Raw genomic sequence first — 72,089 nt, forward strand, 5'->3', positions numbered from 1 at the left:
AAAAAAAATAATCATGCTTAACTGCTTAGTGGGCCTTAGCTATCTACCAGAAACAAGAATTAACTCATGCAGCCCTCAAGATAATGCTTGGATGTAGGACAGATCATGTCCACTACCCAAATTTTATATATATATATATGTATATATATATATATATAGCCAGAGAGGCACACTGCTTGGCAAGTTCCCTCACCAACAGGTAGGGCGCTAGGAGGAGCTGAATGCAAGAATTCAAAGGTGGCCACATGCTGCCGCTTGCCACCCCAGCGGAGGAGGCGCCCGCTCGGCTCCAAGGAGGTCTGGCTTGTACCCATGGTTGTCCACATATTGTGCCTTCCTGGCACCTCCTGCTTCTTCAGATAAGAGAACAGGCACACTGGTTTCAAAATAGTATCCAGAGCCTGACCTAGAAACAGCAGCTGTGTCGCAGCCAAAATCTCTGATAATCTCATTCCATCTCGCACACTTCCGTGAAATTGTTTAGTATCTTTCGGCAGGCTCTTTCTTTCACATCTCTCAGCTCCGACAGCTGCTCCTTTGGCCTCCAACTGCTACACCTTCATTTACGTTCGTTCACCCAGGCAGGGACTATTCCACAGTGGGTGCTGCTCCCAGTCTGGGAGGAAAGACGATCAGGCAGACAACTTCAGCACAGTTGTTGTTGTTTTAAAGATCTATTTTATTTACTTGAAAAGCAGAATTGCAAAGAGAGAAAGAGACAGAAATCATCCATGTGCTACTTCACTCCCCAAAGGGCTACAATGACCAGGTCTCGCCAGACCAAAGCCAGGAGCCAGGAGCTTCATCCAAGTCTCCCATGTGAACGCAGGGGCCCAAGCACTGTTTTTGTTTTGTTGTTCGTTTTTTCACATGTATTAGCATGGCGCTTGACTGGAAGTGAAGCAGCCCGTAGGGAATGCTGGCATCAGTGCCAGTGGCTTTACCCACTGCGCCACACTGCTGACGCCTTCCGTGGAGTTTTGTGATCACAGCAATAAAAACAGTCATGCTCAAAGCCAGAGAAACACAGAGGACCCCGTAATGCCACCAGCTTTAGTGAGTGGTTAACAGTAGGTTGCTTCTTTGTATTGTTTCTTCATTTATTTATTTGAGAGGCAGAGATCAAGATCTCTCATCTAGTGTTTCATTCCCCAAATGACAGCAACAGCTGAGGCTGGGCTGTGCTCAACCCAGGAGCTGGGTGCTCAATCCAGGTCTGCCCTGTAGGAGGTAAGAAGCAGAAACATCACCTTCTGGCTCTCGGGGATGCATTAGCAGAGAGCTGGAACTGAAAACAGAGCTGCAACCCAAACCCCATGGGATGTAGATATCCCCAGAACGGCTCTTAGCCATGACAGCGATTGTTAGGGAAAGGCTACGGGAGAAGGCCTGGTGGGCTATCTCAGGAATGTGTGTGTGTCATTGGGATGCAGGGAGCAGGAAGTCTGGCCAGGGACGTCAGGACTGGGTGTCCCTGCTAAGGAGCTCAGACTCTACGCTGGGGTCTGGAGAGGGAGCCGAGGAGGCGTTACCTTGGGGAGCGGCCGCTGAGACACTTTTGGGAGGAGCCCCCCAGTCCTACTCCAGGCAAACACAAATGCTTTTGGCAGGAAACAACTCTTGCTGAAGGTCTGCTGGATGATGACAAGATTAAATGAAAGAGGGTGCCTGTGTGTAGCTGCCATTTGAGGAATGCTGCTGTACAGCTGCAGTCAGATCTGGAAGGAAAACCAGCGACCAGACCCCGGGATGGTGGTTTGCCAAAGGGTTAGCTTTGGTTGCGTAGTTTAAGTAGAAGATCACACACAAACCGGGAGTGAACATTTGCATGAACAGAAAAAAAAATCATCTGAGTCTGGTTTAAGGGGCATGAAGGATCTCCTGATGCTCCCCCAGAAGACCGGGAAAATGCCCTGGTGGTTTTGCTGTTGTGTTGTTATTTTTTCCTTCTGGTCAGAGGGACCTAAAAGGGCAGCCCAGCAACTAGGAAACACCAGGAACACAACAAGAAGGAAGGAATTCAGGCACAGTGGCCTAGCAGCTAAAAGTCCTTGCCTTTAAAGCCCCGGGATCCCATATGGGCACCGGTTCTAATCCCGGCAGCTCCACTTCCCATCCAGCTCCCTGCTTGTGGCCTGGGAAAGCAGTTGAGGACGGCCCAATGCATTGGGACACTGCACCCGCGTGGGAGACCTGGAAGAGGTTCCAGCTTCCCGGCTTCGGATTCGCACGCATCGGCCCGTTGCAGCTCACTTGGGGAGTGAATCATCGGATGGAAGATCTTCCTCTCTGTCTCTCCTCCTCTCCTCCTCTGTGTATATCTGGCTGTAGTAAAATGAATAAATCTTTTAAAAAAAAAAAAAGAGTAACCCAATAAAGTTGTTTATCAGTCCCTGGGCTCACCCATAAGTGGCAGATCCACGCAACTGATAGATAGGTCGGAAACTTGAAATAAAACGAAACGGATGGATCATCACCCGCTTCCAGGACCGGCCACCAGGTGGCGCACATGCAGGACACATCAGTACAGCATTGAAAACCCCAGTGTGGAACTGGGATCACAACCCCCGGAAGCCTACACGCAGCCGTTAGAGTGAAAAATAAGCATTATCCGTAGGACCTTACAGAGACCCATGACATTCAAAAATGTCCAAAACACAATACAAAATTACTCTCCGTGTGTGGAGTTAGGAAAATCTCAGGTGAAGACACGAATGTTATAAATTACCTGACAAAGACTCCAAAGCAGCTGTTAGGAAAATGCTCCAACAACCAACGGCCAACTCAAGTGAGTAGAATGAAGAAGTAGAAAACTCTGAGAAATGAAAGTGCTCGGAACTGAAAACCACAATAAAAGCAATTTTAACCCCACCCCATGGGCTCGGTGGCAGAGCAGATGACGGGGTTAGCAGGCCTGAAGATGGAGTGACCAAACTCCAACCCGAACAACAGAGGAATGAAGAGGGGTGCGGGGCTGAGCTGGAAAGTCCTGAGGAGCTATGAGACTCCAGAACAGCCTAGCACTGTGTCATCAGAATCCTGGAAGCAAAAACGAAAGAGCGTGGGACCGAAAGAAAATGGAGACGGTGGCTGCAAGCTTCCCAGTTTGGGTGAAACACCTGAGCCCTACAGACTTGAGAAGCTCAACATCCCTCAAACAGAACATCCCCCAAAACCATACGCCTCCAGATTATATCCCAGCTACTTCAAACCAAAGACAAAACCAAAATGTTCCTTGAAGGGCTCTCGGAGCCTGGATAACTTGCGTTTCTCCTCAGGCATGCACAAACACTTCAGCCGTTTTACACTGCTTTTCCCAGGCAGTTAGCAGGGAGCTGGATTTGAAGTGGAACAGCTGGGACTCAGACCAGCTCCTCTATGGGCTGCCAGTGTTGCAAACAGCAGTTTTATCTGCTATGCCACAAGGCTGGCTCCCAGGATATTGATATTTTTTAACTCATAATGGACAAAATGGATTGCTAAACAACATTTAAATAACCCAAAAGAAGGCAAGAGATGTGCTTTTCCAATAAAAAAAATTAAATAAATCTTAAAAAAAAAAAAAAAAGACATGAGGGCCCAGCGCAGTAGCCTAGTGGCTGAAGTCTTCACCCTGAATGCTCTGGGATCCTGTATGGGCGGCAATTGTAATCCTGGCAGCCCTGCTTTCCATCTTGTGGGGATCCCTCCCAGACCCACTTTCCCTGCTTGTGGCCTGGGAAAGCAGCAGAGGACGGCCCAAAGCCTCGGGACCCTGCACTGTGTGGGAGACCCACAAGAGGCTCCTGGCTCCTGGCTTCAGATTGGCTCAGCTCCAGCCATTGCAGCCGCTTGGGGAGTGAACCATCAGATGGAAGATCTTCCTCTCTGTCTCTCCTCCTCTCTGTATATCTGCCTTTGCAATAAAAATAAACAAATCTTTAAAAAAATAAGGCATGAACGAAAACCTGAAGAAAAAACAGAGGGAAGAAATGGAAATAAATAATAAAATGATAGTCTTAAAGCTTAACACATGAATGGATGATTACATCAAGCCTAAAAACAAGGGCATTTCAAAGATCTCTTGTGAAAAATTATGCACCTCCCTGCTTGTGGCCTGGGAAAGCAGTCGAGGACGGCCCAAAGCCTTGGGACCCTATGCTCGCATGGGAGACTTAGAAGAAGCTCCTGGCTCCTGGCTTCAGCTTGGCTCAGCTCTAGCAATTGAAGCCGCTTGTTGAGTGAACCATTGGATGGAAGATCTTCCTCTCTGCCTCTCCTCCTCTCTGTGTATCTGACTTTCCAATATATATATATATCGCTTGTGAGGATTAGAGTATGCATTCACTTAATACACTTTTTAAACAATAAATAATCTTTTTAAAAAATTTCTGCTCAAATTTCTAAAGTTTTTACACCAAAATAAACATCTTTTAATTCCATGTTCCACAAAGGCCATGAAATTTCTTCATTTTCCAAACTAACAGAAAGAGATTGGCAGAATCAATCTTCATCTTATTTATTAATTTATTTATTTATAGAGCAAATTTTTTTTTTAAAGATTTATTTTTTTTATTTTTATTACAAAGTCAGATGTACTGAGAGGAGGAGAGATAGAGAGGAAGTGGAGCTGCCGGGATTAGAACCAGCGGCCATATGGGATCATGGCTAGGACCTTAGCCACTAGGCCACGCTGCCGAGCCCATAGAGCAAATTTTTTAAATGACCAAACCACCTGCTATTTTATAAGCAACTAACTTAAAACAAGAGGGAACTTGTAAGTAAAAGGGTAACACACCTACACCAAGCAACGGCATCGAACATCTACACAAAGCACATGAGTGTAGAACAGGATTATTCACGGTCTCTCCAACCTGGAAATGAGCCTAATGTCTTTCAGGTAATGACCGGCTCTGCACTTATAACATTGCTTGGCAAAAAAAAAAAAGCCATGAGCTGTTGATGGCCCGAGCCTCTTGGGTGGAACTCCAGGGGAGGGTGCTCAGTGAACAGCCCCAAGGGGCAGCTCTCGGCAGGACTCCATGTAGCTGACACTCCTGGTGGGACAAGCCTGCAGAGCAGAGGAGTGCCAGCCAAGGACCAAGGAGCAGCAGCCCAAGGGACCTTGGCGAGGGAGCAGTTTTGCTTCTTGACTCTGGTGGTGGCCACATGGATCCACAGGTATTCCTAGAGCTAAGCACACACATACTTGTCAAGCTGGTAAAATCAGAAAAAAAAAAAAAAAAAAGCATCATTAGATTGTCTCAGTATCAATTTCCTGTTTGTAATTGCGATTAATCACACAAGATGATCCTACAGGGGTGGGACTGGATTAGGGTTATAGTGTCAATGTATTGGGCTGCTTCCACAGAGAATCACAAACTGTCCAGCTTCAATAACAAAATGGATGGTCTCCCAGCTCTGAAGGCTGGAGTCCCAACTCTCAAAATCAAGGTGTTGGTAGAGTCAGTTCCTCCTCCGGCTCCCTTCCTCTCCGGTAAGCTCGCAGGTGTCTTCTCCCTGTGTCTCTTCAGGTCACCACCCTCTGTGTGTGTCTCTGCACTTCACTGCACATAGGAAGAGCCCGCCTCCAGATCTTACACCCTTAGGTCCCGGGAGTCAGGAGCTCACCATGCAGAGTGGAGGGGACACAGCTGAAACCATACACATGTGCAGGATCTTACAGCACCAATTCCCAGAAGAAAATGAAAATAGTTCACATTTGCCTTTTTCTATATAAACAGATGCTGAAAAACATATGCAATGAACTTGTAAGAGTAGCTATCTATATGGGTGGAGGAAAATAAGGCATATGTAGAAACACGAGGATATAATTTTTCATTACGTATTTCATTGTCTCCCTTTTTTTGAAAAAAAAAATGGGGGTGGAATTCACACAACATAAAATGAACCATTTTAAAGTACATGACCCAATGCCATTTGGTACCACAATGTGGTTAAACCTCCACCTCCACCCAGTTCTAAAACATGCATCAGCAGGGGAGGGAACCCTGGGTCCCTAAGCAGTCATTTATCGTTGTTACCCTGCCTCGGCCCCTCACAATCCCGCCTACTTCCAATCTGTGTGAATTCGCTTTTCCGAATACTTCGCAAAAATGGAGTCACACATTATTCACGCCTCTCTTTTTAAGATGCATTTATTCATTTGCAATGCGGGGTTTTATGAAGGGCGGTGGTGGGCAGAGAGAGAGAGAGCGAGGGAGATTTTCTATCTGCTGTTTTACTCCCCAAATGGCCAAAACAGACAAAACAAGGTCAGTCCAAAGCCTGGAGCCAGGAGCTTCTTCCAACTCTGCCATGTGGGTGACAGGGCCCCACGTGCTGTCCCAGGCACAAAAACAAGCAAGGGGAGGAATGAAGTGGAGCAGCCAGGACTCGCCCAGCACCCTGCAGGATTACGGCCCCACAGGCAGCGACGTTACCTGGACGCCCTAGCACTGGCCCCACAATATTCCTTTCTGTATGTTTGGCTTCGTTCACTTAATGTGCTGTTCTCAAGATCCACCGTATTTTGGCACGTGTCGTTAATGCATTGCCTTGTCTGAATGAGCAACATTCCACTCCGGGAACACACCTTGTTCTGTATAATCTGTTTGTTGATGGACATTTGGGTTGTTTCCAGCTTTTGGTCAACGGGAATGATGCTTCTATTAAGTTTCAGTCCTTCCTGCTACTTCTTTCTTCTATCTAAGAGCAGAATTTCTAGGTCATAGTAATTCTCTGTTTAAACTTTCACAAAACGACCAATCTGTTTTCCAGATAAAATGGCTGCACCATTTACCCGCATTGTACCAGGGTTCCAGCTTCTCACCCTAATCAATACTTGCCATTGTCTGTATTTCATTACAGGAAGAACGAAGTGACAGCTCCCTGTGGTTTTGATATACATTTGCACAACGACTAATAATGTTAGGCACCTTTTCACAGGCTTGCTGGCCTTTTGTATATTTTCTTTGGGATTATTTTCCTTTGTGAGCCCTATGAATGTAGCATGTATTTGAAATGTTTAAAAATCAATTAGTTTTTAAAAGAACAAAAAAACAATGTTTATCTATTAAAGAGACAGTAGACTACCATATCAGACAGAATTAAAGTCCCCAACAGTGATGGCTAATTTCCAGAAACCTGGGAGGACATTACCCAGCTTGCCATAGGGACTCTGTAAATGTGACGCAGAATCCTAATACAGCCAGACTGTCCTGTATAGTATGGAGTGGCCTGATATTATCCCAGAGACCCCCTATAAGAGGCAGGCAGGAAGTCAGAGTCAGAAAAGAAGGTGTGATGATGGGCAGCAGAAATCAGACCAGCAGGGGGTGGTGTGTGCAGGTGTGGAGAAGACTTAAATATGTGGCATTTTCAAAGCGCTGCAGGCCATGGAAGGCAGGTGGCCTCTGGAAATGGAAAAGGCAGGGAAACCAGATCCTCCCTTTGAGCTCCCATAAGGACTGCAGCCCCGCTCACACCTCACTCTCAGGACTGCTCACTTCCAGATTGGTAAGAGAATACATTTATGTTGCTTTCACCACAGAGTTGATGGCTCCAAAGTCATTATATCAACTCCAGGAAATGAGCACAACCACAACGCACCCTTGCTTTATCCCCTGCCCCCTTCAAAGGTCTACTCTCAGAGCAAACACAGCTGAGTCCCAGAGGGAGAAAATGAACCAGAGGACTGAGCTACATGGGAAGACGACAATGTCAAAGCAACCCTGACGGTCGGCCTCGTACACAGCCCCAGAGGCAGTCCTGGGCCAACACCTGCCCAGGTACATGAACGTGGCTGGCGGAGCTCAAAAGTTGCCTACAAGTGTCAAGAGGCCACTGACCATCACAGACCATGAGCAAGAGTTGTGGGGTCCAAAGCCGGTGCCGGCCACCTTGGAGCCTGGGGGAAGCCTCCCGGGAACGGGACGGCTGCTACTGCTAAGTCTGGAAGACTGGGTGCAAGCGAGGACTGCAGAATCAAAGCGAGCACAGAGCGCCTTCCAAAATTCAAAGTGTTTCTGCTCCAGATGACACTGAATCCTGCATGGGGAAGAGACGTTCCCCTGTACGCCAAGCAAAGGACAGGACGGTAACTCCTGGCAACAAACCTAACCAGACCAGAGTCATCAGGGGAAAGGTGACTTGTGCTCACGCAAATAGTGACGGGGCCCATGCCAAATGCCATAGCCACCTTCCCACGAAGGCCACGGGGCACAGAACCAGTGGGATGCTGTGCCCCGGGAGCATTTAAATCATTAAAAAGTGAAGAAACAAAAATGAATCTGTTCTCTCATTTTAAAAATAAAAGCATCCAAAGTCAGTGGACTTGCTTTTTCTCCTCACTGGCAGTGTTATCAACTTCAGGCGGGAGAAGTTTAGAAGTTAACTCCAGTTCAGTTCCGCTCCCTTCCCAGAGCTCAGCTGTGCCTGGGAGCAGCTGTCTGCATGCAGGGTATCCATCAGCTGAAATGACTGCGTGTGGTTTTGCTCTGTGTTCACCTCTCTCCAAAGCCCCAAAAAGGCTTCTCTTCCAATGCGCAAAGCGTGCAGTTGATCCACAGCAGTACCAGAGCCAATCACAGGCTAGCGGGCCAACCTGATCAGCTATTGACTTGTAAAGGTTTTGCAGCTCTTTCTAAGTTCAGATGCATGAGGTTACTATTATCACTGTCACCTCTTCATCGAAAGCAAACCTTTAGATTTGGACCAGCTAGGACCTAAAAGTTCACTTACAACTCATTGAAGCTGTACTTTTAAAATGTGGATCAAGCGGGGAGGCTTGAAAAAAACAACGTCGCACTTCCCAGACCCCAGAAGATTGTAGTTACTATTGAAGGGGGAGACTAAGTCCCTTTGAGTTGCTAGGATGTGTTGCTCACGATGCTTGAGGCTGGCAATTCCAAGGTCATGACACCAGTGGACTCGATGTTTGATGAAGGCTGCTCTATGCTGCTGAGAGGGCACCTTCTACAAGTCCTTAGGTGAAGGAAAAGACCAGTGTCAACTCCTTTTAGGAGCCCTCATCCCATCCCCAAGGCCAACACCCTTCATCTCATCGCTGTAGATATTAGGATCCAGCATGTGATCTTACCAATAGTAAGAGGGAAATACTCAGAACGTGTCCAAAGGAAATTTATTCTGCAAGATGTGAACTTTTAAAATTGCAAAGAACAGTACCCACAAGGTTCATTGGTTGATTGATTGAATCCTTTTTATTTGAGAGACAAAGAGCTCCAGGCTCATAGTTTCTGCCTGGCTCGCAGACCATTGCAGCCATTTTCAGAGTGATCCAGTAGGGTTCGCTCTCCTCTTCTCTGTAGTTTTGCCTTTTAAATAAACATATGTTTAAGAAAAAAAAATAGCAAAATAAATCTTGCTGTAAAAGGCATAACAATAAGATCTTATGAACTCTTGTCAACATTTTAGGCAGTAGAATTAAACTCCAACGTCCTGGTGCAATAACTTAGTAGCTAAATCTTCACTTGGCATGCACCAGGATCCTTTATGTGTGCTGGTTTGTGCCCTGGGTGCCCCAATTCCCATCCAGCTCCCTGCTTGTGACCTGGGAAAGCAGTCAAGGACAGCCCAAAGCCTTGGGACCCTGCACCAGTGTGGGAGACCCAGAAGAGAGTTCTGCCCCCAGCTTCAAATTGGCTCAGCTCCAGCTGTTTTAGTCATTTAGGGAGTGAATCATCGGATGGAAGATTTCTCTCTCCGTCTCTCCTTCTGTTTGTAAATCTGACTTTAAACAAAAATAAATAAATTTTTTTCTTTAAAAAAAGAATTTAACTTAAAGCTCTCAAAAATAGCCCTCTATTTTTTTCTTTTCTTTTAATTTTTAGCTTTTAGCAGATTCAATGTGATGTGCAGATATGCTTCTAAGAAAAAGTAACCATCTTTTATACCAGTACGGAATCTTGAACATGTATCTTCAAACTTGTTCTCCCCTCTGAAAATCTGGAGGTAATGAAATGAACCAACTTCATATTCAGGAGAGTTTCTGAGTAGGATCAGACATTCACAATATAAGTTAAATAGAAACTAATGACTTAGTTCTTTGTAGTCTGAGACTAGGAAATAATAGCACCCTACTGAGGGGACCTCCATTTCCAGTGGGACCAATCCTGTCCCTAGATTGTTTAGCCAGAGTTCAAACGAGAAAACCAATAAAACTCTTCAGTTGCAAAATGCATACAGGCATGCATAATTCCTTAAACAACATTCAAGGAATTTACCCACTTAAATATAGAGGAAAAACTTCAGCAGACATTCATGCAAACCTTATGGTCAGTACTGAATATCCCATCCTGTTTTGGCTGGGTCACCACCTGTGATGGGAGACCCACCTGGTTCTGTGCTGTCGAACCCCATGTCAGGTATGTTTATCTGGCCTGATGCACCCTGTACTTGGAAGACTTCGGCTTTGGAGTTAAACAGACCTAAGTTCAAATGATTGTTTCACCAGTTCCTGCCAGGGGATGGTGTGCTGTTATAATACGCAGGGCTGGATCTGGCCAAAGCCAGGTGCAAGGCATTCAGTGTGGGCCTCTCAGGTGGCTGGTAGGGGCCCAAATGTTGGGCTGTAACCCACTGCCTCCGAGTATTTGCATAGATACTTTTAAGTATTTGCATGTGTACTCAGATTGCTGGGTCATATAATTCCTTGTTTAACTTTTGAGGAGCCATCACTCTGTTTCCTGCCAGCAATGCTTCCATCCTCACCACTGCTTGCTGCTCCCTGTTGTTGGATTTCTGCTCATGGATCTGAAGTGGTGTTTATTTTGGTTTCATTGTGCATTTCTCCAGTGATCCTACATCAATTCTTCTTTTTTTATTATTAATTATTTTGCATTATGTGACAGTTTCATAGGCTCTGGGAATCCCCCCACCCCTCCCCACACCTTTCCCCCCTGGTGGATTCCTCCACCTTGCTGCAGTATTACAGCTTAAATTCAATCAAGATTCTTTCTTTGCAAACATAGGTCTACATCAATTCTTAACTCTCATTACACAATGCAAGAGTAAGATCAGCCTTGGGAACAAAGAGTTAGGAGATGGGGATGGATTAAGCAATAGCATTATCTAAGGGGCCTTTCACTCCATTTGCATGACATTCTTAAGGAAGTTACATTTTTTTGCATCAAATTACTAAATCAGGTGACAGTTTTCCAGAGCCTCTCAAGTTCAGATAAAGACAAAAGAGGGAAGATCACAGGCAGGTTCAAGACAGAATTCAAATCCAGACTGAATGATCTGGAACCTGTGTACCTGGCTGTCTAAGCAAACGTGAAGAAAATAGAAACTCAGGATAGCAAACTGTTCTAAATGTGCTTATCTGAGGCTCCAATTCTATGCTAAAGAGTGATAAGACAAGTCAGTGTCTAGCCTTGAAGGTCAGGTAAAGCCTAGAGACACAATGGGGAATAGGGAATCAAGTTCTTGAGTAAGGAACTGATAGCAGCATCACAACAATGTGGCTGGAATGCAACCCCACCTATGGGAGATGAGGGTTCAGGGCTTGGGGCCAGACATAGATGATCTCTGATCTCAGGGTGACCTTAAACAAGTCACTTCACTTCTCCAAGCCTCACTTTCCTCATCTATCTTTCTTCCCAAGATCAAAATAAGGACTGGATAAGGTACCATTTAGAACTGCTTGCCATTATACCTAGTGTTTGTAACTGCACATCCATCCTTCCATTTACTCATCTAAGAAATGCTCACAAAGTACCCGCAATTTTCAAGGGACCAGTGTGGTGGCATAGTGTGTAAGGTCATACCAGTAATGCCAGCAACCTATAAGGGTATCAGTTTGTGTCCTGGCTGCACAATTTCCAATCCAACTCCCTGCTGGTGGCCTGGAAAAAATATCAGAGGATGCCCCAAGTGCTCAGGCCCCTGAACACATGTGAGAGGCCTGGAAGAAGCTCTTGGTTCAGCCTGGCCCAGCCCCAGCCATTGCAGCTATCTGGTGGGGTGAACCAGCAGATGGAAGATTGCCGTCTCTCTCTGTGACTCTCAAATAAATAAATTTTACAGAAAGAAAGAGAATGGGGGCCCGGCGGCATGGCCTAGCGGCTTAAGTCCTCTCCTTGAAAGCCCCGGGATCCCATATGGGCGCCGGTTCTAATCCCGGCAGCTCCACTTCCCATCCAGCTCCCTGCTTGTGGCCTGGGAAAGCAGTTGAGGACGGCCCAATGCATTGGGACACTGCACCCGTGTGGGAGACCCGGAAGATGTTCCAGGTTTCTGGCTTCGGATTGGCTCGCACCGGCCCGTTGCGGCTCACTTGGGGAGTGAATCATCGGACGGAAGATCTTCCTCTCTCTCTCCTCCTCTGTGTATATCTGGCTGTAATAAAAATGAATAAATCTTAAAAAAAAAAAAAAAAAAAAAAAAAAAAGAAAGAGAATGGACCTTTGGGGCCAGGGGCAGGATGCAGGGGCTTTAGGTGATTCATGAGTCTTCCCTTTGGACCCTGAAGGCGGAATAGGAGCCAGCTGAGTGAGGACTTTCCAAGCAGGACCAGGAGAAGGCATAGGGGACAAGGGAGAAGAGAAGCACAGCAGAGTGAGGGATCCAGGCAAGAGGTCAGCCTGCCCACACTGCCACTATGGTAGACCCTGACAAGTGCGTCTGGCTACACAAATACCAGGGGAGACCTGGACAAGAGCAGTGCAGGACAGTCCCCACATTGCGATGGTTTGACAATTGTCCAGCTTCACCCACTCAATTAGGGTGCTTTTCTCTTTTCTTAAAGATAGAGGGAGGGTGCTTTTCTTTTCTCTTCAAGATAGAGGGAGAAACAAACAGAGAAAGAGAGAGAGAGATCTTCCATCTGTTGATTAACTCCCCAAATGGCCACAAAGGCCTGGGATGGACCAAGCTGAAGCCAAGAGCCAGGAACCAGGAATTTCATCTCTGTCTTCAAACATGGGTGGCAGGGACCCAAGTACTTAGGCTGTAGCCCATTACTTTCCCAGGCGTGTTAGCAGGGAGCCAGATCAGAAGTGGAACAACCAGGACTTAAACCGGCTCTCCAATATGGGCCTCTGCCTTTGCAAGTGGAAACTGAACCTGCCGCTGGCTCCAACCAGCAGGTTTTTTCCCTTTCAGTCTCCACATTCAGAAAAATCACTTGAGGTGAGCAACATTTCATTGCAAAATAGGATCTGTGTTCAGTGATTTTCACTGTAAGTGTTCTCAGCATGTTTCCAGAAGGCTGAGCTGAGCTGGAGCGCTTGGCGAGGTGGGTATGCAGTGTTAACACATTTTTGATTGCAGACTCAGCCAGGGTTTCTTAAGATGGGAATTCAAAGAGCACCGACATGACAGTCACCATCCCAGCAAAAAGGAAATGAGGCGAAGGCATTTGGCCCGGCAGTCAGGGTGCCTGAATCTCGTATCTGTGTAGTTCTGTTGGAGACCTGGCTCTGCTTCTGACTCAACCTCCTCACCAGTGCACACCGCGGGAGGCAGCAATGAAGACTCAAGTAATTAGGTCAAGTTCTTGGGTCCCTGACACCCATGTGGGTGACATGGTTGGGTTTGGGGGCTATTGGCTGCAGCCTAGCCCAACCCCAGCTGTTGTGGGCATCTGGGGAGTCAAACAGTGGGTGACAAGTCTTCTCTTTCTTCCTCTCTGTCTTCAAATAAATAAAATGAGTAAAACTAATTTTTAAAACAGAGGTGCAGGTACGACCAAGAAGCTGGATAGGAGCAAGGAAAGGGGCAGAGGTTTCTGCAAGTTAAGCATCAAATCCTACCAAAAGATGTGTGTCATTTCAACCTCTCTTCTCAACAACTCTCACCTCCCACTCCGCTCCTTCCAAGCCCGGCCTCTTCTCACAGGCGCCATCAGGGCTAAGGCCCACTCACTTTCTGTCCCTTCTGAGTCTCTGTTGACACCACCCCCTTTGTGTTTGTGGCTTCTGGCTTCAGTGGCAATCTCTGATCATGATTTCAACATCTCTCCCTGGCCCTCAATCCTAGGACTGCAAGAACATTTTGGAATGTTCTAGTACCTTCAAGACACTGGGCCTATGCACCCCCAAGGGATCCCTCTGCGTGACACCAAAAGCAGGGGATGTTTTGGGAGTCAGTTAGCCAAGAAAAAAAAAAAATGGCCCTCTCTTCCCTTAAGGGGCCAGAGGCTACCTGCTAGGGACTGGGCCTTCTCTGCCACTGCCCCGGGTCATCAGCCATGGTTGGGCTCTGCTCTGTTCCGCCCTAGCCAGTCACTTGCAAAATCTGACTCCTTGGGCAGGGGTGACAGCCCTTGAGGAGGACGTCCAGAGTCAGGAGTCCCAGTGGACAGACACCTTGTCAGAGAACCCTAGCATCAAGCAGAGCTCCTTACCTGGAGAGGGAGGCCAGACAGAGGCAGGGCGAGCCAAGGCTTGCAACCCTCGCCCCTCCCCTCCACACACTGGGCCTATTGTTGGTGAGCAGCTTGGCCAGCCCTCTGAAGTGGCTCAAATTTGGCACCTCCAGAGGTCTTTCCTGGTCAGATCAGGTGACCACTTCCCTGAGACGTTTGGAGAAAAGAAAGGATTACCTGCACCCCTCCCATGACCCCTCCCCGCAAAGGCAGGTGAGAGTAAATCCATTGAACTGACCAGTGCTGCCAGCTTACAAATAAAACACAGGCTATAAAGGCCGCCTTTGTTCCCCCAGAGGCAGCCCTTTCTGGCGGTGAGCTTAGATTAGCAATTTGTCCTTTGTCAGAGGATTAGCGGAGCCTCATTGTTTTAGTGTTTATTTATCAATTTGCATCTTCCAGCAGTTTCGACCCAACTCTGGCCCCAATTCCCCCACATCCCAATTTTATCCCCAGGCTGCTCATTTTACCGTCCTCTGCCAGAACTTCAGGAAGCTGGATGAGGCACCCATGTCTTAACCAAAGCATGGAAATCCTTCCGCGCCTTTGCCTCTGCTCCAAGGCCAAGCTCTCCAGCCCTCCCTGGGCTGCGGAGTGGACAGGACAGCCCTGGCTAGAACGGAGAAGGGAAAGGTGATTCACCCAGACAAAAGGCCCCTTTCTCACCTGTCATCCTGCCATTTTGAATGCAAGCCTCTGCACTCACTTGTGGAATAAAGAGTCCCAGTTTCAATGCCAATCCGCCCTGAGCATTTGGGCAGATGTCGCCATGCCTGGGGGTTTCCTTGAGATACTGGCATGGCTGTGGTGGCCCCGGGAGGGGTGAGGAGGACCTTATAAAGCTGATCCAGGGCTGTACAGAGTCTCCTGCTAGGGGGACCAAAGGGGACCCCTCTCCTCCCCAAGGAAGGCTGTGAGTTGAGCATGCCTCCTCCCACACTGCCGTCCTGGCCACAGTGTCATCCTTCCTGCCTTGGGGGTTTGGGTCTAAGGCATTAGCTCACTCCTTTGTTTTAAAATAAAATAACTTTTATTTTCAAAGTCCTGCTATTCTAGAAGTGCCACCAGTTGTAAGGAAAGTGTCTTCATGTCGGGCGCTGGGCCTGGGGAGGTAGAAGCTCCAGGGAAAGCTCCATGCCTTCAATGTTGCTGTAAGCCCACCATTGCTCTGAAAACCAACCGTGGGACTGCTGCTTGCCACGCTGGCATCCCATGTGGGTGCAGGTTCATGTCCAGGCTGCTCTGCTTCCCATCCAGGTCCCTGCTATGACCTGGGAAATGCAGCAGAAGATGGCCCAACTGTTTGGGACCCTGACACCCACTTGAAAGACCCAAATGAAGCTCTTAGTGCTTCACGTTAGCCTGGCACAGTGCTGACTCTTGTGGCCACCTGGAGCGTTAACAAGCAGACAGAAGATTCTTTCTCTCTTTTGTCCCCCAAAATAGTCCAGCATCAGTCCAAATGTGTATCACTATGTTTTCCTTTTTATTATTATAATTTTTTAAAGATGTATTTATTTATTTTTATCATAAAGAGAAAGAAAGAGAAAGAGAGAGAAGGATCTTCCACTTCCTGTTTTATTCCACAATGAAATGACCTCAATGGCCAGAGCTGGGCCCAGCTGAAGCCAGGAGCCTGGAGCTTCCCCTGGGTCTCCCACATGGATGCAGAGATCCATGGCCTTGGGCATTTTTCACTGTCTTCCCAGACATATCATCAGGGAGCTGGATTGGAAGTGGAGCAGCTGGGGCTCGAACCAGAGCCCACATGGATTACTAGTGGTGCCATAGACAAGTTTCACGTGCTTGGCTATAGCCCTGGCCCCTACCCTTGCTTTTCAGTGTTCATCTTCCTTTGGAACTTGGGAAATTTTTTTTTTTTTTACATTTTTATGGGCTCACTTTATACTATTTAAAATCTTCCTGTTATATTTTAAGTGGAATTTTCAAATGTTTTGTGGTGAGAGGGAGGCAGAGTTTAGGCTATTAACTCTGTGATGTGCATGTAATGGTTCCTTCCACATGTGGTTTTTTGTTTTATGTTAAGCACACGACACTACTTGCTACAAGGAGTAGTGGACCGTGTTTATGGTTGCTCACATTGATCTAACAAGCAGAACAACCCAATGAAGAGCAAGGCTTCAGGTGCAGGTGGCCCAGGGCTTGAACCTTGGCTCAACCATGTGTTGGTGGGAATGATCACAGTGAGTCACTGAGCCTCTAACATGGGTATAAGGAGATTCCTCCTACAAGACTGGAGGAGAAGCAGACGTTTGGCACAGTGGTGGAGATGTTGCTTGGGACACCTGCAGTCAGTATCAGAGTGCCTGGCTTCAAGTCCCACTTCGGTTTCTGGCTCTAGCTTCCCACTAATGGGCACCCGAAGGGGAAGCAGGTGGAGAAGAGCCAAATCCCTGGGTCTCCGTCACCCACGTGAAGACTTGGCTTGAACTGCTGCCTCCTGCTTCCAGGCTGGCCCAGCCTCAGCTGTCGCCACCTATTGGGAAACAAACCATTAGATAGAAAATTCTTGTCTCTGCCTTCCAAATAAATAAATGAATGAATGAATACAATTTTGTAAAGATTGTGGCTAAAAGTCCTCGTCTTGAATACACCAGGATCCCATATGGTCACCGGTTCCAATCCCGGCAGCCCAGCTTCCCATCAGCTCCCTGCTTGTGGCCTGGGAAAGCAGTCGAGGATGGCCCAAAGGCTTGGGACCCTGCACCTGTGTGGGAGACTCACAGAGGCTCCTGGCTCCTGGTTTCGGATTGACTCAGCTCCAGCCATTGCGGTCACTTGGGGAGTGAACCAACAGACTGAAGATCTTCCTCTCTGTCTCTCCTCCTCTCTGTATATCTGCCTTTCCAATAAAAATAAATAAATCTTTTTTTAAAAATTGTAAAGGTTGCACAAAGATTTAAATCAAACTATTTAAGCTGTCATTAGTAGTGCCTGGCATTTAGTAAGTATTCAATGAATGGTGTCTATACCACCCATTACAATGACAGATGACATATGAAGTTTTAAGAACCTTACATGCATTAGCTCATCCTTAATTTACAACAACCCTACAGACAGACCATTATTCCTGCTTACAGATGAGAAACTGAAGCGCACAGAGGTTAAGTCCCTTGCCCAAGGTCACACAAGCTAACCCATCAGAGAGACAGATGGCAAGCCCAGGTAGACCCCCTGAAGAAGGCACATTCTGCTCATTTCTCTTCTGGCCCTCAATGCTACCACCGTCAGTATGACTAAGCAGTGAGAATACTGCGGGAGGCAGGGGCAGATACAGGTGAGCAAAGAACACAGAGTTCCAAGTTCATCCTCTGGGAGGGGTCTGCAGACTGCGCAGAAGAACACGAGGTGGGAGTGTCTGGGTCTGTTTGCTGCTGCAGTCGAGCACCTGACCTGAAGTCACCCACAGTGAGCAGTGATGGGTCTGGCTCATTCTAATTCTTCAGGGTGGGAAATCCGGGAGCCAGGCCCTTGGGGCTCGGTCATCCCCTGGTGGGAGGGGAAGGACCAGAGCAGGTGAGAGCGAGAGAGGAAAACAGTCTAACTCGCTTTTTAAATAACCTGTCCCCACAATAATGCAATTAAAGTTTGTGCTTTTTGAAAGATTTTATTTCCTTATTTGAAAGTCCAAGTTACACAGAGAGGGAGAGAAAGAAAGGGAGAGAGATATTCTATCCACTGGTCCACCGCTAAAACGGGTGTAACAGCTATGGCTGGGTCAGGTCAAAGTCGGGAGTCTGGAGTTTCTCCTAGGTCCTCCACGTGGGTGAGGGGCCCACGGATTTGGACCCTCTTTTGCTGCATTTTCAAGCCATTACAGAGAGCTAGATCAGAAATGGAGCAGCCAGTTCCTAAACCAGTGTCTGTATGGGATGTGGGCATCGCAGGTGGCCACTGTACCTGTTACACCACAGGGCTGGCTCCAGTGCCTTTAATCTTTATCCAGAAACACCCAGCAACACCTCACAGAGACTTTAGAGTCCCTGCTTCTGGAAGGCCACAACCTGCTCCCAAATTAGATACCTACACTAGGAAAGAGGAAATAGGCACCAAGCCCCAGGCAGGCTGCAGTGCAGTAAAAATACTCACGCTACTCCTAACAGCAAGCACCATATGGAATTCCCAAAGAAACACACGTGAGAGGTGCTGTGGTAAAAGGAATCCAGCTGCCTCCTGCAGTGCCAATATCCCATACGGACGCTGGTTCTAGTCCTGGCTGTTTCACTTCCTATCCAGCACCCTGCTAATGCACTCAGGAAGGCAGTAAAAGACGGTCCACGTGCATGGGTCCCTGCAGACGAAGCTGGCTCCTGGCTACTGCCTGACCCAACCCTGGCTACTGTAGTCATACAGGGACTGAACCAGTGGATGGAAGATTGCGCTCTTTATTCTCTCTCTCCTTCTCTGTAATTCTGCCCTCCAAATAAATAACATTGATCAGATAAATAACATCGGGCCTGGTGCAGTAGCCTACTGGCTAGAGTCCTTGCTTTGCAAGCGCCGGGATCCCATATGGTCACCAGTTCTAATCCTCGAGGCTCCACTTCCCATCCAGCTCCCTGCTTGTGGCCTGGGAAAGCAGCTGAGGACAGCCCAAAGCCTTGGGACCCTGCACCCACATGGGAGACCTGAAGGAAGCTCCTGGCTCCTGGCGTTGGATCAGCTCCGGCCATTGTGAATCAACAGATGAGGAGTGAATCAACGGATGGAAGATCTTTCTCTCTGTCTCTCCTCCTCTCTGTATATCTGACTTTCCAATAAAAATAATAAAATAAATAAAATCGTTAAAAATAAATAAATAAATAAATGATAACCTCTATCTTTTAAAAAGAAAGACATACAGGAAGGTGCCTAAATCCCCTGGTGGAAACTTGCAGTGCGGGAACTTACAGGCCCCTTGGGTGAGCCAGCGCAGACAAGTGGAAGATGACGCCAGTGCGAGCACTCAGGGAGCCATTCGGGCTGTCCTTTGGAGCTGCCATCTCACACTTACTCCAAGAAGTGCAGAGGGCAGGGGGGCCGCAGGCAGCGCTCCAAGGGAAAATAGGCCCAATCCTCCATCAGTTGAGTCAGACGGTATGAAGCAAACCAAAGACCTCCCTTCCTTAAGAACGTCGCTTGGAAATGCTAGGGTGAAAGGTTGTGTTGGAAATACTGAGGGGCCTGGCCCTGGAATTTTTTGGACAAGACACATTCAGGAAAAATAATGTGCGCGGCAGGGTCAGCTGTGGAATTGCGCAAGCACGCTGGCCTTGGCTGCAGGAAGGGAGCGTGCTCACGGGACGCTTGGGGGAGAGGGGAGGCTGGGGCTCCAGGAAGTGCTGTGTCTTGGCCTCTGCCCTCCTGCCCCACCAAGCCATGAACCCGAGAGTGGAAAGGGCGCCCTCTCTACTTTCTCTTCTGGGGCTAGCACTCTTGTTTACTCCCACACACATAGCATGGTCCCCTCTCCATGTAGGAAGCAAAATCTATTGGAAAGAGTGTGTTTCCATACAACTGAATCCAGGCACTTCTGGGAAATTCTAAGATTCAGCTCGAGGAACAGAGATGAACATTGTACGTGATTAAAGCAAGAAAACTTAAAGCCACAGTAATAAGGAATTCAGTCCATGAACTATCCCTCTTCTCTTTTCATCCTAAGGAACAGAGGTGGGTTTTGGCCTCAAGGCTGAGTTACCTTCATCTTGTCTCAGAGTGCCTGGGTTCAAGTCCCAGCTGCAGCTCCTGAATCCAGCCGAAGAACTGCTCCTCTCTGTGCTGCCTTTCCCCTGGAATTTTCAGGCGAAATCAGAAGAGAAAGACAACACAGCAAAGGCCTTAACAGGTCCCCCAAGCTATGGGCTGGTGGAGGCTAATCGATTTTTCCTGGAGGATCCATTAATGAGTACATCAAAGGTAAAAAGTGTAATCCCAGGGCCCGGGGCAATAGCCTAGCAGCGAAAGCCCTCCCTTTGAATGCATCAGGATCCCATATGGGCGCCGGTTTTAATCCCGGCAGCTCCACTTCCCATCCAGCTCCCTGCTTGTGGCCTGGGAAAGCAGTCAAGTTCAGCCCAAAGCCTTGGGACCCTGCACCCACTTGGGAGACCCGGAACAGGCTCCTGGCTTTGAATTGGCTCAACTCCAGCCGTTGCGGCTCACTTGGGGAGTAAATCATCGGATGGAAGATCTTCCTCTCTGTCTCTCCTCCTCTATATATATCCGCCTTTCCAATAAAAATAATAAATCTCTCAAAAAAAAAAAAAGAAAAAGATAAAGAGGTGCCGATATGGGATGTGGCTGTCCAGAGTGGCAACTTAACACTCAGTGCCATCACTTCTGACCTGGGATTACTTTAAAAAAAAAAAAAAGATTTATTTATTTTTATTGGAAAGGCAGATATACAGAGAGGAGGAGAGACAGAGAGGAAGATCTTCCATCCGATGGTTCATTTCCCAAGTGACTGCAACGGCTGGTGCTACACCGATCCGAAGCCAGGAACCTCCAGGTCTCCCATGCGGGTGCAGGAACCCAAGGCTTTTTTGGGCCCATCCTCAACTGCTTTCCCAGGCTACAAGCAGGGAGCTGGATGGGAAGTGGAGCTGCCGGGATTAGAACCGGTGACCATATGGGATCCCGGCGTTCAGGGCGAGGACTTTAGCTGGTAGGCCACGCTGCCGGGCCCCAGCACCTCTTTTTCCAATGCAGCTGCCTACCATTGCATACTGACAGGCAGCAGGTGATGGCTGCGAACCTTGGACCTGTACCATCCTTGTGAGAGACAGAGTTCTGCATTCCTGGCTCCACAGCCTGATCGTGGATATCTGGGTAACAAAACAGTGGACAGAACACCTCTCTCTCTCAACTAGAAGAGAAGAAATAGTTTGTTAAAAAGAAAGTGTAACCCCTAAAATGCATCTGAACTACTTTGTGGAATGTTTTAAAAACATGACCAATTCATTAACAATTCAAATTTAGTCAATGCAATTTATAATTAAAATTCAATCAACGACCCATCAGGTTACTCAGCAGGCTTCTGAGCCTGAAGGAGGCAGCAGACAAAATGTTGGGTAGGAAAGTGCGGCCATCAGCTGGCTCAGCAGGCTGCTCTCCAGGGAAACAGGAGACATCCCCAAGTCCAGGATTTCTTCCAGCTGTGCAGAACAAGCTCAGGCAGGGACACTGACAAGAAGCTTCAATTCCAAACATGTGCCATATTTTTTATGAAGATATAATTTTATTTACATAAAAAGAGGAGCTGGTTTGAGTCCCAGCTGCCCTATTTCTGATCCTGTTTCCTGCTAATGCGCCTGGGATGGCCCAAGGGCTAGGGCTCCTGCACCCACGTTGCCGACTCTGACGAAGCTCCTGGCTTCGGACTGACCCAGCACTGGCTGTTGCAAACATCTGGACAGTGTTTCAGCAGAAGGAAGATCTCTCTTTCTCTCTGTGTGCCTGTTCTTCTCTAGCTCTGCCTTTCAAATATAATTTTTAAAATACACATTTTTTAAAATTACCCTTCCCCGTTGTTTGACTTCTGATAAATGTGCACAGTCATGTAACCACTCCCACAAGCAAATGTAGAGCAGTTCCATCAATCAAAAATATTTTCCAGGATTTCTTCCAGCTGTGTAATCCACCATCTCTCTGTCATCACCGGGACCCTGGCAGGCACAGATCTGTTCCTATAGTTTTATCATTTCCAGAGAATCATAAACTTGGAATCACATCATACGTGGCTTTTGCAGCCTGGCGTTTTTCGCGTAGCGTGATGCACCTAAGATGCCTCCACCATGGGGTGGGCATCAGCAGCTCATTTCCTTTTATACTACGGTATATTCCACCATAGTCCAGTTAGACCACAGTTTGTGTAAACATTCACAGGTTGAATAGCATTTGGGTTGTCTCCAACTGGGGGCAGTTGCAAATCAAACTGTCATAAACATTTGCCTTTAAATATTTTTGTGTGAAATGTGATTTTTCCCTTCGTTTGGACAAATATCTAGATGTGTGGAAAATGGTCATTTTGCCCTCCAAGCAGTTACAGAACTACTTTCCAAAGAACATAGATGCTGCTTTTCTTTTTCATAGATTTCAAATATTATCCTTAGGTTGACACCTTGCAAATCACCTTTTTTCTATCATTAATTTGAAATTCCAAGTACTTTGGTATATTGGTATTGATAAGTGGCCAGGTTTTTGATGGTCTCTTTTCTCTTAACATTTATCATAACCACTTTTTCCAGCTTCGCTTGTTGTGTGGTAAGGTAATAGCAGAGGGCCTACAAAGAGTAGATAGAATTTAAAGTTGGGAATTCGAAGTAATGTTTGGTATACGCTTGCAATGGGGAAATCTCAACTGAACTTGAGCTGTGGTTATGCAACAAGGTGGAGGAATCCACCATGGTGGGAGGGTTTGGGGAGGGGTGGGGAGAACCCAAGTATCTATGTAACTATGTCACATAATACAATGTAATTACTGAAGTTAAATAATAAATAATTAAAAAAAAAAAAAGAAGTTGTGCTGGTCACATCCCCTCACTTCACCCCCGCCCCGACCCTGGCAGCATATGGAAGTTCTGTTTCCTAGCCTTGCCAACAAAGGCAACCCTTTCAGGGTTCTTTCGGTTTTGTTTTTCTTTTTCTTTTTTTTTTTTTTTTTTTTAAATATTTATTTATTTGAAAGACAAAGTTACAAAGACAGAGACCTTTCGTCCAAAATGACCAAAACTTCTAGCTGGGCTGGTACAAAGCCAGGAGCCAGGACCTTCTTCTGGATCTCCCATGTGGGTACTGGAGCCCAAACACTTGGGCTACCCTCTGCTGCTTCCCTGGGCACGCTAGTGTGGAGTTGGACCAGAAGTGGAGCAGCCAGAGCTCGAAACAGCACCTATCGTGGTGCTGATGTCACAGGTGACAGATTTACCCACTGCACACAACACAGCACCTTGGGTTTGTTTTCCAATTTTAAACGCTCTGAGTATCTCCTAGTGTTTCTGTCGGTCTCAGTGTGCATTTCTCTGATGACTAATGATGACAAGATCCTTTTCATGGTCTTTTTTGGCAATTGTGTACCTCTTTGGTAAAGCGTCTGTTCCAACTTTTTGCTCATTTTTAAAATTTTTGTTTTCTTCTCATTGGATTGCGAGACTTTTGTGTATTTCACTCTCTGTCAGACACATGATTTGCAGATAGTCTATAATACCACAATCCCTGGATGCTCAAGTCCCTTATAGAAAACTGTGCAATATTTGTTTACAGCCTATACATATCCTCCTGCTTGCTCTGCATCGTCTCTGGGTTAAATGCCTAATGCACCATACGTGCAATGCAAACCGCTATTATCTATAGGGGATAATGACAAGGAAAATGCCTGCATCTCTTTGGTATTGATGCGTTTTTTAAATATTATCTTTTATTTATATATTTATTTTAATGTGAAAGACAGATTTTTATAGAGAAAGAGAGACAGAGACAGGAGAGAGGTCCTTCAACAGCCGGCTCCTCACGACACGTCCTCTGTGGCTAGAGCTGGGCTGATCTAAAGCTGGGAGCCAAAAACTTCTGTGTCTCACACATTGGGCCATCCTTTGGTGCTTTCCCAGACTACTAGCAAGAAGCTAAAAGAGAAGTGGAGCAGCTGGGACTTGAACCAGCATCTCATATGGGATGCTGGTATCATAGGCAGATGGTAGCCAGTGAGCCATCATCCCAGCTTCTGGTTTTTGTGGTTTTTTGTTTGTTGTTGTTGTTGTTTGATTTTGCTTTGCTTTGTTCGTTTTTTAAAGATTTATTTATTTGGAAGAATTACCAGGAGACAAGGAGAGTGCTGTTTCATTTGGGGGTTCACTCCCCAGATGGCTGCAATAACCAGGGCTGGACCAGGAGCTTCATCCAGGTTTCCCACATGCGTGGCAGAGGCCAAGAACTAAGGCAATCTTATGCTGCTTTCCCAAGCACATTAGCAGGAAGCTGGATAGGAAGTAGATTAGATCAGACCACAGAACCACCTGGAGAGTACAAGATCCAGAACTGGAAATGGGCCCAGTAGGGAAACTGTGGGCACCTGTTTGATGAGCTGCAACTTCCACTGGTGAGCATGAGAACCAGGGATGGAAGCAGACCTGGCTAGACAGGTGGTGGCACCCAGCGACATGACTACGGGCTGGACAGTGGGGTCAGTTGGGTTGAGCTAGGCTTCAATGTCCATTGATGTGTGTGAGAGCTGAATGTGAGACAGACTGGACCAGTCTGTTGCATATACCAGCATGCACAAGAACCATGGCTGGGAGTGGGCCTAATGGGCATTATTCAGGATTGCTCTGACTAAGCTGCAATTCTTTCTGGTGTACATGAGCACCAAATATGTGGTGGGTTGAGTTGGGCTGGGCTGAATCATCCATTGGTTTGCACAAGAGATGGGGCTGGAGACAGAACTGACTCAAGAACTACAACCATCAATGTGTGTGTGTGTGTAGGCTGATATGGCTGATGGACTGAGCTGGACCCTGGTATTGGCTGGCACACACAGGAGTCAGGTCTGGGGTCACCTTAGGTAAGGTTTCTTTAGAGACCCTCCCAACTGAACTGCTGGACTCAGAACTCCAACTGTGGGGAGAATTGTAAGATCTGGAGTCGGACTGTGGAGTGCATGTGTCAGAACTGAGCCTCCTCAGTTGCTGAAGACTGTGCAGTGGATGGCATGCCAAGATGCACATTGGGGTCTGCAGAGGACATCTAGTACCATAGCAGACGATGGAGGGAAGAACAAATTGGACAGACCTCCTGCCCAAGCATTCGTAGCAAGTATCTGGGCAAATGGAGGCTTTAATGTGGTCTATGTCAGCCAATGGGCCTTGGAAGGATTTCCTCATTCTTGAATTGGCAAGACTGACAGCATTTCAGAACTACCAAAACCACTTGAGCAGAACCTTCAAAGTATGTTCCACACTGGGGACCCTGGGATGACATCAGGTGGCCATTCCCCATACTGAGGCTGTTGGGGTGCCAGAGGCGGCTTTCCCCTACTCTCCCCTCTTCCCCCAGATACAGGAAGAAGGGAAAAAATTGGAAACAATGGTCTCATCCACTTTCCCCTAACCCTTGATTCTTCCCACCCTGACCAGTGGTCCATATGTGCATGCATCTATGTAAATATCATCAAAAATAAAAATTTTTAAGAAAATTTTACTTCTGGGCCTGGCTGCGTGGCCTAGCGGCTTAAGTCCTCTCCTTGAAAGCCCCGGGATCCCATATGGGCGCCGGTTCTAGTCCCGACAGCTCCACTTCCCATCCAGCTCCCTGCTTGTGGCCTGGGAAAGAAGTTGAGGATGGGCCCAATGCTTTGGGACCCTGCACCCGCATGGGAGACCAGGAGGAGGTTCCTGGATCCTGGCTTCAGATCACCATAGCACCGGCCGTTGCGGCTCACTTGGGGAGTGAAACATCGGATGGAAGATCTTCCTCTCTGTCTCTCCTCCTCTCTGTATATCTGACTTCCCAATAAAAATAAATAAATCTTTAAAAAAATTTTTTTTACTTCTGTTTTGTTTCTGTTTTTTGAAAAAAAAAAATTCTATTTATTAGTAAGACAGAGCTACAAAGAAGAGAGGAAATCTCCTGACTGCTGGTTTAGTTTCTCCAGTGCCACGGTTGGACCTAGCAGATGCCATGAGTGAGGAACTTCATCTGGATCCCCTGGCAGGAACCCAAGCACTTGAAGTTGCTTTCTCGGATAGGTTGGCAGGGAGCTGGGTTAGCACGTGGGACACGACTGGCACACACAAGGGATGCTGGCAAAGCAAGTGGTGCTTTCACTCTCTGCACCACAGGGTTGGCCCAGAAGGGTAGCTCTTGACAAGCAGATCGAGAGCTGTGCGTTTTTGATTCAAGAGGCAGAGGTGCAGAGGGAAGTGAGAGATTTTCCATTCATTCACTCCACAATGGTCACAGTGGCCAAGGCTGAGCCAGGCAGAAGCCAGGAGCCTGGAGCTCCAGCCAAGTCTCCTATGTAGTGGTAAGGCCCAAGCCACCTTCTGCAGCTCTCCCAGGGATTGGAAACAGCAGCCAGGTCTCAACCCACTACTGGAACATGTCACTGGTGTACCACAGGGCAGCTAAACCCACTGCGTCACAACACTGACCCCAGGGTAAGAATTTGTCATTTTAAACTTTATCTTGAAGGCAGCAGGGAGGCCCTAGAGGCCTTCAAACATAGAAAATACTCACTGAGTTGCCCTTATTCAAAATGCTTGTGGAAAAAGTATTTCTGATGGGGGCTTTTTAAAATTTCAGAGTATTTGCAAGCACTTACAGGATCTTGGGGATAGCAGCCATTCAAAACACAAAATGTTTCTATGTTTCACAGACACTTTTTGCAATAGGCTGAAGATAATTTTATACAATACTTTAAATAATTGTGTCCCTGAAATAAAATTTCATGATATGATATTTCCCACTTGTAGCATCATGCAGGTGCTTGAAAAGCTCTAGACTTGGGCCCAGTGCAGTAGCCTAGTGGCTAAAGTACTCACCTTGCATCCACCGGGATCCCATATGGGTACTGGTTCTTATTCTGGCTGCTCCACTTCCCTTTTAGTTCCCTGCTTGTGGCCTGGGAAAGCACTTGAGGACAGCTTAAAGCCCTGGGACTCTACACCTGCGTGGGAGACCCAGAAGATGCTCCTGGCTGCTCCTGGCTTTGAGTCAGCTCAGCTCCAGTCATTGTGGCCACTTGTGAGAATTAGCAGATGGAAGATTTTTTTTTTTTGTCTCTCCTTCTCTGTTACTCTGGCTTTTCAATAATTTTTTTTTTTAAGGAAAAGCTCTAGACTTTAGAGCACTTAGGGTTTGGGGTTTTGAGATTGGGGAAGTCCAACTCACAATAAAATAGGATTTGTATTGTCTGAAAGCACCTCCTGGAAGTAACATGGAAAATGGATGTTACGGGCATTCCCACAAGGCTGCAGCTCCCACTGGTTTGCATGAGGGCTGAGTGTATGGTGGGCAGGATCAGGCTGGACTGCAACACCCATTTGTTCGTATGGACGACAGGGCTGGAAACAACTGACCCAGCAATTGCAACCACCAGCATATGCATAGGCTGATTGGGGCAACAGACAGTGCCGGACCCTGTACTTGCAAACACACACAAGAATCAGGTCTGAGATCACTTCAGATGAAGTTTCTTTGGAGATCCCCCCAACTGAACTGCTGGACTCAGAACCCCAACCATGGAGAGAAGTGCAGGTTCCATGGTCTGACTGTGGAGTGCATGTGTCAGAGCTGGGCCTCCTCAGTGGCTCAGATGGAGCAGGGGACAGCATATCCAGGTGCACATGGAGGATATGGCAGTCCATTGGAGCCTGCAGAGGACACCTGGTACCACAACAGAGGACAGAACAAATTGATCAACTACCCTAGCCATATGTTGGCAGTGAAAATCTGGGCAAACAGAGGCTCTAAGATGGACTATGTCAGCCAGTGGATTCTGCAGAGATTTCATCATGCTTGGAATGGCAAGATTGGCAGCAATTCGTAACTGCTGAACTATGGAAACCACTTGAGCAGTGCCCTTGGAGCATGCTCCATATTGGGGACCCTGGGATGGGTGGGAGGCTGGGTGGGGCTTCTCCCTTTGCCTTCCCACTTCCCCCAGATACAGAAAGGAAAACAGAGAATGTGGAAATAGTGGTCTTACCCATTTTCCTGTAGCCCTTGACCCTTTGCGCCCTAATCAACTATGTAAAGATCATCAAAATAAAATAATAATTTAAAAATGGATGGAGAGGAGTGAGGAAGTTAATAGAGACTGACAAGAAAATCATTGATGTTTTTGAAGAGTTGATGAATGGCTGAAATACAGATGTGCTGTCAGGGACAAAAAAATAAAAAGGTAATAGCAGAGATGCTATAACAGGGTATCATTTGCTCCAATATCATGTGAATATGATAACCTGACCAATGCATAGCACTATGGGAATGAACAGAGCAACTTCTGGGGAACCCAAGGTGCAGACCATGGTGGCAGCCTTCGAGGGACTGAACTAGCAGACAGATCTGTCTCTCTCTCTGAAACTCTCCCCATTCAAATAGATAAATCTTTATAAACAATAATTATACAAGTGTCTACCTATCTAGACTTCATATTTTTTTTACCTAGCTGTGGATAAATCACAATTTACTTTGAATCAGAAATTAAATACACTGTGGTAAGATAACCCTGTTAGTGAAATTAAAAAGGCAGTTTGATGATTTATCATGGATTCATCCTAGATTCAACATGAATAGGATGCTGCCTGATGGAGTCCTGTAAATCACCTCTCCCTGCCCCTCTCTGCTTGCTCAACAGGCTGCAAAAGTATGCCCTTTGGTGGCACTTGGTAGACACCTGTCTTCCATGGACTCTCCAAGAAAACAACTGAAAGTCTCCTAAAATACAGGAGGTGAGGGGTGGTGTTCCTGTAGTCTCCATTGGCGTGTCTGGGAGAGAGTGCTTTGGGTTCCAGGCTTTGCACCTCCTGTTGATAGCTCTAGCTCACTACCAAGAAAGCTTATACACAGCTTAAAGGGTCTGGCTTGTGCTTCTGTTCTTCTGAAACTTGGAAAAGGTCCTCTCTGAATCCCTTTGGCCCTAGAGCCCTCATCTATATGAGGTTAGTCTAACCCGAAACCATCTTTCAGGCTCCTCTTTGACTAAATGAGATTCTGGCCATAAACGTAACTTTGGGGAAACATCCTAATTTATAACTACTGATTTTGGTGATTACGACAATAAATGCCTTCCTAAAGATTTAAAAGAGGGACCCTATGCTTTCTTTATTGTGCCAGTGGCAAGTCAATACTTTTGTTGATCCATTGACAATGCATCACCTAGAACAAAGAAAAACAAAAAAATCTGGTGTTTATTAGCAAAGTCAACTTTTGGAAAGAAAGATCCAGTTGTGTTTTCCTATGGCAGCCACAGCTACACTTTTTGCTACCTAAAAACAAATAAAGAATTCTGGTAGCCCTTAATTTCTCTTCAACTATTGTGTACCACCTCTATCACTTACTATAAGAAATTTCCAACAACCTTCTCAAAAAACTTCATGTACACACAACTTTTATACTTAGAGATAAACATTTTACTTTTAATTTTATTTATTTTACTTGAAAGGTAAAGAGGCAGACAGACACAGATCTTTCGTGCACTGCTCTACTCCGCCACCTACCCCTGGGTTAGGGTCAGGCCACAGCAGCTGGGATAGGGTCAGGTCAAACATTCAATCTGGGTTGCTTTTGTGGGTGGCAGGAATCCAACTATTGGAACCATTTCCTGCTGTCTCCTGAGTCTGCATTAGCAGGAAACTGGAATTGAAAATGGTGCCAGCACTCAAACCTAGGTCCTCTGATACAAGAGGTCCCAATGTCTCAAGTCCTGCCCCCAACCCCCATCCCATGTATATGAACATTTTAGAACTCAGAGTGGTGGTGTGAACTCTGTAACTCTTTCTCACAAAAGATCCCACTAAAGAATTACTGTCTTGGGTCTGCTAAATTTACAGGGTTTGGAGATGTGATTTTTAGAGACATAATCATTAGAACAAAATCCCATTACAACAAACCAGATACGGTTACGTAGATATTAGTGGATAGCTAGGTGTAGTTCTGCACAGATACGGTCATGGAGGCACCGTAACAATGAGTTTTCACCAGTCCTCACCAGACAAAATCCAGGCCCTGAACATTGATCTGCCCTAAGACAAAATGCAGAAAAGCTTTGCAAGTTTTCTGGGCCATATGGAGACATAAAACATTAGATTTTAATATATTCACATGTCATTTTTTTTTATAATTTCCAGGTCTTCAAAGTTCCTAAAAATATTTTTTCCAACTCCAAAATTATATAAATAGCCTACTAAGTTTTTGTCTAATATTTCTACATTTTAACATATAGGCCTTATTGTATTTGGAGCTTATTTTTGCACCAGATGTAACAAAGAAATGCAAAGTTTGTCCTACTGGGGAACTGTTAGCTGTGGCAAATATCTCATTAGACAAATCACCTTTTCCCCATCTGAACTGAAGTAATACCTGTGAGACATATGCAGTTGTCACATATTCTTTGAAATATTTCTACACTACACTTCAGTGAAACCAAGGGTATTTGTTGCAGTATTGCTTTAGTCACAAAAACTGAAGAATAGCATTGCTTTTAGTAGAGAATAAATACATGGTATACCATTCATCCCACGGAAGATAACTTACCTAGGAAAGAGCACTAGTTAATTAATTGATTCATAAATATTGTCTGGATGGATGAGAACCATATTTTCCTTTTTAAAAAAACAAGTGAAGGCGTGGTGATCTGGGAGATGGAACTTGTACCAGCAGAAGTGTTGAAGTCGGTTATCTCAGAGATTAATGGTGGAGGAGGGGAAGACCATTAACTTGATGGGATTCTAATTCATTCAACTGACCAAACGTGAAATTTTAAAACTTAAAAACCCAATAACATCTGTGTTAAAATCTTTATTTGCCTATGCGTTAGTGGGTGTTATTTGCATTACAAAAATTAAGGAAGGAGATAAAATTCACGGGCCATAAATGGAAATTAAAAGGCAGTTGGTTACATAACCAATAAGAAGGCTGCTTAGCCAGGAAATAGCATAAATAAAGTTTTAGACAGCAACTCATTTAAAGACAGTATGTGGGATATATACAAACACATTTTTTTTTACAAATAAATTTTATAAATCAGTAATGAAAACACACATACATAACTAAAAAGACAAGAGTTGTGAATTAACTGCGCACAAAGGAAGTACTACAGCACATTTTATGTCTGTGTATATACATACACAGACAACATGTAACTATAGATCAATCTCATCCAAATTAAAATAAAACAAACTGTATTTCATTCACTCCTTCAGAGAAATAAATGAACAACTACCCAGCCTGTCCCCCATGAGCTCAGGAGTGACGGTCTGACAACACAACAGACCAGACTAACCTCCCTCAATCCATACAACACACCCGGCTCACTCCTGGGGCTGCGGATTCACCAAGGAATCTGGCTAGTTCCAAGGCTGTAAAGAATTCCCACAGCAGAGTGGCCTAGAGGGGACGGTGCCTGGAAAGGCAAAGATCAGCAGCAATGTCAGGACGTCTGGTTCTCTGGGCTTTAACGCTTCCCTCTCCCTAACACTCAGAGGGGGACAGGCCTGCAGACCTTCCACCAAACTCAGTCCCACAAGGCACAGCCGTTCTTCACAGGTGAGCGTGAGCTCAGCGGCGGGAGGGCTGCCCAAACCCACAATCAGGACGCCCAACAACGTGTACACCACCCGAAGTCAAAACAAATGGACCGAGAACCTTCAGGAAACATTCCATGGATCCAGAGGCAAAGAGTAGGTTTTATCAGGGCCAAAAAACAAGGAGCAAAAACTTATAAGGAAAAAAGTAGGGAAACCTATGTATAGAACATCAGAAAATATAGAATCAGATATATATATATCTGATATATATATATATGATATATATATATCAGAATATATAGAACATCAGAAAATGGATATAAGAGAGAGAAGAAAATCCCAGAAGAAAGGATTAGCAACAGACAAAGATGCAGAGATTTTAAAATGTATTTTAAAAATTAAAAGATTTGAAGATTTGAAGGGTAGAAAGTGTGTTCATATCAAATGATTCTCAGGAAGAGATCTTTTTTTAATGGTAAAGAAGGAATATGTGGACAAAAATGGAAACGAGACATCCTAGAATTTTTTAAAAATCAATTTATGAGTTAAAATTTAGAGATTTTCAAGAATAGATTTTAAAAATAAGATTACAAAAATGAGGACCACAAGACAAATTCTTAAAGATACAAAATGTGTGGGATTTATTTATTTTGAAAGTCAGAGTTATGGGGAGAGCTTCCACCCGTTGGCTTCCTGCCCAGATGACTGTAACAGTCAGTGCCAGGCCAGGCTGGAGCCACGAACCAGGAACTCCACATGGATCTACAAGTGTGACAGCGACCTAAGCATGTGGGCCATCTTCTACTGCTTTCTCAGCCACATTAGCAGGGAGCTGGGCCTAAAGTAGAACAGCCGGGACTTGAACCAGAGTCTATATGGGAATACCAATGTCACAATAGGCAGCATTACCACTACACCACAACAGCAGCCCTGCAATCAAAACTTTTAACAGATCACTCTCACTAATAGGTAAAAAAGAAGAGAAAATAAAAATGGACATTGAACAACACAGTTAATAACTATGTATATTCAAATATGTATATATTTATATATATAATATAAGTAAAACACACAACATCTAGAATTGATCACAAAAACTAATGTGTTAAAATATGGAGGGCACTGCTAAAACAGTGCTACAGGGAAATATATATATTTTAAGCAAAAGTATCATGAACAACAGCAACAACAACAAAAAATTCACTTACATTAAAAACAAAACAAAACTGAAGGAAATGTAACAGGGCAAGTCCAAAAAGCAAGAGGAAAGGAAATCACAGAGAATGAAGGTAGAAATTAACAACAGCAAAAATCCACAAAAAATTTTTTTCAACAAAAAAGACCTTTGTTATGTGACTAATAATAGAGCAAATCTCTTGCAATATTGATAAAGAAAAAAGAATATTCAAGTGAATATTAAAGAATAAAAAGAGTGGACCCGGCGGTGTGGCCTAGCGGCTAAAGTCCTCACCTTGAACGCCCCGGGATCCCATTTGGGTGCTGGTTCTAATCCCGGCAGCTCCACTTCCCATCCAGCTCCCTGCTTGTGGCCTGGGAAAGCAGTTGAGGACGGCCCAAAGCTTTGGGACCCTGCACCCGCGTGGGAGACCCGGAAGAGGTTCCAGGTTCCTGGCTTCAGACCGGCACAGAACCGGCCGTTGCGGTCACTTGGGGAGTGAATCATCGGACGGAAGATCTTCCTCTCTGTCTCTCCTCCTCTCTGTATATATGACTTTGTAATAAAAATAAATTAATCTTTAAAAAAAAAATAAAAAGAGCATTTTAAATATTTACTTTTATTTGAAAGGCAGTTTATTGAGGAGAGATAGAAAGATCTTCCATCTGCTGGTTTACTCCCCATATGGTTGCAAAGGTTGGAGCTGAGCCATTCTAAAGCCAGGAGCCTCCTCCAGGTCCCCCATGTGGGTGCAGGAACCCAAGGTTTTAGGGCATTCTCTAGTGCTTTTCCAGGCCACAAGCTGGGACATGAACCAGCACCCACATAGGATGCCAGCACCTACAGGAGGAAGATTAGTCAATTGAGTCATCACATTGGCCCCAGAATAATAAGAGAATGATGAACAACTACGTGATATTAAATGTTATGTCTCAGATCAAGTGGAGATAACATTGGTACTAGAAAACTTGAGTAACAGCAGGTACTACAGTATAATGGCCTCTGCCTGTGGTGCCAGCATCCCATACAGGTGTCGGTTTGAGTTGCCAATGCCCTGTTTCCCACCAGATCTCTGTTAAACGCCTAGGAAAGCAGCAGAGGATAGCCTGTGGCCTTGGTTCCCTGTGCCCACACGGGAGACCTGGAAGAAGTTCTTGGTTCTGACCATTCATTGCAGCCTTCAGGAGTGGAGGGGATGGTGAACCAGCAGATAGAAAATTTCTCTCTGTGTCTCTACCTCTCTCTTTGTAACTCTGACTTTAAAGTAAAATAAATAAGCCTTTTTAAAAATGTTTAATAAACTAGTAAATATTAAATTGAAAAAAAAACAGTCATCAGAATCTCCTTTAACCCTGAAGCATTTACCCATGAAGCCTGCGACCTTTGAAAGTACCATTAACACTTATTTATCCAAGTCTTGCCAGAGAATGGAAAGAGGGACAACTTCCCAGTTCATTTTATAAGACCTATAATCTTGATTCCAATATCAGATAAGAACATGATAAGAAAAGAAAATGACAGGCCACTTTCACTTATGAATGGTGCAAAAAGTCTCAAAGCACTAGATAATTCAATTTTGATCAAATAAGATTTATCTCCATAATTCAAAAATGGTTTGATATATGAAAATCTGTCAAAACGATTCACCTCACTTGTAGGCAACAAGAGATAAATTATGTGAATTCAAATGATGAAGAAAATATTTTACACAAAATTATGATTTTAAAAAATCTCTAGCAATTTAGGTATAGAAAGAAAACACCTTAACTTTGCAAGGATAATACATCAAAGCCTTCAATAAACATGGTACTTAAGAAAGAAACTTTAGGACCCAATGCGATAGCCTAGTGCTTAGAGTCCTCATCTTGCATGCACCAGGACCCCATTTGGGCATCGGTTTGTGTCCTAACTGCTACACTTTTGATCCAGCTCTGCTTACGGCCTGGGAAAGCAGTCAAGGACTGCCCAAAGCCTTGGGACCCTGCACCCACATGGGAGACCCCGAAAAACACTCAGATCAGATTCAGATCAGCTCAGCTCAGGCCATTATGGCCACTTGGGAAGTGAATCAGTGAACAAAAGATCTTTGTCTCTCCTTTTCTCTGTAAATCTGCCTTTCCAATATAAGTAAATAAATCTTTTAAAAAAAGGATAAAGAAACTTCAGATGCATTCCCTTTAAGATAAGAACAAGATAAAGATATCCATCGTCACTGGTCTCTTGAACACTGTAGTGGACATCCTGGCCAACCCTCCAAAAAACCAAGGGAGAATTAGTAAAATTAAAAGGTGTAAAAAAATTAGGAGTAATGATGTGATTATCTATGTAATGAAACTAACAGAATAATGATGCCAACCATTAGCACCAATCAGAGATCTCAGCTAAGTTACAGACTAAAAGAGCAACTTACACAAATCCACAGCATTCCTTTACACCAGGGGCTGGGAAGCTGAGACACTGTTGGCTAAATCTTTTCTAAGGTCTTTTCCTGTAAGGTCTCACCAGCTAAGAACAGTTTTTACTTCTACTGAAGAATTTGTGAGGGGGAGGGGAAAAGGAAGAATTTGCAACAGAAACCTTGTGTGGCAAAACCAAAAATGTTCCTTCCTAGCCCTCTTGTAGTGAATGCTCATCCCTGCCACAAACCCACAATAATCACATAGAAAACAGAGGGTGTGCAGGATAGCAGCAAAAACTGTAGGATTTAGGAAATAACTGAACTAAGAACTGACAAATCAGCTGGGGGAAAAAAATCAACGCATGGAACAAGCTGACTTACTGGGGCTGTGTTGCATGCTCTTGGAGGAACTGTCTGAATTCTCCCCTAAACTCTTCTAAAAGAAAAAAAAGTCAGGGTGATTCCAATTGAACTTATTTTGTGGTTCAATCAGCTTACTCTCAAATTTACATGGAAAAAGTATCCACCAAAGGTAGTACAATGACTTTATCAATGGTTGGAAAGGGAGACTTATCCTAGCATAAGGTATAACTAGAAATCCTAAGAATGAAGGCAGTGTGGTGATGTAGCTGTCAACCCACTGCCCAGAGGAACAGAAAGAGACAGAGCCATGCCTGGGGGGAGCCTGGCAAAGATAGGCAGCACCACAGGCCAGTGAGAGCTTAGTAGATGCCTGGGAAAAATTGCTCACTACTTGGAGAAAATCAAAACTCAATCCCTATGGAATACAACACAGCTGGATTCTAGATGGATCACAGACCCTAGCAAAAAAGGTACCCTACCATAAATAAAACTTGAGAAACCTCAAAAACAACCATCAGGCAACAAGGACAAAACGGAGTTAATTACACCAAAATCATGTCTTTCTTTTGAATCGAAGATACTGTAGACAAAGTTAAAAGAAAGATAAAAGGAAAGAAGGTATTTGCAATGTCTGAAACCAATGGGGGAAGGGATTGACGTAGCAGTTAAGGTGTCCACATTCCACATCAGCGCCTGGGTCTGACACCTACCTCCGGGTCCTGACTCCAGTTTCCTGCAAATGCAGACCCAGGGAGGAAGCAGTGATGGCTCAGGTACTGGGGTCCTGCCATCCACACGGAAGAGATGGAGCGAGTTCCTGGCTTGTGGCTCCAACTTAGGGCTAGTTTTGGCTAAAACATTTGGAAAATAAACCAATAGATAGGATCTCTCCTTTCTCTCTCTCTCTCTCTCTCTCTCTCTCTCTCTCTCTCAAGCTAAAAAATAAAGACTAAGGGCTGGAGCCAGCACAGTGGCTGCTCCACCTTCAACACTGACATCCCACTGGCAACTGGTTCTAACTCCTGTTACTCCATTGTTGATACAGCTCTCTGCTATGGCTCGAGAAAGAAACAGAGGATGGCTCAAATTCTTGGAACAGTACATCTACATGGGAGATCCAGATGAATTCCTGGCTCCTGGTTTTGGATCAGCTCAGTTCTGGGAATTGCAGTCATTTGGGGAGGGAACCAGTGGATGAAAAATCTCTCTTTCTCTCTGTTTCTCTTTCTCTCTGTAACTCTGCCTTTCAAATAAAAATAAATACATTTAAAAGAACTAAGAGCTAATTATCAATACTTTAGGCAACAGAAGTAGAAAGTGGAAGTAAAAGAGAAACATTAGATAATTAGAAATCTCAGGCATCATGAGCAACTTCGCCCTCTGCATTTGAGATCCTCCGTGTGTGTGTTGAGGGGGGTGGATTTATATTTAACCAGATCTGAGACATTCTTTGAGTGTTAAGATGTCTTACTGCTTTTAGTTAATAATAAAGACTACCAATTGAAGGCTCAGTGATTTCTTATTATTTGTATAAGTCTGTTGAAAGTGCTTTTAGACTTATGCAAAAGAATTTTTCACATTATTTTTCTCATACATAAAAAGGAAAATACAGATTGGGTTGAGGTGTTTCTAAAACTATGTTGTATTGATAATCCAGCTATTCTGGGTGACTAACTCAGACCCATCTGTGCTGAGAAGTGGAGTGAACTGAAGTGGTGTATCCAATTGTTTTTGATCAGAGACCAGCCACAGTTTAGGCTCAACTTAAAAACTGATTGTTCTTTTGTTATCTCCAGAATTTTCTTCCACAATGCTGACTCTCATTCTCCAAGTCTGGGTACCGGTGCTTTCTTGCTCTGAAAGAACTGAGTTTTTTGCCTGTTTGTTTGTTTAAAGATAATGACTAAAATGTTTAAATGGCTCTCAAACATCTTTTTAACTTGAAACATCAAGATGTTGCACTGGGGCCCAGCGCAGTGGCCTAGCGTAGCAGCTAAAGTCCTCGCCTTGAACGTGCCAGGATCCCATATGGACGCCGGTTCTAATCCTGGCAGCTCCACTTCCCATCCAGCTCCCTGCTTGTGGCCTGGGAAGCAGTCAAGCACAGCCCAAAGCTTTGGGACCCTGCACCCACGTGGGAGACCCAGAAGAAGCTGTGGGCTCCTGGCTTTAGATCAGCGCAGCTCCAGCCATTGCAGCTGCTTGGGGAGTGAATCATCAGACGGAAGATCTTTCTCTCTGTCTCTGCTGCGCTCTGTATCTCTGACTTTGCAATAAAAATAAATAAATCTTTGAAAAACAAAAAGTTGCACTGATCAGTCATGCCACCAAGAATAATAGGCACAATCATTCATGCACAGGCAAGGAAAACTCTGTCACAAACACCAGTTGGCTGAGAGCAATGGAAAGCTGTGCTGTGGATTATAAATGGATTATGCAAAGCATTCTAATTTTAGAAGTGATAAAGGCTTGGAGGTGGCAGGTATGTTAGAACTGTTTAACAGTAAAATGGTAATAAGTGACATGAACAAATGATAATAGGTGTATTTGAAAGCATTCGATAGAAGCTTACATGAGTGTTATAAGGTGCTAACAACACCCCATCCACACTCCCCTGCATTAATCTACATCTGCTTACAAGGCAGGTCACATGTTCCAAAGGCTGCCACCCCTGGGAGAAGCTGCCAGCCAACAGTGAGGACAGACTAGCTTCCTCAGGCTCACAGGTGACTCAGAGGCTGGGTCCTCCTGGGCCCCAGGTATCTACAACAGTAGCCTGTTCAAAACACGGCCCTGTCTTGCTTCCTCCTCATTCCTACATCCCTCCTCCGTTCTCTTGCCAGTGCTTCTAGAACTCTGCCCCCAGATAAGCTACTTGCAGCCAAGATCTACAGATATAAAGTCATGTGCACTTCTTGCTTCAGCCATAGGTTTCTCTCCCTGGGATTTGAACCTGAGCAGTGCCTCTCCTGACCTCTGCCTGTCGTCCCTACCTGTGTGACCTTTGACATTTCAGCTTCTCCACCTCGCCCCCTTGGGCACATGGCTTTGCATTGCCAACTCCACAGTGTCCTCCAAGAATTGCACTGTGGGATGGGATGAGCAGAAAATCCTCTATACAGAGCCTGACCCCCTGTGGTGGAGAAGAGAACTGATATCTATAAGCTTAAAAAAAAAACAAGCTAAAGTTAATGACATTATACTAAATGGACAAGTAATTTGATTCCCACAAAGACTTACCTTAAAAAAAATGTTCTTAATTCATTTTCATGTTATCTAAAAGACAGAAACAGAGGAACAGACAGCAAGTGATCTTCTAGCCACTGACTTATTTCTCAAACGACCACAACAGCTAGGGCAGGTCCAAGCTGCGGCTGGGAGCCAAGAACTCCATCCTGGTCTCCCATGTGAGTAGCAGAGACCCAAGTACTTGAGCCATCCTCCATTGCTTCACAACGTGCACCTTGGCAGGAAGCAGGATAGGAAGTGGAGAAGCCAGGCCTCAACCCCAAACATTCCAATGTGGGAATGCAGGCATTCCAAGGAGTGACTTATTTGCTACACCAAACACCCACCTCAGACTTTCACTGATCTGTCTGCATCTGTCAGAAATATTCAGAACGTCTGGGAATGCACGGAAAGTCTGTGTGGAATCTTCTAGCCAACCAATCCCCTGAACTGGTGCAGCAGCCTTATCGGTAGGTAAGAAGTTGGAAATCTCAACAAGCAAAGATACTTTTTGAATTGGGGGCTGGGAGGGGGAAAGACCCTGCAAAGTTAAAACATTACTAACCCCACATCCTGCAGTTCTGTCTGGGTGACAATCAACCACAAAGCACTTAGTCAGCATGGGGCCATCTAGACTCTAGATGCATGCTCTGGGCCAACATGCAGTTAGCTCAACTGGCTAATCCCTTACCTCAAGCACCGGCATCCCATGTGGGTACTGGTTTGTGTCCTGGCCATTCCACTTCCGATCCAGCTCCCTGATGATATTCCTGGATCCTGTAGCACAGGATGGACCAAGTCCCTGGGACCCTGCACCCACATGGGAGACCCAGAAGAAGCTCCTGGCTCCTAGCTTTGTACCGGCTCAGCTCAGGAAATGTCCTAATGGTGGCCGTTTGGGAAGTGAGTCAGCAGATGAAAGAGTTTTCTTTTTGCATCCCCTTTGTCTGTGTAAAATATGCCTTTCCAAGAAAAATAAATAAATCTGAAAAAAAGAATGAGAGAGAGAGAGCGAGGAAGGAAGGAAGGAAGGAAGGAAGGAAGGAAGGAAGGAAGGAAGGAAGGAGGGAAGGAAGGAAGGAAGGAAGGAAGGGGCCCCCAAGAGCCAGGGGGTAGGGCCTGTGTCTCAGAGGCAAGTTCGTGTCACCCACAACTCCAACCCTAAGTACACACTGGGATCTAATAAAAGCAACAGGAGCTATTTTCGCTTTTTCTTTCTAGGAGACAAGGAAAAAAACACAAAAAAGGGGACCATGTCAAACACATTTGCTTAGAAATCTCTTATTAAAATAAAAACTAAAGCAAATAGCTTTTTGTTCTAAGGATCGGGTAGTTTCAAAGGGCACACAAAGGCGTCCTGCCAGGCCTGGGCCAAGACAGCAACAGTCATGGAATTGCTCAATAAGCAGTTATGATAACGTGAGATAGTACAGACCACGCTGTGTGGGCAGCGAGGTCTGGCCGGGCACGGCTCCCTTTGGCAGGCACGAACGGCTCTGGCCACACAGACTGGATTGTCCCCAAGAGCTGTCTTGAACAGAAAAACAACTCCATCCTTATTCTAAAAACCTTGATTCAAAAAGATCGAAACAAACACCTTTGCACTCCCAGCCCACCCGGGGAATAGAGTTTTCAGGAACACATGAAGCAACTAGGTGACATCTTTATCAGCCCTCATAAACCTTGATTGAATACACAGCGATAAGGCCTGTTTAAACGGTCCTCCTCTGCTAACAGGCCTTCAGGCCGCGCGGCCTTAGCAACCTGTGCGGCTCCTCTCTGCACACCCAGCTGCCAGCCGCCAGCTGGGGCCGCCAGGACTGGGTGGTGGGTGGCCCCGCGAGCCCCTCTGCGTGATTCTCCTGAGGCCCTCTAGTGGACAGCTCCTTGAGATCCAGCCTGGGGTCCTGGGGGGCCAGGAAGTGGCTGGAGGGGAAAGGGTGCATTAAACTCCAGCAATTCCAGCAAGCCCATCTGCAAACAGGAGGTGTGTGTGTGACGGTTGCAGGAAGTGCCGGCTCTGGCTCGCTTTCCACCAGCAGTCTAACAGAGGAGAAGGTCCAGATAAACTCAAAGAAAAGGCAGACCTGGGATTTTTGCAGATCAGCTCAGGTCTGATTTCTCTGGGCCTGTCTTGGTTTCGCCATCGAGTGTGGTCACCGTTCCCTGCTTCCAGATCCCCATTCCCTTACCTTTCTGTCTGGCCGATCCAGAGTTCACAGCAACCCCCAGAGGTTGCAGCCGCAGGTGCGGGGTTGGGGGGCGCCCGGGAGTCTGGGAAGCCACCACACCCAAGGAGGGAGGAAGGGCAGTATCTCCTGGGGCGCAGGGTGCCCACCTCCGGTGCTGCTTGCAAAAGGCTGCGCTGGGTGGCACTGGACGCCCTGGTTCCAGACCCAGTCTCCCAGGACGGACTCTGCAAGGGTCCTGGACTTTACTGGGCCTCAGCTTCTTCAACTGCAAAAGCCCCGGTTGAATTAGAAGGCTCTTGCAAGCCTCAAGCTAAGTGACCTTTGTTTCTCTGAAGGAAGTTGTGGGAGATAATGGGTAGACTATGAATCCTCATAACTCTATTAACTCTTTAATCACGAATATGTATATCAAAACAAGGGAAATCCGAGGGCCTCTGGAACAGTATTCTAAAATGATGATAATAATAATACAGAAGTAAAATTTAAAAACAACAACAACCTGTTGTGTGCCTCAAACATATACTTTTAAAATGTAAAATAAGAGCCCGGTGAGGTAGCCTAGAGTCTGAAGTCCTTGTCTTCCATGCTCCAGGATCTCATATGGGCAGCAATTCGTGCCCCAGCGGCCCCAATTCCCATCCAGCTCGTGCTTGTGGCCTGGGAAAGCAGTAGAGAAGGGCCCAACGCTTTGGGACCCTGCACCTGCATGGGAGACCTGAAAGAAGCTCCTGGTTTCAGATTGGTTCAATTCCAGCCGTTACAGTCACTTGGGGAATGAATCAGTGGACAGGAAATCTTCCTCTCTGTCTCTCCTCCTCTCTGTTCATCTGCCTTTCCAATAACAATACTTAAAAAAAAAAAAAGTAAAATAAGCCAACTGAAGCGATACCATTGGAAAGCACTTTCAGAGTCTTGAAGGATGACTCCAGTGATCCCCAATTTTGGGGTAAGATTTAATTGCCATAATGGATTCACTTCATGGTCAGGACGAGGTACACAGTATGTCATTTGCTACGTCAACAATATGCACGTTTTCACAGTCACCTCTGACACACAGATGACAATAAAATTCCCCATGTCTCCCCACTCCTGCCCCCTATTGGATGTGCCAAAGAGGGCAAAGTTAGATTCCTAACCATGCCTTCCTGCAGGTCAGGAACCTGGAGCTTTGGCAAAGCTACCGTGGACGAAAGTTTTACAGCTGGGAAATTCCACTGTGCTATGGAAAACACCTGGCCCTTGTGGCGTTCCAGCCCTTGCAGCTTCTGCTGAGCTTGCAAAAGAACTCAAGCTCTTTCCACCCAGGAGGAAATAGAAGCCATCTCTCAGGGAACTCAAGGTCAACTCCAGGGGAACCCTGACTTTTGAGCTATATCCAGCACATGCGCCATACGAGCAATTCCCCTTGAATATGGACATAGCATTTTATATTTGCTAAGTGTTTTCCCATCACTTTCCTATGAGCCTACAACCCTACAACAACCCTACGGTTCATACTATTTGCAATTTTTTTTTAACAAAAAGAAGCAGTTTTATCCCCAGAGAGAAAGCAAGCAAGTAAAGGGACAAAATTAATCAGTGGTAAAGCAAGGTGTCTGGAGATCTGGGAGATCACCTTGGCCATGTCACTACATGGCGCAAGTTCTTCAAACCCCAAATGTGCATGTCGGGTCTGGTGATGCTGGCACAGTTGCAGTCTCCAAGGCAGAATCTCATGGAATCACCAGATCCACACAGAGTTCCCGGGAAGCTTCCAGAACAGAAAGGACCCCTGTCATCCATTCTGCAGAAAGGGGTCAGACATCACAGCTTGTTATAACCCTGAACCGTTTTCACATTCATGCATTACAGAGGCAGTTCCCAGTTAATCCAAATCCTATTCCCAGTGCTCCCATTTTGTGCCCTGAGAGCCTTCCTCTTTCTAGACTTGGGGTGACCATAGAATGTAACGACCATATCAGCTACGTGGCAGCCTCGTGCAGAACCTGCAGGCTCCCTCAAGGTGCTAGTAATAAGCTTGGGATTCAAATCCTCATTTCTCCTTGAATGCAACACTTAGCTTCTTTTGGCTTCTACTTTCATAAACTGTCAAATCGGAATAATAAAATACTATGTAGGATCATTAGAAGGATTAGATGAGTCAGCATATGTAAAATGACCAGCACAGAGGAAGTACCAAATAAGTGTTACTATAATCAACGAGGTCCAGCTGTTTCAGAAGCCATTCTTTTTTTTCAAGGAGTCAGATTGAAAAGACAGCAGCTGGACACAAACCGGCACACATATGGGATGCCAGTGCACAGGCAGCTGTTTCATCCATTACACCATAAGGCTGGCTCCATGAAGCCAGTTCACGTAGAGTGATTTGTCTCCCTCTATGTGTGGGGCAGTCCACACAACACTCCATTCAACTCAGCAACTGGCCACATATGCAGGTTACTGAAAAAGGCACATACAAACATGAACCTCACGAATTTCTTCCTCACGGGGATTCTAAAGTGAAAGAAGGGAAGACAAAACTTAAAAATGAGAAGAATTGTATGAGTAGTTGTTTGATCTTTGAAGATTTATTTTACTTGAAAGGCAGACATACAGAGCGAAAGGGATGACACAGAGAAAGACATCTTCCATCTGCTGGTTCACTCCCCAGATGGCCACAATAGCCAGAACTGAGCTGATCCTAAGCCAGAAGTCAGGAGCTTACTCCTGAGTCCCCTGTCTGCCTCCACTTTGGGTACAGGTGACAAAGCCTTGGGCTGTCCTCAACTGCTTTCCCAGGCCACAAACAGGGAGCTGGATGGGAAGTAGAGCAGCTGGGACTTGAACCGGTGCCAGCATCTCATGGCAGAAGACTAGCCTATAAGCCACTATGTGAGTCCATGTCGAGTGTTTACATGTATCAGCTATTATATCAAGAGTTCTGTGAGCTGGTAGGATCTGAGAAAGAATTTGAGCTGAGACTTTGTAGGGTAGTGGGATTAAGTCAAGAGAAAGCAGTTCCTTACAGCACACATGGGAGTGTGCAACTTGGGTTGTAGACATGGAGAAGATAGAACAAAATGGCTTTCAAAAAAAATATGTATTTCTTTGAAAGGCAGAGTGAGAGAGAGACTCTCCCACCAATTGGTTCACTCCCTAAATAGCCACCAGCAGAGGCTGGGCCAGACCAAAGTCAGGAGACTGGGATTCAATCGAGGTCTCTGACCTGGATGGCAGGAGCACAAGTGCTTGGGCCATCATCCCCTGTCTTCCCTGGGACATTAGCAGGGCCCTGGATGGGAAGTGCTGCAACTAGGTCTTGAAGTAGCACTCACATGGGTTGCCTGTGTCACATGCAGTGTTTAACCCACTATGCCACAATGCTGGTCCCGTCAATTGATGTTTAACAGTCAAACAACCTGTTTCTATTTTGTACCTAGTTTACATGTCCTCTGCAGCCTGTAGGTATTGCTGAAAGAGGGATGCTGTTGTCTTATAACACAAAATGGGTGATGACCTAGGCATAAGAAAAGCCACTGGCTTGTAGCTCACTTAGTGGGACTTTGCAAGGTTGACTGTGACAACAGCCCAAGCTGCAGGGCAACTCTGTGGAAAATCAAACAGACACCCCAGCTTTAGGTAACTGCCTGGGTGTTACCCTGCAAGCAAGTGTTACCCTGCTTGGAGAAAAGCAGTCAATATCTGGTGAGCATTCTGGGCCTGGTTAATGACACATTTATGTTAACCACATAACTATAACAGAATGCCAGCACTTTTATTTTTTAAGATATTTAGTGAAGGTAGGGAACACTGGGCTGGGAGACACCACCCTAGTCCCCCAGGCAGGAGGACAGGGCTACACATTGCCCAGAGAAGGGGATTTAGGAACGAATTGGACTGGAAGTGGCTGGGGACAAATTGGATTGAGAAGGAATGACTTCTGGGGGCTTCCATGGACCAGAAGTTCTTGCACTAGGCAAGGGAGCTGAGACACAGGAGTTTGGAGTGGGGAAATCAGAGGGCATGTTTGGGAAAGGCCAATGCACCTGCTATGTGGGAAACTGGGCTGGGCTAAACAGCATCATTTGCCACCTGCAGGCACCTGCAAAGCTGGAGCTGGGAGACATGCCTCATTGGGCTAGACCACATCACCCAGCCATGAGTGTCAGAGCAGGGGTGGGCCATGTCAAACTGGGTCACATCACTCAGCAGAACATGAAAGAACCAGATCTGGGGTTAGATTCTGTAGGGACTGTGGGCTCACCTCTGTGGGACTGCAGCACCTGCTGGTTTAAACAGAGAGCTGGGGGTGGTGTCATGCCAAGTCAGGCTGAACCACAGAACTTCTCTGACAGGAACCCACTTGATGCTCCCAGGAGTTGGGGCTGGGAGGAGGCCAGGTGGCACCAGACTGCAGTACATGTGAGCCAGGTACAAGGGTAGGCCCAGCAGGGTCAAAACACAGCACACTGGCATGAGTGAGAGCCAGGACAGGGTACAGGCCAGTCCAGATTAGACCACAACATTCGCCAGTTCACATGAGGGCTGGGGCTGGAAGTGGGCTAGGCTGCTATTTCTGCTGGCCAGAGTTGGCCTGATGGTGGGCTGGACTGAGCTAAGCTGCATCATCTGCTGCCAAATGTTGAGACCAGCAGAGAGCCATCTCAGCCTGGGCCACAGCACCAGCTGGCACATGCAAGACCCAGGACTGGGAGAAGGTCTGGTGGGGGAGCCTCTGGAACTCCCCTGTTTGGCTGCTATTTCTACAAGTAACCATGAAAGCTTGGACTGGAGCTAGGCCAGACTGGGTTAGACTGAGGCATACTTACTGTCATGAGAGCAAGAATCAGAATAGGTGCAGGCCAGCTGGGTTTGGCTATAGTACCATCTGGCAAGAGCCAGGAATGAGTGAGAGTTATAACAGGCTAGACCATGATACTCCCTGGCAGGTGTAATATCTGGGGCTGGGAGCATGCCTGGCAGGGGAACTGTGGGCATTCTCTTGCTAGGCTGCACCTACTTCTGGTAAAAAGGAGAACAAGGACTGGGAGTGGACCAGGATGGACAAGGTGGTAGCACCTGTCAGCATGGGTAAGGGACAGGTCAAACTGGATCAGCTCAGCTCTGGCTGTTGTGCCTGTTTGTGGAGGGAACCAGTAGTTGGAAGATCTCTCTGTAATTCTACCTTTTTGGCCAAATAGATTGGCTGCCCATCGGTTTTGCTTGCACCGCCATGTCCCATCACCAGTCCTGATAGCAGGAAGTGCCAAGAAACTTCTATATTCACATCCATCTGCACATGTCCTCACCAACAGGGGGGGTAGTATCAGCTGCTAAGATGACTAATCTGCCTGGGAGCCATCTGTGTGCCATTGAGGTGTACCTGGCCTCTCCCTGAAGCAAGGATTAAGGGTCCCAGAGGTGAGGTGGATGGTCTGACCTCGGAGCCGAAGGATAGAAACCCAGCTGGTTGAACCATCCCGCAACACAAAGCAAACTAGGAATTCCAAATGTGAGCAGGGGTCGGCCAGGGCCTGGAGACACTCCAGACCCAAGTGTGTGCTGCACTTCCCACTGAGACTCCCAGCCAGCCTAGCAAGGTTTGCAGTCTGTAATGTCTTACAGATTTCAGGGCTGGCCTCTGACAGCCCTGACAAGGCTGAACTGAGGCTAACCTCGGCAGGCTTTCGGCAGGCTGAGTTATACAGTATCTGTCAGAGGCTCCCTCTGCAGAGGGGTCGCTCCTTCCCTGTGGTTCGGCAAAGGGGAAAATAGGGGGAGAAAAAAGAAAACACATCCTGGTCATCTGACTGCATGGCCTCTTGAGCATATTGGAATGACTGTTAGATTCTCCCAAACTGTAATCCCCAACAGAGAGAGAGAGAAAGAACTGAAACCTCCTCCACCTCCTTGAGCTGTTGATTGGCAGGTCTTGGAATGTGTCAGGTTTGAGAGAAGACATCCACGTGGTCAAGAAAAGAAACAGACCAATTTGCATCTTCCTCCCCAAATTCAGCTGGGCCCCTCTGAGCTTCCTCACCCTGCAGCCATCTCCCTGTGCCCTGTCACTCTGTTGCCCTCAATAGTAACAGCGAACACTCGGCCCTAACACATCTCCATTAGGAGTCCCTCTGGAAGATGAACCCCAAGGGGCTTCCCAAAGCCCACCCTCTTATCACCTGTCCCTGGACCTCATGGGTGAGATTTCACTTTAAGATTTTCAAGTATGGGGCCAATGTGGTGCCGGCATCCCTTGTGGACACCTGTTCATGTCCTGGCTGCTCTACTTCTGATCCAGTTCCCTGCTAATGCACCTGGGAAAGCAGTGGAGGAAGACCCAGGTCCCTGTACCCACTACAGTTTCCATTCATGAGTGGCCTGAGATATATCATAAGAAAAAAAAAACAAACCATGGGAAGCAAGCAGTTTCTCCCTTCTGCTGTTGGCTGTCTCAGTATCTCAGGCAATGGACCAACACCTGGTGCAGGGGATAAGTAGCTGCACACCCACATCCCACATCATGGTACCTGACTCAGGGTCCCAGTTCTGCTTCTCCTCTAGCTTGCTGCAAGCACACACCAGTGGGTGCAGCAAATGTTGGCTTACAGACTTGGGCCCCTGTGGAGACCCAGATGGAGTTGCAAGCTTGAGACTTCACACTGGCCCAGTGTGGGCTTCTGGAGAATGAACCAATAGATGGACAATATTTTTTTTAATCTCTCTCCTGTCTCCCTCTAACTTTTCAAATAAAATGAAAATAGCTTTTAAAACAGACCTCAAAAATGTACTTTTTATTTTTTAACCACAATTCTTTGTATATAAGGGAGAAAGAGGAAATCTACGCTTCCATTAAGACTGCTGAAACTAGAATTTGCAGTAAATTGTCAAATATCAAATCACAAATAGCACTGCAAATTATTTGTTCTCAGCAAATAACATTACCTCGACTTGGCAAATACAATTACTAGAAAGGGAGCTTCTGGAGCCGACACTGAGACATAGTGGGTAAAGCTGCTGCCTGCAGTGCTGGCATCTGATATGGGTGCCAGTTAGAGTTACAGCTGCTCCACTTGCTATCCAGCTCCCTGCAAGTACGAGTGGAAGATGGTCTGAGTGCCGGGCCACCCATGTGGCAAATCCAGAAGATCCTGGCTCTTGGCTTTGGACAGGCCCAGCTCTGGCCATCGTAGCCATTTGGGGGATATGGACCAACAGAAGGAAGATCTAGCACTCTCTGTCTTTCCCTCTTTGTCTCCACAGTCCTGTCCCCTACCCAGCCAGCCCCCACCAGGCCTGCCCCCAGCCCTGTTTTTTTGTTGTTGTTGTTGTTGTTTTGTGGTTTTTTTGCATGCCAGCCTCTGCTGTGGCCTTATCCAGCCCAAATATCCCATCTGGCTCTCACACACACACACCAATGCATGGTGCTGGTTCGCTGAGCTCAACTCATCCCCAGACCCGGCTCTCACATATGCCAAGTACTGCAGCTTTGTCCATCCTGGCATGCCAACATTTCCCCTGCCAGGTGTGCTTCCAGTCCCAGCTCTCGCACTCACCAGTGGAAGCAGAAACCCAACAGGGAAGTCTTAGAGATTCTCCTCCTAGGCTTGCTCCCAGCCCTGGGTCTTGTGCGTGCCAGCAGGTTCTACGGCCCATTTTGAGATGCCCTGCCCCTAGTCTGAGCATTTGGCAGCAGGTGGTACTGCCTGAGTCAGCCCAGCCTACCCCTAGTCCAGCTCATGGCAATGAGCACAGCACCTAGCCTGCTCCCAGTCCCAGCTCTCCTGGGAACTAGCAGGTGTTGTGGTCCAACCCAGCCTAGTCTGCACCCTTCCCTGGCTCTCATGTTGGCATGTGCTGTGAGCTGACCCTGCTGGGCCTGCCCCCAGATCTGGCTCACACACTAGCCAGTGGGTGCCAGAACCCAGCTGGTTGCTGCTTCCATCCATGGCTCTCATGCTCATCACCAAGAGCTGTAGCCTGGCAGGGAGGCCCCCCAAGTTCTACTACCAGGCCCATTCCCAGCAACAAATCTCACGTGTGCCAGTGGGTGCTGCTGCTCAGGCTTACATGAGCAGCCCCCAGTCCTGGTACTCACTGGAGAGTAAAATGGCCTAGCCTGACTGACCCACACCCATTCTGGCTCTTACTAATGGGTGCAACAACCTAGTTTAGCCTGGCCCACATCATAGCCAGCTCTCAGGTGGTCTGACAGATACTGCAGCCTAACTTGTCCTGTCTCTCACCCATTCTGGTTTTCATCAACACCAGCAGGTACTCAAGCCTCGCTCAGTCTGACCTGGTGTGTACATGCCAATGAGTACTGCAGTCTTGCCAAACCTGGTCTGCCAGCATTCCCAGCTGTCATACTTACCAGTAGGAGCTGCAGCCCAGTATGGGATCCCCAGAGTTCTCCTACCAGGCCTAGTATCAGCTGTGGGTCTTATATGTGCCGGCAGATGATTCAACCTAGCCTGGCATGGCCCACATACAGTCTTAGCTCTTGCTGGCAGGCGTTGCAGCCTAGCCCAGATGGTTGTGACCCATACCCTGTCCTGGCTTTCTTGTGTGCCAGTGAGTGCTGAGGCCTGGTCCAGCACGTCCTGGCCCCAGACCAGGCCCACACCATGCTGAGGAGAGCTGCAGACTTGCCTGGCATGGCCCTCCCGCAGACCAGGCTCTTTTGCTCCCCAGCGGGAGCTATGGCCTAATAAGTTAGTTCCCCAAGTTTCCATACCAGATCCCACATGTACTGGCAGGCGCAGCAACCCTGCTTAGCATCGTTTGCCCTCAGCTCTGGCCTTTGCATGTGCCAACAGGTGCTGCAGTCTGGCCTGGCTTGGCTTCCCAGCCCCAGCCCCTGGGAGAGTGTCACGTGAGTTCCTGTCAGGTAAACTCCATGGTCCACACCCAGCTCTCTGTTTAAACCAGCAGGTGCTGCAGTCCCACAGAGGTGAGCCCACAGTCCCTACAGAATCTGCCCCCAACTAGAGAGAGGAGCTTTTTCTGGTCCTTGTCTGCTTCCAATTTTGGGTCCCCACCCTCTCTCGTAATGACCATCAGGATCGCTCCAGAAACCCCCCAAAACAAACAAACAAACAAACTAGAATAGATAGACGAGAATAACAAGGAAAGCTTAGAAACAGACAGGAAATGGTAAGCCAGGATGCACTTATAACTCACTGGGTGGGACACAAAGATTAGTTACTCCTCACTGGGGATTGAAGATTTCTCTGCACACCCCTCCTATAACTGTTCACCTAAACTGTTGACATATGTCTTGTTATAGTTAGACTACCCAAAAAACAACCAGCTTCAGAGAAACCATGCTTCAATGTTATAAACTGCTAAATACTAAAACTAAAATAGACATGAGACAGCTGAATGGCAATCTATAGCCATTTTAAGGTGTATAGAACACGGTAGAATATAAACCAAAATGGAAATGTCTATGAAGAAGTCACAGGTTGTGGTTGAGAACCTGCATTTTCCTATTAACATATTGGTTAATCAATACCATGTCAATTAATGCCATAATGTTGTAATTGGTTGTAAATATTATGTTGGGACTTTTAATTGATTGGTATGATACTCTACTGGCTCTACCTTCAGACCAGAGATGGTCTCACCAAGAAACTATTGAACTTACCAGGACAATAAGATGCTGGACTGTATGCTTGGTAAATACCTCCAATGAAAGAATCTCAACTGAATTTGAACTATGGAAATGCAATAAGGTGGAGCAATCCACCGTTGGGGGGAGGGTTTTGGGAGGGGTAGGGGGAATCCCAGTGCATATAAAAATGTGCTACATAATGCAATGTAATTAATAAAAAAAAAAGAAAAACAGAAAAAAAAAAAAAAAAAGAATCTGCCCCCAGATCTGGTTCTTTCGTGTTCTGCTGAGTGATGTGACCCAGTTTGACATGGCCACCCCTGCTCTGACACTCTCTGACATTTGCAGGCACTACTATGGCCTACTCCAGTGAGGTATGCCCCCAGCCCCAGCATTTTCTTTTTTAAATATTTATTTTTTAAATAAGTTTTATTTTTTGATAAGGATTACATGGTTGATCAGGGTGGGAAGGATCGAAGTTTAGGGAAAACTGGGTGAATTCATTGCTTCCAAATTTGCTATTTCTTCTTGTTGTTCCTGGAGGAAGAGGAGAGACAAAGGGGAAAACCAATCATGACTTTCTACACATCCCAGCTCCCAGGGATGAGGAACCGCCACCTCATATCAACCCAGTCTCCATGTGTACGTATTCCGAGGGTTCTGCCAAGTGGTTTGGATAGTTCTGCAGTGCTGCCGATTTCACTGATCCGAGGATGATGTCACCCTCCCAATGTCCACTGGCTCCATTCACTGAGATTTTTTGCTGTCATTGTTTGTTTCGGGTAGTTGTCCAGTTTGTTCTGTTCTTCTGCTACATCACCAAATGTGCTGCCATATTCTCCTTTTACAACAGGGCTTGTGTCCACTTTTCATTAAATAGGGCATGTTCTTGCAGGTAAGTCTAAGAATCTAGGCCAGATCCCCCACCCCTGAGGCTCACAAACCCGACATACACCTAATAGGCAGGCCCCAGGGTCCAGGATAGAATACCCAAGCCCCACCAAATTCCCCACCCGTGGGGCTCATGAACTCTATACCCCTCTCACAGGCAGGCCCTGGGACCTGGGCCAGGAGACCCAAACCCTGCCAGATCCCGCACCACTGGATATCATGAAACCAACATCCACCTGGAAGGCGAGACCCAGGATCTTGGTCAAACGACATACGCCCCACTGGTTCCCCCATCCCCAGAGCTCAGGAACCCATCCCCCACCACATAGGTGAGCCCCATGACCTGAGCCAAGCTACCCAAGCCCTGTCAGATCCCCCATCCTTGGTTCGCATGTATCCAGCCCTCACTGGGCCCAGGCTGGCATGACTCACCTCACCTCAGCATGTGCAGTCTGGCCTAGTCTTGTCTGCCCCTGTTGCAGCTCCTGCTGGTGGGTGCTGCAGCCTATCCCAGCCTGATTGCTGTCCTGGCCCTAATGGGAACTGGCTGGTGTTGCGGCCTCCTGCCCCATGTCCTGGTCCTCAGATCTGCCAGTGGGTGTTATGAGCTGGCCCGGACTGGTCTGTCCCCACACCTGACCCACATGTATGCTGATGGGTACTGTCACCTGGCATGGTCTGGGCTGCTCCTTGCTTTTTGTGCTCACCTACAGGGAGTGTGTCCCAATGAAAGAGTTTCTCAAGCTCCTCCCTCAGGTCTCCTCCCAGTGACAGTTCTCGTGCACACCAGCGGGTCCTTGGCCCAGGTTGACTTTGTCCACCTTCTGTCCTGATAAGAACAGTGGCCTTGCTCAACTGGCCACACCCATTCTGGTTCTTGTTGTTGGTTGTTGCAGCCCAGCGATACCTGGTCTGTGCCCAGACACAGCTTTCATGTAGTTAAACGGAATTCAAGACCTAGCTCAGCCTGTTCTACACCCAAACTGGCTCTCAGGAGTACCAGTGGGGGTTGGAGTCAAGCCCAATCTGTCGCTCTCCAGACCTATGCACACCCAAACCGGTGGAGGCTCTAGCCATGTACAGCCATGCCTGCTGCCCTCATTCCTGCTCTCGTCCCACCAGTTGGAGCCCCAACCCAGCTGGGGCTTCCCCCAGCTCCCCAGCAAGTCCTGTCCCCATCCACAGTTCTTCCGTGAGCCAGCAGAGATTGAGTTCCACAGGGTGAGCCCACTTTGTCCCCACAGATTCTTCTATCAGATCCACTTCTCTCACTCTTGTTTTCCCCTCCAAACTACTTTGGTGTCAGTCCCCAACATACATACACATGTCGCAGAATTACCAGGGGAAGTCCCTCAACTGTAATTGCTAACCCAGGCATAAAAACCACAGGTCATCTCCCACTGCCACCTGTGTGATCCCATCATCCCCCTGAGTAAATCAAGACCCTCTCAATGTGAGGGTGAGCTCCCAGGTGGCCTGAGGCGCTTTGCCCAGCACCTTTGGCACCCAGGCCACCCAGCTACAGGTACCCGTGCAGGTCAAAAAGCCTAGCCTCCAGGATGAGTGGTCCTGGAGGCCTGCCGAGCTTCCCTCCCGCCAAGGAGCTAGTGTGCTCAGCTGGACATACCTGCACTGGGATCAAAAGATTTATTTATTTTTATTGGAAAGACAGATTTACAGAGATAAGGAAAGACAGAAAGAGCTTCCACCTACTGGTTCACCCCCCAAGTGGCCTCGATGGCTGGAGCTGAGCCGAAGCCAGGAACCAGGAGCTTCTTCCAGGTCTCCCACATGCCAGACCCAGCTTTTGCGTTCAATAGTGTTCAGTATGGTGGGCAATAGTGTATAGCTCAGCCCAGGTCTCCCACACGGGCAGGTGCCTTGGCCTGACCCAGGGCCTGGCTCTGTGGTTTCCCACCTCTAAATCTCTCTGTCTGAATCCCCCATGCCTGAGACAGCTGCGGCCCAGTGTACAGAAGGCCCCAGAAGTCATTCCTCCCCTGTCTGAAATGTCCCCAGCCACTCCCACTCCAGTATCTCCCCAGACCCCCTTCCCTTGGCAATCTGCAGTCCCCCTTCCCATCCTCTTAGCCCATCACAACCCACACCGGTGCAGTCTGGGGACCTAGGTGGTGTGTCCCAGCCAGGTGTTTCCTGCCTGCCCCACAAATCTTTAAAAAGAATAATAAGTAGTTATGCTGGCACACTGTTCTAGCTATATAGTTAACCCTGGCATCAAGCAACTACAGAATGCCTGCCAAGTACTGGCTGCTTCTCTCCCAGTAGTGTAACACTTGCTTAAGTACAAGATAACCTAGGCAGTTGCCTAGCACTGAAAAAATAATATTTTTTAAAGAGCTTTTTATTTATTTTTATTGGAAAGGCAGATTTACAGAGAGAAGGAGAGACAGAGAGAAAGATCTTCCGTCTGCTGATTCACTCCCCAGGTGGCTGCAACGGCCAGGCTGAGCCCATCTGAAGCCAGGAGCCAGGAGCTTCTTCTGGGTCTCCCACGTGGGTGCAGGGTCCCAAGGCTTTGGGCTGTCCTCAACTGCTTCCCCAGGCCACAAGCAGGGAGCTGGATGGGAAGTGGAACAGCTGGGATGTGAACCAGTACCCATATGGAATCCCGTTGCATCCAAGGCGAGGATTTAGCCATTAGGCTATTGCACCAGGCCCAACACCAATTTTTTTTTTTTAAAGGAACTTCCAAGCAGTGCTTCCAAGTTAGGTCAGCAAATGTATGTTGATGAGGATCTAGGAATACCCTGCCTTCTGGAAGAGCCGACTCAGGAGACTGCACTCTTGTGGCGAATCCTTACACGGTATGTTCTCACTGGATCATGTGGCGCATGCCCTTCCGCCCCCAGCAGCTGCCCTGCCTTCCCAGGCGCGCCTCCTGTTAGCTCTCGCTGTGTGTCCCGCTGGGCCACCCTCTGGACATTTACTTACTTGTGTATATAGTATCTGACTGTTAAATATACAGTGTCTTACTTAAGGATTAAGATATTTAGCTTGGGGTACTTAAACATCTATTTGAAACTCTACTTAAGAATTTAATCTCTGCAACTGACTTGCATTCTTCACACAGTAGAGATGAATGCTGGAGTTGTTACCAAAAAATTTAGGGAGGCGGTTCTGTGGTAGAATGAATTAAGCCATCACCTTTGGTGTTGGTGGTACCAGTTTGAGTCCCAGCTCCTCCACTTGCAATCCAGCTCACTGCTAAAGAACCTAACAAAGAATTGGAGAATGGCTCAAGTTCTTGGACCTTGCACCTCGTGGAGACCTGAAAGAAACACCTGCCTCTTGGCTCCAGATCAGCCGTTTAGGTAGTAAACCAGAAGACGAAAGATTCTCTCTCTCTCTCTCTCTCTTTCTCTCTCTCTCCAACTCAGACTTCCAAATAAATTAATTGCAAAAATCTAAAAAGAAATCCACACTATGGTTAACTCTTATTAGTTATCTGCAAATGAATTTTCCATCTTGGAACTCCTCAGCCCTTTTTGCTTTCCCAACTCTACTAGAATACCCATATTTTGATCATTTCAGTTCTCATTGTCACCTCAACCAGAAAGCCAAGGCTGGGTGGTGGCATAGCAATCCAGTCAGCTTGCAGTGCTGGCAACCCATATGGGCACTGGTTCTTATCCCGGCTGCTCTCTGCTTATGACCTGGGAAAGCAGCAACAAATGGCTCAAGTCATTGGGCCTCTGCACCCACGTGAAAGACCCTGAAAATTTCCTGCCTCCCAGGTTGAAACCATCCCAGCTCTGGCCATTGCAGCCATTTGGGGAGTGAGCCAGCATATGGAAGCTCTCTCTCTCTCTCTCTGTTTCTCTGTCTCCCTCTCTATGCAGCTCTGCCTTTTAAATAAAATGAAAACTTCAAAAAAAAAAAAAAAAGTCTACTACTAAGACTAGGGAACCATTTTTTTTCTCTCATCATCAAAAATAAGATTTGAGTGCATCTGCAAATTCCACTCAGGCTCCACGGCACCCTTCCTCCACTGCCCACAGGCACATAGACAATCAGGGCTTGGCTTCAGTTGAGATTTATGGGGGAACATAGCTGGATTCCCCTCTCTGTCCTGGGCTGCTAATGTCCAGTTGGCTGGCGTTCAGGGCAAGGTGCCAAGCCAAGATTTTGGGGAAGGATGATCCGGAGAGATGGGGCGGATGTAATTTGGCGGCTGTGCGAGGTCTGGCACGGGATTCTGCATGCTGCGGTGTTAGGTTTCTCCAACTCAGTACGTGCCCTTAGAAAGCTGTTTATCATCATCCCCGTACGTCCACCAAGCACCTACTTGGCACTAGCAGTCTTCTGGATGTCTATTTAACATAACATTCAAGTGAGAAGTCCAGGAAACACGTAACCGAATGGCACTGCCTGGTACTCACATGTTATGCTGATCCTGGCAGCTCATGGGAAATTAGGATATCTTCCTGTTTCTGACAATCAGAAAGAATTCTGGACAGGCATGACATTGAATAACTGTTTTCAGTTACCCAGGGAAAACAATTACAAGAGCAAATTGTGAAATGAAACCCTTCGTTTGCACTAGCAGGAATGAAGGGTTACATGAAAGCTGCTGTGTCTGTTCAGTTCCCCTTGGCCTATCTTGCCTTCTTCTCTCATTCACAGAGGGTAAGGAAGCCTCTCGTTGGCACTTTTGAACAAAGGTGACTTGCCTGCAGCTCACATATCTTTTCGAGAATATTTTCCGCAGCCACCTGCGACTTCCGGTTTGTAACATGGAACTGGGCAGAGGCCCTTGGGAGGAGGTGCCCTGCATGGTGGGACTCCTGCCTTCATGTCACCAAGCTTGATATCATTCTACTATCGTCATAACCGATCCTCCCCGTGTCACCCAAGAAGTCCCTGATGTGTTTTCTCAAGGAACCCCTCCCCCACGCCGCCCGAGTGTGGGAAGAAGTGAGCACACTGCCATCCTGGCCCACTGTCCAATCAGATTGTCAAACAGCTTGTTACAGAGTCCTAGGCTCATCCATGGGACGGCTGGTCCCCTGGTCTGGTCTTGGAGCCTCTCTTGCTAACAGCGAAAGCAGAAGGGGGAGCACTGGGTGACCTCGGAGGCCCCTACCAACCAAGAAGGTACCAGTGCCAGGGGGTGGCCCCATGCTGGCTGCAGAGTCAAGAGAGGATGAGGAAGGGAGAGGAACAAGTGACCGAGAGGTCAGCATGTGCCAGAGACCATTCACTTTATGGACTGTCTTGTCCTCACGCACAGTCCAGCCCCGTTCATAGACGTTGCTTTGGGGGACACAAAGCTGATACCCCAGAGCCATGTTTGTTATTTTTCTTAAAGATTTATTTTATATTTGTTATTTTTTTTTAGGAGAAAGAGGACAAGTGAGTTTGCAGCATTTTTGACCAACTGATAACTCCATTTTTCCTCTTTCTTATCAGTACCTTGGTTACTAAGCAAACGCTTGCTTTCCCTAAAAAGAACGAGTAACCGGGTTGGCACAGTGATACAGCAAGCTAATCCTCTGCATGCCAGAGCTGGCATCCCATACGCCAGTTTGTGTCCCAGCTGCTTCATTTCCAACCCCACTCTCTCTGGGAAAACAGCGGAGGGTGGCTCTAGTGCTTGGGGCCCCTGCACTCATGTGGAGACCCAGAAGAAGCTCCTGGCTTCTGGCTTCAGATCCGCTCAGCTCTAGCCCTTACGGCCATTAGGACCCAGTGAGAACAATGCTTGGTAAGCCCTTACCACCAGGATGGGCCCTCACCAAGCATCAATCAATGCCCATCAATTCTTTTTTTTTTTTTTTTTAAGATTTTATTATTATTATTGGAAAGCTGGATATACAGAGAGGAGGAGAGACAGAGAGGAAGATCTTCCATCCGATGTTTCACTCCCCAAGTGAGCCGCAACGGGCCGATGCGCGCCGATCCGATGCCAGGAACCAGGAACCTCTTCCGGGTCTCCCACGCAGGTGCAGGGTCCCCATGCATTGGGCCGTCCTCGACTGCTTTCCCAGGCCACAAGCAGGGAGCTGGATGGGAAGTGGAGCCTCGAGGATTAGAACTGGTGACCATATGGGATCCCGGGGCTTTCAAAGCGAGGACTTTAGCCACTAGGCCACGCCGCCGGGCCCATCGCCCATCAATTCTTGTTGCATCGTGACAGCTTGCTTCTCTGCTTCCTTTAATTTATGAAGGGAATTTCAGACACCTCAGGTTTTTTTTTTTTTAACTTAATCCAATATTTCCACACATATTTAGTGAATGCCTACACTGTTGTGCCAGACATTGTTCCGAGCAGTGAGAATACAGTTGTGAACAAGAAAAACAGATCCCCTGTCCCTCTGAGTTGGGAAGGAGAAACTAGCAGCAGGCAGGGATAGGACGGGTTCTGACTGTGTGTGGAGCCACTGTAAGGGTTCCCGTAAGTGATACTACAGCACGGCCCTGAAAGAGATGAAGTGGCCACTGGAAGGGCATGTCAGGCTGTGGAAGCAGTATCTGCCAAAGCCCTGGGGTGGGAAGGCACTCAGCCTGTTCAAGCAAGAGAAGGGAGGAGCCAGGCAGAGTGGTGAGACACTGGGGAGCGAGGCTTCAGGTTATCGGGTTGGAACCTGTAAAAGTGTGTTTCGTTTCGTTTTGTTTTGTTTTCCTCTGGGCTGCAGTCTCAGGAGGACCCAGAGCAGAGGGTCACATGCTGAAAGAATCACTGTGGGACATCACTGTGAACCCCAGGGGGGAGACAGTGGTTTGGTCCAGTTGAGTTGTGGGAGTGATGAGACACGTCTTGGTGGTAGCGTCCAGGGATTTCCTGACGGGCTGGGTTTAGGGAAGGAAAAGGCAGAGCTGCCTGTTCACGAGCTGGAATAAACCGTTACTCAAATCCACCCTCTCGGTTTAACTAATGTGCCCATCTTACAGAGGAGACAGCTGAGGCCCAAGCTTGCCCAGCTAGCCACAGGGAAGCTCCTCTGTGGTTTATGGTGTGGATAAGGACCCAGGGAAAGCCTTTAGAGAGCCTCCCAAAGGTACAAGGCAGGGTCTCCTAAGCTCTGAACTTAAATTAGCAAAGTCAAAGGCTTTGTGAAAGTTTCCAAAAAATAGGATCATGCTATTTTTTTTTTTCCTGAAGCTCATTCCTGGCCACTTGACACCCACCATGCTGGGAAAGAAAGAAACTTCCCCAAAGCTTCTCAGCTCCTCCAAGGGTCACGCTTCTACCATGGAAAAGAACTCCACAGAGCTCCTTCCTAACCAGGCCACTGGAGGCCACCACCGGCTCAGACTGCTGTGGCCCCCAGAGTTCAGTGAGACAGAGGGACACTGGACAGCCCTGGAGCTCGGGGCACAAGCTGGTGCCCCCATTTGCTTGAAGGGCTTGTTGGCTCAGGGAAGCATGCTAGATTTGCCATCCAGAGAAGGGAGCCTGCACAGATAGGACAAGAAGGATTGTTCAAATCTTTGTCTTGCTACGTTTATTATTTTTTAAAGATTTATTCATTTTCATTGGAAAGGCAGATTTACAGATAGAAGAAAGAGACAGAGAGAAGGCTCTTCTCATCCGTTGGCTCATTCTCCAGATGGCTAAAACAGCCAGAGCTGAAGCGATCCAAAGCCAGGAGCCAGGAGATTTCTCCAGCTCTCCCACACAGGTGCAGGGTCACAAGGACTTGAGCCATCCTCTTCTGCTTTCCCAGACCATAACCAGGAAACTGGATGGGAAGTGGAGCAGCTGGGATACAAACCAGCACCCACATGGGATGCCATGCTTGGAGGTGGAGGATTAACCAACCAAACCATTGTGCCGGCTCCATAATTCTTTTTTCAAATGCTCATTTATTTTTCATTGATTTCCATCTGCTTGAAAAGCATGGTTGAGACAGCTTTCATTCACAAAATGCTAGCCATGGCCAGAGCTGGGTCAGGCCTAGCCCAGAGCCTGGGACTCCATCTGGGTTTCCCATGGGGTTGGGGGCAGGGACCCACATGCACTGCCTACCTGGACACATGCGCAGGATTGCAGGCTCAGAAGTGGAGCAGCCAGGGCTCAAGGCGGCTTGCAATGGGACACCAGCATTGCAAGTGGCAACTTACCCCTCCGTGCCATGGGCCATCCCCCCAGGAGCACTTCTGCCAGAGACAACCCCACTTCTCCACCCAATTGCGGATTCCCCCAGTCTGTGGAGGGAGAAGCTGCCAGGAGGTTTGGTCTTCAGAGAAGAGACAGAACTGTATCAATCAAACAAGTATTTATGCAGCGCTGACGGGTCCAAGGCTGTGATAAGTCCACGAGAAATTCTAGTCCCCGGCACCCATTTGTTTATAATCTGCCTAAACAGAGAGTGCCTCACATGAAATGCTTTGTAAGCATTTCACTGCGATTTCACCTAACCGCAGGCTAGCCCAGAACGGGTACTTGGCAAATATTTGTCACAGGAATCATCTGTTAAAACGTGGAGGGGTTTAGAGAGAGGGGAGATAGTTGGCTGTGGAGCTGCTGGAAGGATTCCTGGCTGGGCTGGGAGCGGGGGCTGCACGCAGTACAGGGACGACGCTAGCCCCAGGAAAAGGATGAGCAAAGCTTCTGCCCTGCCTGCGCCAGTGAGCCATGGGCTGTTGGCCCCAAAAGGTGTGTCCCCCGGGCCCCAGCTGGACACTCAGCCTGGTGTTAGGGATGTCCTTGACCTTTCTTTTCCTGACTTTAATTTTTTTTTAATTTATTCATCCTTATTGGAAAGGCAGATTTTCAGAAAGACAGAGAAGGTAAGATTATCCATCAGCAGGTTCATTCCCCAAATAGCCTCAATGGCTGGAGCTGAGCCGATCCAAAGTCAGGAACTAGGAACCAGAAGCTTCTTCTGGGTCTCCCATGTGGGTTCAGAGGCCCAGGTGTTGGGCCGTCCTCTGCTGCCTTCCCAGGCCACAAGCAGGGAACAGGAGCTGAAGTGGACTAGAAGGGACACGAAAGGGTGTTCAGATGGGACGCCTCACCGCAGGCAGCGGCCTGCTGTGCCTCTGACCAGCTCCCCAACCCTTGGCCTTGCTAACGGATATAGTGATCCACGACAAGAGACAGTGCCCTTTGTCCAAAGCCCAGCAGTAGGTGGCTAGGCCCGCCGGCCAGGGGCATGTGATCACAGCTTGGTGCCCACCTCTCCCGAGGAACAGCCTCAGCATGTGGAGACTGCGTTCTCTGAGGGGTGTTCAGGGGACTGCACCCACGCTGGCAACACAGCAGTGTTGCGGTGGAGACCTGGGTTCCAGAAATCCCTCCCAAGGCCCAGGCTGGGGCCGCCAGTGCGCTCACGTGGGTCTGTGAAGTAGGTACCAACAAACTGTGGCTACACTCAATTCAGACCACTCCCTCTTTCTACTCACATTCTCTTTCTTTAGCTGTTATTTGTTTTGATCTATTTGAAATTCAGAGAGACACACAGAGAGAAACACACACACACACACACACACACGCACGGGTTGGGGGAGGTCTCTAAACCACTCATTCATTCCCCAAATGTCCATAACAGCCAGGTAGGGTCAGGTTGATGCCAGGGATTCCATCCAAGTTCCCCACATGGTGGCAGAGGCCAAAGAAGCTGGATTAGGAAGCAGAAACACAATTCGATCCCAGACATCCCAATGATGAGAGTGCCTCAAGCTGCCTTTTTTTTTTTTAACTTGAAAGTCAATGTTACAGAAAAGAAGAGAGAGATCTTTAATCCATTGGTTCACTCCCCAAATGGCCACAACAACCAGATCTGGTCCAATCTGAAGCCAGGAAGTTGCTTCTTCCCTGTTGCCCATGCAAGTGAAGGGTACCAAGGCCCTGGGCCATCCTCTACTGCTTTCCCAGGCCATAAGCAGGGAGCTGGATAGGCAGTGGAGCAGCTGGGACATGAACTGGCACCGAATGGGGTGCCACCACTGCAAGGCATAGGATTATCCTCACAATTATTATAATAATTACCGGTGCCGATATGTGATACTGGGGCATGCGACTCAAGGATTTAGCCACTGAGCCATTGTGCCTGGCCCAGCTTTGCCTTCTGCAGGCACAAACCGTGCGTTCCGCCACTCATGGATGCTTGGAGGCTGGCAGTGTGACAGCCGGTGTGTGACAGCCGGTGTGCGACTGCAGGGATTTCGGGTCAGGGACGCCGGGGTCAGCAGGTCAGAGCCGCTAGTGGTGACCCTCTGGTCCTACATGTGACCCCTTCCCTATGCTCATGGCAGGATCGAGAATTTTATTTTTTTTTTTGTAAAGATTTATTTATTTTATTACAAAGTCAGATATACAGAGAGGAGGAGAGACAGAGAGGAAGATCTTCTGTCCGATGATTCACTCCCCAAGTGAGCCGCAACGGGCCGGTGCTGTGCCGATCCGAAGCTGGGAACCTGGAACCTCTTCTGGTTCTCCCATGTGCGTGCAGTGTCTCAAATCTTTGGGCCGTCCTCGACTGCTTTCCCAGGCCACAAGCAGGGAACTGGATGGGAAGTGGAGCTGCCGGGATTAGAACCAGCGGCCATATGAGATCCCAGGGCGTTCAAGGCGAGGACTTCATCCGCTAGGCCACGCCGCTGGGCCCAGGATCGAGAATTTTAAAGAATCCCTTTACAGTCTTGTGTTCACGTGCAGTGATTTGTAACCAAAACGCCCGTGGAGAGTTGGGCAGGAATTGGAGCTCAGCTCCTTCCACGTGTTGCCCCCGCGTGGGGCTGAGCGCCTGTGCCGGGTGGACAGGCCTGAATGCAGCAGGGGTGCAGCTCCCGGCCCCGCTCCGGGACAGTCACCAAGCGGACTCTGCTGACCTCTGGTGGATGACACAGGGTGGTGCGCCCAGTAAAGACCGCAGTGAGGGTTGCTGCAAGGCACCTCCCTCCCGCCTCTTCCACCTGAAACCCTTGTTTTCCCCGCACTTCGGTGCTCCCAAGGAAGGCGAGAGGTATTGTCAGCGGTGAGGGTTGTGGACTTTTTTCTTTTTAAGATGAAAGGAAGGAATAGGGCAAGAAGACACAGAGAAAACTACTTCTTGATCTTAACACAAGGTTTTCAGCGTATGCTCACTCCCTTGGAGCTTCTCTAAGCTCCTGTTCAGAAAGAAACTCGCGTTGGATCCGGTGTGTATGCCGTACCCTGAGTGATACACAGTAGGCGCTACATAATTGTCGGTTTTGCTACCATTAGAAACGATGACGCCGCATTTACTCTGCATCATGACACCCTCAAGCCTGTTTGTCATCTGTCATCCACATGCAGAGCGAACACCTGGCTGAAGAAGTCGAAGGGGCTCCCCCCTCCCCCGGGGGCAAGCAAAATCCCTACGGGGTTTGGAAGGGTGGGCCTGTTCCCAGGGGTCCTACAGCGGCTGGGCTCGGGACTGTGCTGAGGAAATGCCCAGGCTCCGAGGTTCAGGGCTGGAGACTGCTAATGTCTGGCCGAGAAAGCCCGGGCACCCTGGGAGCGCCCTGAGCAGGGGGTGAGACAGAGTGGAGAGGAGGGTGCTGGGGACCCTCTGCAGGCCATTTGTGGGATTCCAAGGACCTGGGCAATAGCTTCCTCCTTCTTTCTCTTCTTCCCAGAGAAGGGCAGCTGGGGACTGTAGACCTGGAAGCAAATTGGAGGGACAGAGTCACTATTTAGAGTCTTCCCTTGTGTGGATCTGTCTGTGTTTATCTGTTCAGCTACTGGGTAACGGCACGGCTGCTTGCTTTCCCTTTGGGAAAGGCTTAAAGAATGAAGCTTCGTGTGCAGGTTTTTGCACAGACCTAAAGCCCAGCTGCATGACGGTTTTCCAACTCGCTTCCAAGTGGCTGCACCTTTGCCCTACCACCAGTGAAGAACAAGAGATTCAATTACTCCTCTTTCCTATTGTCATTTGGTAATCTCAACTGTTTGGATTTCTAGTCATTCCACTAGATGAGTGGAAGCATTATTGTTGTTTTTATTATTTTTTTAAAGATTTATTCATTTTATTACAGTCAGATATACAGAGAGGAGGAGAGACAGAGAGGAAGATCTTCCATTCACTGGTTTACTCCCCAAGTGGCCACAACAACCATAACTGAGTCAATCCGGAGCCAGGAGTCTCCTACGTGGGTGCAGGATCACAAGGCTTGGGACGTCCTCGACTGCTTTCCCAGGCCTCAAGCAGGGAGCTGGATGGGAAGTGGAGCTGAGATGTGAACCAGCGCTCATATAGTATCCTGGCACATGCAAGGTGAGGATTTAGCCACTAGACTATCATGCCAAGTCCCATTGTTTTAAATTGCAATTCTACGACATATAACACTGAGTATCTTTTTACTCATTTGTCACGTCTTCTTCATTAACAAGATACCTGTCCAGCTCTCTCGCCATTTAAAACACTGAATTCTTTGTTTTAACATAGCAAGCTAAGCCTCCACCTATGGCAGTACCGTCCCATGTGAATGTCAGTTCAAGTCCTGCATACTCCACTTCTGATCCAGTTTCCAGCTGAAGTGCCAAAAAGCAAGCAGCGGAGGATGGTCAAAGTGCTTGGGCTGCTGCATCGCGTGGGTGATCTGGAAGAGGTCCCTGCCTCCTGGCTTCAGACTAGCCCAGTTCCAGCTGTTGCAGCCATTTGGGAAGTGAACCAGCAAGTGTAAGATCTCTGTCTTTCCTTGACTCTCTGTAACTCTGCCTTTCAAATATAAATGTTTTTTTTTTAAAAAAAGGTCTTTTACAAAGCAAAAATTTTTCATTTTAACAATTTATTTGAAAAGCAGAGTTACAAGGAGGGAGAATAGGGGGACAGAGAATCTGCAGCTCACTGCTGTAAGGACCAGAACCCCCAGGGCTGGGCCAGGCGGAAGCCAGGAGACAGTAACCCCATTTGGGACTTCCACGTGGGTACCTGGGGCCAGATACGAGGGCCATCTCCAACAGTTTTTCCTGGAACATTAACAGGGAGCTGGATTGGAAGCAGAGCAGCCAGCACTCTGCTATGAGATACAGGTAGCATAAGCAGCGGCTTAACCCTCTGAGCCCCAATGCCAGCCGCATTTGAAATTTAATTTTTTTCTTTTTTCTTTTGATTATTTTTATACAGTTGATTAGGGCGCAAAGGGTCAAGGGCTACAGAAAAATGGGTAAGACCACTATTTCCACATTCTCTTTTTTCCTTCCTGTATCTGGGGTAAGTGGGAAGGCAAAGGGAGAAGCCCCACCCAGCCTCCCACCCATCCCAGGGTCCCCAATATGGAGCATGCTCCAAGGGCACTGCTCAAGTGGTTTCCATAGTTCAGCAGTTACGAATTGCTGTCAATCTTGCCATTCCAAGCACAATGAAATCTCTGCAGAATCCACTGGCTGACATAGTCCATCTTAGAGCCTCTGTTTGCCCAGATTTTCACTGCCAACATATGGCTAGGGTAGTTGACCAATTTGTTCTGTCCTCTGTTGTGGTACCAGGTGTCCTCTGCAGGCTCCAATGGACTGCCATATCCTCCATGTGCACCTGGATATGCTGTCCACTGTTCCGTCTGAGCCACTGAGGAGGCTCAGCTTTGACATATGCACTCCACAGTCAGACCATGGACTGCACTTCTCTCCATGGTTGGGGTTCTGAGTCCAGCAGTTCAGTTGGGGGGATCCCCAAAGAAACTTCATCTGAAGTGATCTCAGACCTGATTCTTGTGTGTGCTTGCAAGTACAGGGTCCAGCACTGTCCGTTGCCCCAATCAGCCTATGCATATGCTGGTGGTTGCAATTGCTGGGTCAGTTCTGTTTCCAGCCCTGTCTTCTACAAGAAACAATGTTAAATCTAATTTTAAGGATTTATTTATTTATTTGAAAGAGGAAGTTACAGAGAGAGAGAGAGAGGAGAGGAGAGGAGAGGCAGAGAGCTCCTTCATCTGATTCACTTACCAAATGGCCACACCGGCTGGGGCTGGGCCAAGCCAGGTCTCCCATATGGGTGGCAGGGACCAAAGAACTTTGCTTTCCCAAATACAGTAGTAGGGAGCTGTATTAGAAGTGGAACAGCCAGGACATGAAGCAGCACTCGTATGGAATGTCATGATGGCAAGCAGCAGCTCAATCCGTTGTGCCTTAACCCTGGCCCTAAGTCTTTAGTAATGAACTCCAACTTACCAGTCTTTTCTTTCATTGGTCATGTGTTTGATGTTACATCTAAAACCCATAACCAAATCCAAATTCACTGAGGTTTTCTACTGTGATATCTTCTGGAAGTTTTATGTTTCTTCATTTTACATTTAGCATTAGGATCCATTTTGAGTCACATTTCTTGGTGAAAACTATCTGTGTTTTTGCATATGGATTCCAGTCATTCCAGAACCATTCAAAACAAAACAAACACCACCCTTTACGTACTTCTGGGCTGTTTGGTTCCACTGAGCTCGTTCACCAACATCAATGCCTTGATTACTTTAGCTCTGTAGCCAGTAATACATTGGGTCATGTCAGTGCTCCAGATTTGTTCTTAGTGCTGGTGACGCTGATATCTTTGACTTTGCCACATGGACTTTAATACCAGATTGTCGATATCCACAAAAATAACTTGCTTTTTATTGAAATTGCCTCAAATTTATAGATTACGCTGGAATCAAACACTGACATCTTTTTTTTTTTTTTATTACAAAGTCAGATATACAGAGAGGAGAGACAGAGAGAAGATCCTCCGTCCGATGGTTTCACTCCCCAAGTGAGCCACAACGAGCCGATGCAAGCCGATCCAAAGCCGGGAACCTGGAACCTCTTCCAGGTCTCCCATGCGGGTGCAGGGTCCCAAATCTTTGGGCCGTCCTCAGCTTCTTTTCCAGGCCACAAGCAGGGAGCTGGATGGGAAGTGGAGCTGCCGGGATTAGAACCGGCGCCCATGTGGTATCCCGGCGCGTTCAAGACAAGGACTTTAGCCACTAGGCCACGTCGCTGGGCCCAAAGACTGGCATCTTAATAAGACCTTTAGGAGAAGGGACCCAGTGGAAAGTCCTTAGGTCTAACGAGGGTAGGCCATCAGATTATGAGGACCCAGACGTTCTCTGGCTTTCAGTGCAATGATCTGACCCCTTGTTTCCACATACACTCCCACCATGTGACACCACCCGCCATGGAGTCCTCATCAGGGCCAAGCTAAAACCAGTAACACATCTTTCAGCCTCTGAGTCTGTGAGCTACCCAAACCTGTTTTCTTTAAAAGCAGTCTGCTGCAGGAGTTTCATTACAGTAACACAAAACAGAATAATGTGTATACACACACTTTTCTTTATTGCACCAGCTGTGACTTGATGGATCAGTAGAAATGATAAGTAGTTAGTAATAAGAGGAGACAGCCTTGCTTTGTTCCTAGTCTAAGGGGGGAAACATCTGTTTTTCTTAACATTAAGATGATGCTGGCTGTAGAATTTTCATAGATGTTCTCAATCACATTGGGATTTCCCCTGTTCTTCATTCTCTGAACCTTTTACTGACAGTGAGAATTTTTAAAAATTATTTAACATTTGTTTATTTATTTGAAAGGCAGAGAGATCTTCCATGTGCTGGTTCACTCCCCAGATGACCACAATGGCCAGCACTAGATCAGATCAAAGCCAGGAGCCAGGAGTTTCTTCTTGGTCTTCCACATGTGTAGCATGGGTCCAAGCACTCAGGTCACCTACCATTGCATTCCCAGGCCAATAATTGGAGCTGGCTTAGAAGCAGAGAAGCCAGGAATGGAACTGACAGCCACAAGGGATTCCAGCACTGCAGGTGGGGGCTTTACTTGCCACACCACAGCCCCACAAATGGGGACTTTGTCAAGTATTTCTCTTCTCTGCTAACATGGGCAAGATGGCAGCATAGAGTACAGACACGTTTGATCAGACGGAGAATCTTTAGACAGGGAGAAGTACAGTAAGTAGATTACAAGGAAAAAATAGGGCTCAGTCAGTGAGCAGGGGGTGCCTGGAGACCCCTGGAAACAGGGAACTGTGCATGCGCTAATCCAGCAGCTCTCAGATAACAGTGTCATGGGACCAGACACTGTTACACTGAAGGGAGGACAGCTGAGCTGCCTAAGAACTAAGCTGGGAACAAAATCACCATCATCTTAGAGCACTACACAGGCTCCGTAGGAAAAAACAGCCCGGACAAGGCACGCCACCAACTCCACCCAAAATAACCTCAGGAGGTACTCAGACTTATCAGCCAGCAGTGGCGATAAGCTTAGTGCTGCCTACAAAATCAGTGCTGTGGACAAAGCAATTATTCAGGACAGTTGTGTTTTCCAAATCCAGGGCACTGATTGAACATAAAAAATCAACTTGTAGACCTGTTGTAATATACCACAGAGATGATTTTGTCAACCAGATTGGCAACCACAAAAGGTAAAAGACAAGACCAAGACACTATGAATGTTACTGAAAACTCTCTAACAAAGGAGCAAAAGCTTCGTCCACTCCAAGTTAACTGAGGAAGACATTGAGAAAATGGGAGACAAAGAACTCAGAAAACTCGTTGTAAAGCTGCTGGTCAACAATGAGAAGTACAAACAAGAGTTCAAAGAAGAAATAGCAGTAATACATCAAATTAAGGCTGATATATCAGAAATTAAGAACACAGTGGAGCAAATTAAAAATACAGTGGAGAGTCTCAACAACAGAATGAATGAGGCAGAAGAAAGAATTTCAGAATTGGAAGATATTTCATGTCACCATGAAGAAACAAACAAAAAGCTGGAAGCAGAGCTAGGTCAAGCTAAAAAAAGTATCCAAGAATTAAAGATATGATTAAAAGGTCCAACATAAAAGTTACGGGAGTTCCAGAAGGTGCAGAAAGAGAAGCTGGGATTAGAGGTGTATTCAATAATACAGGAAAACTTCCCTAATATGAGCAAAGAATTAGAAAATAACATACAGGAGGGCTACAGAACTCCCAACAGAGTTGATCAAAAACGAACTTCACACGACACATGATAATCAAGCTCTCTTCAGTTGAACAAAAAGAAAACATCCTTAAATGTGCCCGTGAAAAAAATCAAGTGACATATAGAGGAATCCCAATCAAACTCAAGCTGACCTTTCAGAGGAAACATTACAGGCCAGAAGAGAATGGAATGAAGTATTCCAGATTCTAAAAGAGAAAAATTTTCACCCCAGAATAACTTACCCTGCAAAGCTCTCCTTTGTCTTTGAAAATTAAATAAAATTCTTCCACAATAAAGAAAAACTCCAAGATTTTGTCTCATCTAAACCTGCCCTACAAATGATACTCAAGGATGTTCCCCTGAAAGAAAAAAGAAATAGCAATCACCTAAAACAAAGGCAAATGTGGAGAACATCCCACTGAAAAACGAACAGAAGACTCAATCATTGAACAACACACCACCAGAATGACAGGACCAAACTGCCCCTTATCCATAATAACGCTGAATGTAAATGGCTTAAACTCATCAGTCAAACGCCATAGATTAGAGGACTGGATCAAAAAACAAACACAACTATCGGCTGCTTACAGGAGACACATCTCACCAACAAAGATCAGAGAAAATTGAAAGTGAAAGGATGGAAAAAGATATTCCAAGCAAATGGAAAGGCAAGACGTGCAGGTGTAGCCATTCTTACATCAGATGACATAGACTTTGCCAAACACCAAAGCATCTAGCTACATGAAACAAATATTAACGGGTTTAAAGGGAGAAATAGACCCCAACACAATTACGTTAATAGCCCATTAACACAAATGGACAGATACAATCCACCAAAACTGAATCAAGAAGCAATTAACAATCTAAACAGTCCAATAACATGCACTGAGATTGAATCAGTAATTAAAGCCCTCCCAACCAAGAAAAGTCCTGGACCAGATGGCTTCACTGCTGAATTCTACCAATCGTTTCAAGAGGGACTTAGCCCAATCTTACACAAGCTTTTCCAAACAACAGAAAGAGAGGCAATCCTTCCAAGCTCTTTCTATGAAGCTAATATCACTTTAATACCAAAGCCAGATAGAGAAACAACAGAAAAAGAGAACTACAGACCAATATCCTTGATGAACAAAGATGCAAAGATCCTCAATAAAATACTAGCCAACAGGATCCAACACACATCAGGCAGATCATTCACCCGGACCAGGTGGGATTCATCCCAGGCATGCAGGGATGGTTCAACATCCGCAAGACAATAAATGTGATACATCACATCAACACATTGAAAAGTAAAAACCATATGATCCTCTCAATAGATGCAGAGAAGGCATCTGATAAAATCCAACACCACTTCATGCTAAAAACCATAAACAAGATAGGCATAGATGGAACATTCTACAACACAATCAAAGCAATTTACGAAAAACCCAATGCCAGCATCATACTAAATGGGGAAAGATTGGAAGCCTTCCCGCTAAAATCTGGAACTAGACAGGGATGTCCACTCTCACCGCTACTCTTCAATATAGTTTTGAAAGTCCTTGCCGGAGCTATTAGGCAAGAAAAAGCAATTAAAGGAATACAAACTGGAAATGAGGAATTGAAATTATTGCTATTTGCAGATGACATGATTCTCTACATAGGAGAATCAAAAGGCTTAGACAAGAGACTATAGGAACTCATAAGAGACTTTGGCAGATGGGACCCGGCAGCGTGGCCTAAAGGCTAGAGTCCTCGCCTTGAACGCCCCAGGATCCCATATGTGTGCCGGTTCTAATCCCGGCGGCTCCACTTCCCATCCAGCTCCCTGCTTGTGGCCTGGGAAAGCAGTCGAGGACAGCCCAATGCATTGGGACCCTGCACCCGCATGGGAGACCCGGAAGAGGTTCCAGGTGCCGATCCAATGCCGGGAACCAGGAATCTCCTCCAGGTCTCCCACGCGGGTGCAGGGTCCCAAAGCTTTGGGCCGTCCTGGACTGCTTTTCCAGGCCACAAGCAGGGAGCTGGATGGGAAGTGGAGCCGCCCGAATTAGAACCGGCGCCCATATGGGATCCTGGGGCGTTCAAGGCGAGAACTTTAGCCGCTAGGCCACACCGCCAGGCCCCTAAACCTGTTAAATTTTTCTGGACAATGCCAGCATTTGGATTTTTTTTTAAAGCACGTAAATTTCTTATTGACGGCAACTAAACGGTGTTTGTAGCATTTTTAAGCAGCAGACTCCATCCATTCACTATAGTTTTCTGAGTTGTCCTACATGCAAGTACATGTTTTCAATGCCATCTGTCTTCTGTGCTGTACCTGAAAGCTTGCTATTAAAATACATTAAACTATATATTAAAAAGTCTTTATTTTAAAAACCTGTACAGTTTCAGTTTCATAAAAAATATTGGCATGGAATATTTAATTATGACAGAAATTTTAAAATACAGTTATTTGGAGGTTTTTCAAAATAAATTCACAATTTTAAACTGGAAATACATATGTTTTTCTCAAACAAGTAAGATTCTGTTTCAGATGGTTTTTCTCTTAAACATCCAAGAGCCATGGTAAGCTTCTGAACTGGAACTAGACAACCTTAGTAACCTCACAAGTAAGTGCTTGAAAAAAACGAAATAACCCCCAGATGGCTCAGTTAGCCACAGAACACTTACAAAGTAAAACAAACCCCTGCCTTAAAGTGAAATTAACATCTGAATTGTAAAGAAAATACATTTTCACAGAAAAAGCTGAGTCCCCTTGACTGGCCAATTACTGTCAAATTCATCCAACTCACATTCTGGTATTTTCACACTATAACCTAATCCTGAAGGAATGTGAGGTGTTAAAATACAAAAAGCTTCTTTAGCCCTTGAGATCAAAGTGCCTTAAATGTAAAGTCTTCTAGATGGGAATATTTAGGCCTTAGGTTGAGCGGCTGTTCCTGCTTCCATACATAGGAATTTCCTCTTCAACACTGTTTTTTTTTCTTTAATGTTGCAATGTGTTTTCAAATGCCCTAAGAATCAAAACCCAGGAATACTACTATGAAAAACAGTCTTCCAAAGATCAAAGAAAAGCACTGTACGATATTACACTGTAGATTTTATTAATGTTCATGTTTGCATTTATTTCTAAAAACTTAGCTGCTACTAAGCAATTTTTAACAAAAACTATAAAGAATCATTTGCCATTATTGAAACTATATTCACAAGTAAGACTTTAAATTTAATCCAACATCAATCAATAAGCTATAACTCTGGGAAAAACGCAAAGGGAAACACTGCTATGAGTCAAACTGAGATCACCAAATACAATGCATTTAGAATGACACACACATACTAAACAGAAAAACAATTTTCTACATATAATCTACAAGACTAGCAATAAGAATGACATGCAATTCATGGTTTCCTTTAAAAATACATGTATTTTTAAAAACAGAATCAGTTGAACATAAGTCTTTTTTTTCTCTTTGAGGGGAAGACAATCTGTGTTTCTCAAACAGATCCTTCCTTCATTCTAAAATAGCAGACTGTAAGCTCTATCTTCTCTTCCCAGATGCTACTTTTAGATGACTCTGCATAATGGCTTAACAAAGAATTACTTTTCTGGTAACAGTGTCATGGCCATAAATAATCAGTTTTTTAAAAAACAAATAGCAAGTGCAAATTTAAGGAGACTTCCTTTCAAGAATGACCCAAACCCAGCACACACAAAGCATCACTATGACATGGCAAAGCAATATGACTTCTGAGCGTGCACACCAGTAACACACGTGCACTACTG

This window comes from Ochotona princeps, chromosome 18 (assembly GCF_030435755.1).
Source record: "Ochotona princeps isolate mOchPri1 chromosome 18, mOchPri1.hap1, whole genome shotgun sequence".
NCBI classification, from domain to species: Eukaryota; Metazoa; Chordata; class Mammalia; order Lagomorpha; family Ochotonidae; genus Ochotona; species Ochotona princeps.